The 72,089-nt window shown below is 45.6% G+C and overlaps 3 protein-coding genes, 1 long non-coding RNA gene and 1 pseudogene across 4 annotated transcripts; 4 read left to right on the forward strand and 1 right to left on the reverse strand.

Moving 5' to 3' along the window:
• Positions 1–8,529: 8,529 nt before the first annotated feature.
• On the reverse strand, positions 8,530–8,973 carry LOC124684759. Its single transcript, XR_006997143.1, has 3 exons — positions 8,895–8,973; positions 8,707–8,808; positions 8,530–8,609 (listed from the first exon to the last, which is right to left on the reverse strand). It is a non-coding gene; the product is annotated as an uncharacterized LOC124684759 (long non-coding RNA).
• Positions 8,974–33,017: 24,044 nt separating this feature from the next.
• On the forward strand, positions 33,018–35,300 carry LOC124682936 (transcription factor MAMYB-like). Its single transcript, XM_047217535.1, has 2 exons — positions 33,018–34,005; positions 35,146–35,300. The coding sequence occupies exon 1, from the start codon at positions 33,018–33,020 to the stop codon at positions 33,957–33,959; it is 942 nt and encodes a 313-aa protein (XP_047073491.1). The 3' UTR covers positions 33,960–34,005; positions 35,146–35,300.
• A 12,264-nt stretch (positions 35,301–47,564) lies between these two features.
• Positions 47,565–50,728, forward strand: LOC124687507 (tobamovirus multiplication protein 2A-like). Its single transcript, XM_047221285.1, has 6 exons — positions 47,565–48,136; positions 48,537–48,636; positions 49,087–49,167; positions 49,246–49,350; positions 50,040–50,225; positions 50,321–50,728. The coding sequence occupies exons 1-6, from the start codon at positions 47,874–47,876 to the stop codon at positions 50,405–50,407; spliced, it is 822 nt and encodes a 273-aa protein (XP_047077241.1). The 5' UTR covers positions 47,565–47,873; the 3' UTR covers positions 50,408–50,728.
• A 2,713-nt stretch (positions 50,729–53,441) lies between these two features.
• Positions 53,442–54,426, forward strand: LOC124682937 (germin-like protein 8-11). The gene is made up of 2 exons (XM_047217536.1): positions 53,442–53,605; positions 53,744–54,426. The coding sequence occupies exons 1-2, from the start codon at positions 53,488–53,490 to the stop codon at positions 54,304–54,306; spliced, it is 681 nt and encodes a 226-aa protein (XP_047073492.1). The 5' UTR covers positions 53,442–53,487; the 3' UTR covers positions 54,307–54,426.
• Positions 54,427–67,198: 12,772 nt separating this feature from the next.
• Positions 67,199–68,800, forward strand: LOC124654165 (annotated as a pseudogene).
• The last annotated feature ends 3,289 nt before the right edge of the window (positions 68,801–72,089 follow it).

Below are 72,089 nucleotides of genomic sequence, written 5' to 3' on the forward strand. Positions count from 1 at the left end.
CAATTATTGTTGACTCTTGTTGTTTATTCTTTTTAAATTAATTTCATTTATATGTACTTGAAACATTTAGTTTATTTTTATTGATTCATTTTGTTGGCTTGCTGATAATATATATTCTTATGTACAACAGCAATTGGATTATCAACATGAATAATTGTAAAGTCACATTGGAACAGCTAGGAACTTCAGTGAAACAGAATGGATGGGTTGAAGCTTGGGTTATTAATGTCTTTTGTCGCAAATTGTTCAAGGACAAACATCCTAGGATTTCCAACAAGCATTTCTTTTTCCACACATCAGCAGTAAGAACATTATCCTTTATGAAATCATTTTGTTTTTTGTGCATGACTAAAATTAATTGGTAATGAAATACTTTAATTTTACAAAACACACAGGAATACTTCCTTGAAAAATGGCCAAATGATTACATGAAAGAAGTTTGGCACAAGAATGTTATGAAGGGTTTCCAAGCAGCTGATTCAGCAAGGAAATTACACCTATCTGAACGGGTAAACATTGTTTTTGACCCATCAACAAGAATAAATTGTATATTATCGAATTATATATCTGGAATGCTCAATTTTTGTAGTTTGTTTTTGTTCAATGCAGCTCAACTTCCCAGACTTTGTATCACGGACATCGGTTTCTTTTTGCTGTTGATATGAAAGCTCGTAAATTCTTGTTCATGGATTCATTGTTTGGTCCGGGAAGTGAATTACATAAGGAAGTAGATGAAAGAATGGTTAGTGCCTTTTTATTAATTTGAAATACATTATTCTTATGGAAAATAAATATATGCACTCTCACTTTTTAATGGGGTTTCTCTCTATGTTTTTGTTACTGCAGATAACAAACTTCAAGCAAATATGGAATGAGTGCAATCTCAAAGATATGCATTTTCATAATTTTGGGAAAGCTTATCCTAATTTACCAAAACAGAAAACACCGTATATATGAATCTATGCTTTCCCTTATGGCTTCGAACTTTCTTTCTAGTTTTGTTCTATTTTCACCGTTAATCTTTTCCAAACTTAAAATGTGTAGGAATGATTGCGGTGTTTTCATTGCGAAGTACATGGAGTGTTATTGCACTAGGAATCCTAAATCTTGTGCATTCTCAGCAGAAGATATACCAGATTTCCGTGTACAAATCGCACTTGACACAGTCTATAATGACTACAACTCAGAGACAGAGCAAATGGATTTCTTAAGTACATTTGACCTGGAGGTAATTAAATATTGACGTCTTAATAATCTTTTTTCTATTATTTTTCATGTGCTGCATACTTTTTAAGAAGTCATTTTTTTCACCTCAATTCATTCTTTAATCCTTTTTAAAATATAATAGGCATACAAGAACAAGAACAAGATCACTACAAGTTGATTCTACAGATTAAGCAGCAAGTTCTTTTTCACTTGAGATAGATTGTGGTAACTACTTGTCTATTCATGTCTTATTTTGTTGTACAGATAGTTCTATTTTTTTTTATCTTCATGAAATTGAAATATGATGCAAATATAGGAGGACACTCATTTGAATGAAGCAAATACAGAGTTCTTCAAGTGAGCAGCAACGTTACTGAAGATATTCACTGTTTGATTGTGTAAAAACATTGAATTGCATGCAATACTTTTCATATTCTGGTTGTACAAATATTGATGACTGCAAGTGACATTACAGAAGCTAGCAATTGCATCTTTTTTTTCTAAATTTTCAAATGCTGAATCTTTTATGTTTTGATTGCCTTTAGTTGTTTTTATTTGAAGTGTATTATTTTCTGCGCTTTTTGAATTATTTCCCTAAAAATGACTTGTTTCTAATTGCTTGTTTCTACTTTTTGAAATTTCTGTGCATTTTATTTTCATTTGATTATTTTCTGGGTGGGGTTTTATTTCTTTGTTCGAGGGGTGGGGAGCTCCGCCTATGTCATATAAGTTGAGGCATAGCCGGTTCCAAGCCCGGATAAAGGAGGAGGAACCACTGTTTTTAAGCATTTTTTTTCAGATGTAGTTGATAAGACTAGAGTAAATCTTCGGTTTTACACCACAAATTTTCAGTAGTATCTGCTTTTGTTTTTTACATATAATGCACCTGCTTTGTTTTGCCTGCTGCCCTATCTTTGCCTACTGTCCTATCTCTGTAGGACTGTCAACCTCTGGGCCATAATTTTGCATAGGATAGTAACCACCAACTACACATTGACAGATAGTAAAGAACATATGTGTTTGAATTTTGAAGTTACAGAATACCAACCACCAACTACACACAGTCATTAAATGGGATGTAGGCAGTTACTAGCATTTATTGCATTTATTGCTCCACCCCCCACCCAGTCCTATATAATGCACCTGGTGGTGAAGCCATTCTCATTCATCTTCCTTCTCTGTTTCTGTCCAGAAAAACTCCTTTCTCTCTGAAGATTCCTTTGTTTGTTTAAAGAGGTAGGAATAATGTGTTTTACATGTCACTACTTCATCTCCTTTTCTCTCTGTTTGTTCTAAATTCTTTTTTGTCTTTTGAATAATTGCTAAATATATGCAAGATGAGTTGTGCTGTTTGTGGTTCGATGGGAAACCGTTGTCATGAGAGGCGGGAGACTCTCAATTCATTTCGTTGTCACCTTGGAAGCAGCTTTGACGAGTTCATGGTATATATACTTTTTAGTACTAATCTTTTTTGTTGACAATTTGTAGACTATATCCTTCATTTTTCTGAATTTATGTTCTACTGTTTTCAGACTGTGCCTTGTTTTGTGAGGAGGCAGTTCAATGACCTCGTTGGTAATATCTTTTTTGTCGCTACATCGGATGAAGTGCATTACAAGTTTCATGTTAAGAAAGGCAGTTCGAAGACACGTGTTTTTGGAAGAGGATATCAGAAATTTCTTCATGACTATGACCTGAAAGTTGGTGACTATATCATGTTTGATTTTGATAATGCTCCTGAACTGTTTGGGATTTTTGCAGAAGGCCCTGATGGCATTGAAAAGCATCGTGTGGAAGGTAATTTTGTTTTCTCCTTCACCATGTGTTGTCCATTTTGTAATATAACTGATTTCATATCTCATCTTTTTTTAAATATGGTTTTAATTTTTAATTTTTGTATGCAGAAATTCCAACTGCAGTTGTTCACACTCAAGGTGTTACACTTACTACTGCTCAAATATTGAAGAAGGATCAACTTCTCCGTGAGCGTGGTATTGGTCTTGGTGTTGTTTTTGTGCACACCTTGACGAATACTGATTTGAGGGGCAATGGACTGGTATGTTTCTTTTTTTCTTTATATAATCTTAGTTATCCTTTTTATCCTTTTCCATATATAACTTAATTTTTATTATTCAGCGTATACCGAAGGAAGTTGTTAGGTCCTTGAATATATCTGAAAGCGGCGAGGCATGTTTTTTTGTTGATGACTATGGCTACCGCCCTAAGGGTGTATACTACACTACTATCGATGGAAGGATGAAATTCGATTCTCGCTGGTCAGAGTTTGTTAAGGAGCACAATTTTGAACCTGGGAATGTTGTTCTCCTTCTGTTCAATCAGGGCGGCCAGGGTGGTATTGAAGTTTCAGTTGATATCATATGATATAATCTTTTATCATATGGCATTATTTGTTTTCTAGTCTACATTTGTGTGTGTGTCCATTGTCTGTTTTATGTCGATTTGCTACATTTGGTCCCTTGTTTGACTCTACATGTCGCACTATCTATTATGCACACTTTTTATTTTGAATTACATTTGATTTTGGATTCTGGGGGGGGGGGGGTAACTCCGCCTACCATATTCTCGGTAGCCGGTCCCAAGCCCGGATAAAGGAGGAGGGTCTCTCTCTGTTTTTTTTCATCCTATCATTCAGCGTTTTTTTCAGTTGTTCTTGTCTCTGATTTCCTATGTTACTTTATTCTCAGCATTTAGATTTTCTGGCTTGCGCTATGATGTTTATGGTTACTCAAAATGTTTTCCCCTGCTATTGGAAAGAGGTTCCAGTAGTTCAGAACCTTCATTTCCTGTAAAGTCATATTGGAGGGTGCACATAATTAATTCTTTGTAGGTTCAGTTCTCATATTCAGATTTTGGTATACTTACAACAACAACTTATATATGTGCGTATATAAATCAGGTTCAGAGCCTGATGTTTTATTGATAGCACACGTTTTGGTAGAGGTTCTTCAGTGATGTTTTTAGCAAAATATAATTTGCATGTTCATCTCCGAAAATACATTAAACATTTATTCAGCGGCTAGAATGAGGCTAGCCTGGGTTGTATGTATACTTGCTTGCTTATTGAACTGGAGCACGTCCTGTTTTGCTAGTACTTGTGAAAGTGGATCAAATTCTTTCCAAATGCATTTCAGCTAGTTTAGTTGATAGCGTACTGTTTGGTCAAATTCATATACAACTTCTAAAATTGCAATAAGGAGCTTATTCCTGATTGTTTGCAGCTTCGTGTAACTTGCTTCCTTTCCTGTTTTGAGTGATCAAAGTGTGCAAATAGATGTGCAAATATAGAGAACCAAACTGAACCATATTAACTCTGGCATGTGGCATTCGTTGGTTTGTTTTCTTTGATGTGTGGTTCCGTGGACTTAAAATTCAGTGAAGAATGAATCTAAATACAAATACCCGGTAATACCAGCATAGTATAAGCATCATTTGATTTCATAATTTGAATGCATATTTTCCTGGAGCAAGTCCTTATCTTACTTTATTTGTTTTTCCAGAAGCGAGAATTCAGCAAGCCAATCCATTAAACCCCACTACTCGTCCATTAGAAGCCAAGTCCAGTCCCTTTTGTTTAGTGTCTGTTGATACTGTTTCATGAAATTTTCCCCTCGACTATAATTTGCATGCAAAGCAAAATTTACTCATAAATCAACATCTTTTATGCAAGCACCTCTCCCGCTTGCAGAATTTTTACATTTTGTCTTCAATCTGTAAAATTTTTTAGTCCAGGCCTTTATGAATAACTGAACTGGATGAGCTATTTTTGATACAGTGGTATGTTTGCTTAGTGGAGTGGGTATTCAAGGCAAGCGTGCCAAGGTCAGGTTCTGCTGCATGCAGACCAAGGCTGTGGAGCTGTACCTTTGGCTAGTCATGTACAGAGCAGGCTGTTTGTATTGTGTTGTCTCAAAGAAAAATTACAAGTGTTGCATTAGTAGACTAGCAATGTTATACTTGGGTATTCTCATTTTATCATGGCGTTAACTGTATATATTCTTGTATAGTACGAAAATTGACACATCTTGCCCCAGTTGTGGTTTGTGTACCACAGTTTATCTTGTATAGTGTGAGAACCAAATATTCCGTTGCTAACAGTACGCAGTGTCTGTCCTCTATTTCAGTTTTCAGTAATTATTCAGTATCTAGTTTTCTGTCCTCTTTTTCATTTCAATCTGCTTTTTTGAAGTGTAGCGACAACATGAAAATTCAACTTGCTTTGTCTTGTGGCAGTAAGAAGTATGCAAAATTATTTCCAATTGTAAAAGCTGGAAATATTTACAAGGATTTTGAAACTGGAAACGATTTCCATTACAACCTGGGACTTCTATTTCAATCGATATCAAAAATCATTCATAAATTTCTGTCTGTCATCAAAACATTACAAAGATTTCACTGTCATTATAAATATTTCACTGTCATCACAAACACTTCATAAATAAATTACATTTATGATTGAAAATGAATTCAAAGCTGCAATGGACTTTGTTGAACTTTTGATTTCTTGGAGCCTGGAGATGCTTGTGTTGTTTGTTGTCTTTTACTGGTTTTAGTACCTGCAAAAGTTTTTGAAAAGTTATATATATGTTAAGAATTTTTTTATTCTAAATATGGACTGCTTTTCCTTGTGTTCAATTGATTCAAACCTGATTGTTTCTTCTTGGGAGTCTTCTTCTCGAAATTTGATTTGTCAATATGCTTGTTGTCACAACCAGCAATGTTGTGATCATGAGAACCACAGTGACTGCATGTTATTCTCTGTTTTGTGCGATAATGTTCAGCTATAGTTTTTTGCCGGCTTGTAATAGTAGGACGTCCTCTTGCCTTAGCAACATCAGGATTCTCAAGGGAAATACCATAACCATCGTCAATTTCATTACCTTTTTTCTGCAACTCATTTGTTCTCTTTTCCATTTCAGCTTGTTCCTCACCTTGAGTTATTGCATCCAACTGTTCTTCTAACTCAGTAGCAAGCTTGATTACAAGGAGATACCTTGCATTATCTTTGGAGCCTTCTGATGCAATATCTACAAGCCTTTTAGTTAACATCGCAAACCTTAGGTGGCGGTTCTTCTCTGTAAGCTCTTGCGGAACATTGTACTTCTTGTCTCGTAATATTTTCCTGTCTTGGGGTTTCCATCTATCAATGAAATATTTATCTCGGCAGCTCGATATGTTCAGAGTTGACAAGAACACGGAGAATGTGGCTGCATACAACACCATCCTTTTGGAATTTGCAGCGAGATACAAGACAAATCTTGTTGTTCAAGATTGACAAGTACTACAAACCGCCGAGGTCTGTAATCTTTCTGAGCAACTAATCTTGTCTTGTACACTTCATATCTCTCATTTTTAACAACCTCATCTACATGAAGCTTATTTGTGAATGAGAGCTGTTTCTGAAATTTGTAGAATATTTTTCTGTTATATATGCGTCCAGCTTGCAATTCAATCTCACTTCTGAATACATAACTTGGCTTAGTTATCCTTGTAATTGAGTCTTGCTCTTTCTCCTTTTCTTCTATGTCTCTAGTTATTCTGTCATACTCACCTAAGAAACTTATGATACTCGAAATTGGAGCCCACATTATCTTTGAATACGAGTTTGTGCCTTCACTTCTAGCTGTAGAATGAATGAAAGGAAAGAATGCATTCTTGAAATAAACAGGAACAAACTTATGTCCGAACTTCCACATAGCCTTCAAGTACTTGACATGACCAACATCATACTTATGAATCATTTCTTGCCGGAGATATTCAAACTCCTCCACAGATCAATGAGTTGCAAAGAATATCGGAGAAATCTGCATATAGGTTCTCATTAGTGGCAAATGTTCTTCCACATTTTTCATCTGCTTTTTTCCTGATATGGAAGAAACAATTTCTGTGTACAGCATTTGGGAAAACCTCTGAGATGGCTATGCCCATTGAAACACATTGGTCTGTTATAATTGTTACTGGAGCCTTCTGACCCATACAATCAAGGAATTCATTGAACAACCATTTGAAACAATCCGCAGTTTCATTCTGCATTATTGCACAAGCAAATAGACAATTTTGACCATGCCCTGTAACACCAACAAATGGAGCAAACGGGAGGTTATATCTATTCGTCTTGTATGTTGTGTCGAAGCTCAAACAGTCTCCATACATCTCATACATTCTTCTTGAGTTCCCATCCGACCAAAAAATGCTTAGCACCTTTTTACCATCACCTAATTGGAAGTTATAGTAGAATCGAGGATCCTCTTCCTTTCGTTTCCTGAAATATTCTAGCACTTTTGTCATGTCATTTTGTTTGCACTCATTTCTTATTGCTGTCTGAACGTTGCTCACATGTTTCTTTGTGTATGGCACATCACCTCCTCGCAGGTATCTAAGGATGGACATTATTTTCCTTGGGGGTAGTTTCACAGAATTGAAGGTGTGGATGAATAGCTGCTCATCTTCTGTCATGTTCTTGTGTGACCTAAGGAACTTTGATTCATCTGGCGGACTGAGGTCATGATTGTGCACAAGGTCAAGTGTTATGACAACCCACTTCTCATTTTTCAATGTAGCTATCATTTTTGCCTTACAACCGGTTTGCTGAATTATGTTACTTGCGCTTCCTCCTACTGTTTTCAGCTACAATTTTGCCTGTCTTCTCTTGCCTCTTTAACTGTTTTTGTTTCCGTTTTGCTTCTAAGGTCTCCTCATCCACAGGCTTCCCTGAACGGTTGCACCGAAAGATAACCCGTGTATGTCCAGTGCTTCCTTGTTTCTTTCCATGGTAATTTCCAGCTTTTGTAATTGCAAAACCACATAACAATGCATAATCATTGAAGAACTTGTGAGCTGCATCATCCGAATCAAAAGCCATTCCCATACGAGGTGCATGATGCTCACGAACTTCTTGACTACTACTTCGTGCGATTGCAGCAGCTTCCTCAAGCATCTAGGAAACTTTGAATATCTTCCCGGGAGAGATGCTCGACATTGTCCAAGTTCTCGAGTCTTGTACCAAATCATCGTCTTCATCAACAGCATTAGAAGCATCATCACCAAATAAGTCATATTTGGGTGCTACATCATCAAGCTCTTCATCTGTAAGATTCCCTTCTTCAGTCATGTTGCTGCAATTGTGTCCTGATGAATTGCTGTCAAACTGGTTAGGAAATGTTTGTTCTTTGCCATATGCATCATCATTACAGTCATCATCTTCAAACATGCGAGTCATTGGTACAGTTGCTTGCATTTGCATTGCTTGTCGTTGCTGAAATATTATTGTCCGTTTGCCTTGTATCCGAATGCTGCACAGATGGTTGCTCATGATTTGTTTCTTCCGAATCAATCATAGTATCTGCTCCATCTGCATACCTTCCAGTGATCATGAACATCTTATTCTGCAGTTTACATTTTTTAGTCTTAGTGCTCAAATATGGGAACCAAAATAACATGTTGTAATATCAATTTGAATGTTGCATGAATATTTTTTTTTACCTCATAACTGGCTGGTCTTTGTAGATAATCATTATAGTATTCAGAATTAGCCGTTTCATCAATGCCAAGCAACATCTGTGTGTACGACAAGGCACCATCTACCTGCATTTTATATCATATTTTTTATTGTAAAAAATGACTTTTATATTCTCAGCACAAATATACAATGATCAGTTTGTTTTACTCACCATGTAGGGGGCCTGTACTGTATTGTTTGAATAATTTCTAAATGATCCAGCTGTAGTATCAACCTGGAAAGCATGAAAGATGAAGCATGGTAAGAAGTGTTTTTAAACTATTCTATCAGTAACTTATGTACAAATCTGGTTATATCAAATGTGAAAGCATGTTTGGATGTGAAATAATGTAAATATGTAAGCATCATAGATAAATTATCATTTTTTGGGATTTTGCAATTTGATAAAAACAAACTAACTCATATGTTTGTGTTACTGCACAAATGTAAATGCTTCATCATATATGGAGTCCTTAAATTTTCGATGGAAAGATGTTTGTTACATAGAACTATACAATTTGTTGGTTGTTATTTGCATGATTCAGTTTTCTTTTCTGAAACCAAATCGGTGGATCTCTCACCCGCTCCCTTATGGCGCACATTACCCGTTCAGATTGTTCTGAATTCTTAGCCTAATTAGTATACAAGATGCAGTATATTCATTGAGTGAACTGCTGGTCTGAATCTGCACTTTGTAACCATGTTTGCAGGAAAGGAAGAGCAGCAGTATATTCATTGTACATACCTGTGATGTGTAAGATCCTGATCCTAGGAGGTATTCACCATACAAGTCCATTATACCTGAAAATTATGAACAGTATACTTCAACCTGTGTAGTTTTGTTCTGACAAAATATGATTTTCTTCCATTTTTCTTACCCTGTGTTGTGCACTGTCCACCTGGATAAGTTGTACCTACAAAATCAGATCTGCTGTGTAAGAAATTGAAGGAGTAAGTTTTCAGACAGTAGCTGATTCATTTTTTCACAGGAAACAACATGATCCAGTACACAGGAAAGGAGATGATTCAGCTTGAGAGGAACTAACCAAGGTGAATATTTCTTCCTCCAATCAGATCTGGATTCTCCTTTCTACTGGGTCTTGAATCAGAGGAATAGTCTTGATTGATTTCTGCTTGTTTTTCTTTTCCTTTTTCATGTACTTTTCCCTCCATTGTTGGTGCTGGTCGGGAGGACGAGGTAAGCGAACGAATGGACAGAGAGAAAGGTATGTGCCGACCAGATCTTGCGCTGCCGACCAGATCTGATTTCCTTTTTCTTGTTCTGCAAGCATGTGTTGTGCTGGGCTTTGATTCACTTAACTGCAGCAGGACTACAATGAGGCCCAGCAAAAGATTCAGGTCAAAAGGTTCAGGTCAAAGACAAGATTCAGGTCCAGTACAAAGGTTCAGGCCCAACAAGTACAAGTCAATGTCTACACGAGGTCCACAAATGACGATGGGCTGCATTTGTGGTGTATGACGCCAGGTGACTGAGACATAAGTATGTCTCAGTCGACTGATCTCCAGGCGCCCCCTTTTTAAAGATCGCTTTGAAGGAGGCTGGATCTTGATGTTTTCTCAGGAAGTGAATCTTTCATACGGTAGGAAACGAAGACAAATAAGCTTAGTACTACTCTAAATTAAATCTCTAATTTATCTTCAATGCACTTGCTCTTCGAAACCAAGAAGTTCTCTTCGGTTCCACGCCTACTGCCTCACTCTCCAATTGATGACAATTTTGACCCCTCGTGTTCTGCGGTAATCTCGAGTTCTTGACCCCTCGTATTCTGCTGTAATTCTCATCTGACTGTCAATATGCCATTGCCAGTTTGCCACCATCTCCACCTACATATAGACAAGACAACCCACTAGCGTGATAGCCGTGAGGCAGCGATCATGGCGTCCCCGCGGAGCTCAGAGTCCACATGCACGGCGCAGACCATCCGCGGCACGCACCAGTTCGAGGTCATCCGCTATAGCCTCCACAAGGGCACCGGCGTCGGCAACTTCGTCACCTCCGGACTCTTCACCGTGGGCGGCTACAGGTGGGCGATTCGCTACTACCCCGACGGCGAGTCGTCCGACGCGTTTGTGTCGGTGTACGTCGAGCTCGCCACCAAGAACGCCCGCGCGAGGGCGCTCTTCGACCTGAGGCTGATCGATCGGACCACCGGGCTGTCCTGCTCGGTGTACCGGCGCGACGAGGTGACGGTCTTCGAGCAGAAAAACGCCAAGAAGTGCGCCAGGGGCATCCGCACGTTCATGTGCAAGACCGACCTGGAGGCGTCGCCGTACCTGCGGGACGACCGCCTCACCGTCGAGTGCGTTCTTGACGTTGTGCAGGACGCGGTGGTGACCCGGGCAACGCCATCGGTGGAGGTCGTGGTGCCCGTCTCCGACCTGCCGGCGCACCTCGGCAGGCTGCTGGAGGAGCAGGAGGGCGTGGACATCACGTTCGACGTCATGGGGGAAATGTTCCACGCGCACAAGATCGTGCTCGCCATGCGGTCGGCGGTGTTCAAGGCGCAGCTTTACGGTCCGATGAGGGAGAAGGACGCGCGGCTCATCGTCGTCGACGACATGCAGCCTCTGGTCTTCAAGGCTCTGCTGCACTTCGTCTACACCGACGCGCTGCTCGTCCTGGACGACCTCGCCGCTGAGGAGTACAGAGATCTGATGCGGCATCTGCTCGAGGCCGCCGATCGGTACGCCATGGAGAGGTTGAAGCTGGTTTGCGAGCTCGTCCTTGGCAGAACTCTTGATGCCCAGACGGTGACGACCACGCTGGCGCTGGCTGATCAGCATTGTTGCAAGGGTCTCAAAGATGTGTGCGTTCAGTTCATGTCCTCTGTAGGACTGAAGGAATAAGGCTGAGTACATGTCCGGCGGGGAGATAGCTTGTCTTCCAGGAGTCTCCACTGGTGGAAAATGGCCTTTGGTCGCGGTTCGCAACTGCCATTAGTCGCGGTTGCGCAACCGCGACCAAATAAGCGCGACTAAAGCCTCCACCTTTTAGTCGCGGTTGCTTATGAACCGCGACTAAAGGCCCGTCCACGTGGGCGCCAGGCGACCGTCGGGGCGGAGGCCCTTTAGTCGCGGTTCTTCTGGCCGACCGCGACTAAAGGCCGCCGCAGGTTTAGGGTTTTAGGCCCCCCTAAACCTGCCCCCCCCCCAAACCTGTTTTCTGTTTAATTTGTATTGTTTTATTTTTTTTGTGCTTTATTGTAATTTTGAAGGAGTTTCACATATTCTACGGTACTACATACATGCATGCATATGAATATACAATTTCAAACAAATTTGAAATTAGAACCAAAAAGAATTCAAGAGGAATATACAATATATATTCAATATCATCGGATGACCATATACAAGTTTGAACAAATTTCCATACATAATTTAATGCATGTATAGTTCTACGTCCTCGTAATGGTGTTCTCCTTTAGGATCGAGGACTTCCCTCCTGAACCATCAGCTAGTTCCTCTTGAAGTGGTCGGAAGCGAGCTTCTGGACTAAGCATCATCCGGAGGTTATTCCTCTGAGCATTGGTATCACTCGGAACGCGCTCAGAGGTGTATCTCCGGATCATCTCACAGACATAGTATCCACATAGATTGGTCCCCGGTGGCTGAATATCGCTACCATTCTTAGCCTTTGACCGCATGAAATGTAGCTCTTTTTTGAATTCACCGACCTTTGTATCTGAGAACCGTCTCCAAACCCTACGAGGCAAAGAAAATTAAATGAACAAGAGAGTTATTAGTTAATTACTTGAAGCTTAATTAGGAAATGAACGAAATAGGCCGATCGATATAGAGCGCAAATGAATGAAAACAATTACTTTTGAATCATTTTTCTCATGTCGGCCCAACTCGCCGCATCCATATTCAGAGAGTCGTGGATGAGACATTCTGATTTGTCAATTTTAATTACTAGCAGAATCCAGTGGAACCTGTGGACACGATACATGCACAGTACGTCATGCATAACTCATCGATTAGCCGGCCACATACCATGCATGGAGTAAACAAAAGAGAATGTGCTCAAGACATAAACACTCACCCAAAATGGTAAGGAAATAGAATATCACTTTTGAGTTGCTGCTTTGTAAGAAACTGCCACAGGTCTGCCTCCACGTCGGTGGGGTGATGCTGTAACGTATATCCATTAACGATGTGTGGGTCAATGAACCCAACATCATGGATGTTCCTTACTCTGCATTCCTTAATCTTCAATCTGCATATATAATAGCGGACACAACAATATAGTTAGGACATATATATTGTGCAGGCAATATGAACGAGATGGGGTAGAAATAAATCACTTACGAACGTAGCAACCGATGATAGATTTGTCGAGCTCGCGCAGATTGAAAAGCTGGAACAATTCACTCATATGAATTTGTACGAGTACTTGTTTGAATTGATGCTCATATCCAACTTCCGCAAAAATATATTCTTTGGCGTTTTTATTTTTTATGTAACCCTTGTACCATTTCAGCAGACCTCTCATTTGTGGAGGTAGATCCTCTTCCTGCGCAGGCTCGACGAGAGGCCCATTCTTCACATATGTAAGTACTACCTCCTGCACTCGGCGCCTCATCAAGGCCTAACAGTTCACGAAGAGTAATACCTAAGTTGGCCGCTTGTTCTCGGCACTCGTTACAGTCAATCCCTGTGCTGCCGCAGCTTCTATGATTTCGGGGGCATCCGGACCGGCGGCTGTCACTATAAGCGGGGCAATCGATTGTTTACTTTGTTCCCCGAGCTGGGCAACAACTCGTTTCCCGCTTTGTGCACTTTGTAATTCCGCTTTATCGGCCTCCTCTTTCTTCTCCTTGAATATGCGTGCCTGATTCTTTAGTTCACGTGCATAGTCGTCAGGCAGATTCTTTGCGGCTTGGGATGGTGTGTTCAAAAATGACTTAGCCCACTTCTTTTGCTCATCAGAAAATACTGGCTTGGGCTCGGGCTCTCTTTTCTTCTTGCAGCTCGCCTTCCATTTCTCTAAATCAGCAGCTGCGCCCGCCTCGACTTCCTCGGCACTACATTCCCAAGGCCTCGTGGGGAGAGGCTTCAGTGATGGCTCCGGTACCTTTGTTTTCTTAGGTACGTAAGGGTCCGGGTTAATAATCCAGGACTCGCTGCTTCGCTTCTTCGCCGGAGGTGGATTGGGGGCGGCGTGCGCTACCCGCCCGGGCGGACTAGGGGCGGTGGCTGCTTACCCGCCGGAGGTGAATTGGGGGCGGCGTCGGCCCTCGTGAAGGAGGTGTAGGTGAAGCACCACCACCACCGCCACCGCCGCCACCACCACCACCGTAGGGGGTGGACTTGTTGGCGCCTCGACCGGAAACTTGATAAACTTCTTCTGCCATAGAATGAATCGGCGCTTGACATCTCCAAGTCTTGTCGCCCCTTCAGGTGTAGCAATGTCAATGTCCGGGTCCTCAAACCCTTGGACTATGTCCTCCACCGTGACACGAGCATAGCCATCTTGAATGGGGTTGTTGTGGTGGAGTGCTCCAGGTGGTAAAGCACTCGCCGATGGCTACCTTCATGGACATGTTCCCGATAGGATAATACGGATGACATGCTTTCATCTCCTTTATATCGTCCACGGGGTAGCGAGGAGGCTCCGGTGCAGTAATTTCGACCACCAGAGGCTCCGGTGCGGTAATTTCGATCGTCGGTGCACCAGCCGATGGGGCCTCCGTGGAAGCCACGCTGCTTCTCCGCTGCTGGCCGCTTCCGAGATCCAATGGATGATCTTCATGCTGCGCCCGAGCTGCATCTCTTTCGGCTACTAGTACACTCACGATTTTCTTCATGACATCCATTTCCGATGCCAACCGCGCCACAACATCTGCTTCCCGATCCATCTTTCTCTTACGGCTTCTGTAACCGTACGGGTCATCGTTCTGGGGGAACCCTACTTTCCACGGAATGTGCCCCATGCCTCGTACACGTCCTCCGTGTTCAGGATTCCCGAGGGCTTTTGTCAGCGCGTCGTTCTCTCTGTTGAACTTGATCCTCCCCTCTTGAGCATCCCTCATTGCCTCAATAAGCTTTTGGGTGGGTTTAATTATTTTGCCCCGGTAAACACACTCCCCTGTCTCCGGGTTCAGCGATCCCCCATGCCCGTACCACCAGCTTTTGGCCCTTGGGTCCCATCCCTCCGTACCTGGACGGATTCCTCGCGCCCTCAGCTCGTTCTCCACCTTCTCCCACCTAGGCTGCCAAAAGCGATACCCTCCTGGCCCCATAATATGATTGTACTCCTTCTTGGCCGCATTATCCTTATTTTTTTTCGATATTTCAAGGAACTGCTCCGATTTCTTTTGCTTCACAAATTCTGGCCAATCATGTTGTAGTTTCTCATATTGTCCTTTGAAATCCGGAGTCTTGCCCTGCTTGACAAAGTCATGGGCTAGATTTTGCTTGTATTTCCGGAATGCGTTGGACATCTTATAAAGAGCGAACTGTTTGACTAGCTTGCACCTCTCCTTGTTTTCCGCAATCTTGTTACCCTCCTCATCGTATTTGCCCATTCTCGGTTGCTGCATCAAAGCGGACACCACTGTTTTGGTTGGTGCTCTTTTTATCTTGGGCGATCGTGTAAAATGTATTCCCATTTATCTCGTACCCTTGGAAAGTCGTTATAGTCGAAGATGGTGTCTTGGCCAACATGTACAACTGATCTACAACATGTTCGTCATTCATTAAATGTTTTCTCAACCAACTGCCGAAAGTCTCCATGTGGGCCTTCCTAATCTAGGATTCAGGCTTCCCAGGGTTGTCCGAGCGTAAAATATTCTTGTGTTTCTCAAAGTACGGAGCCACCAAGCTGGAATTGGTCGAACTGTGTGGTGTGCTTCGGTCGGAGAATGGCCGTCCATACATATCGTTGATTTCCTTCCGATCGTGCCTTTTCCACTTAGTCTCCCCTCGTGCCGCGATCGAGGAAGACCAATCGGCTTAAGGTCAGGTACAAAGTCAACACAAAACTCAATCACCTCCTCATTTCCATAGCCCTTGGCGATGCTTCCTTCTGGCCTAGCACGGTTACGAACATATTTCTTTAATATTCCCATGAACCTCTCGAAGGGGAACATATTGTGTAGAAATACAGGACCGAGAATGGAAATCTCATCGACTAGGTGAACCAGGAGGTGCGTCATAATATTGAAGAAGGATGGCGGGAACACCAACTCGAAACCGACAAGACATTGGATCACATCGTTCCGTAACCGTGGTAGAACTTTTGGATTGATTACCTTCCGAGAGATTGCATTGAGGAATGCACATAGCTTCACAATGGCTACTCGAACATTTTCCGGCAGGAGCCCCTCAAAGCAATCGGAAGCAATTGCGTCATAATCACGTGACGGTCGTGAGACTTCAGGTTTTGGAACTTTTTCTCCGCCATGTTTATTATTCCCTTTATATTGGACGAGAATCCGGACGGGACCTTCATACTGCTCGGGCATTCAAAAAAGATGACCTTCTCTTCTTTGGTCGGAGCGTAGCCGGCACGACCTTGAAACCGTTCCGGATGCCGGTCATCGGGGTCTTTCAAACTTTGCTTGGTCCTGCCGTGCTTCCTTTTATCATTTGACTTCCCATACACGCCCAAGAAGCTTAGGAGGTTCACGCAAATATTCTTCGTAACGTGCATCACGTCGATTGCGGAGCGGACTTCTAGGACTTTCCAATATTCTAGCTCCCGGAATATAGATTTCTTCTTCCACATGGCTGCGTGCCCGTCGGCTCCCTTCGGAACCGATTGTCCGCCGGACCCTTTCCAAAGATGACTTTCAAATCCTTGACCATATCAAATACCTCGGCACCAGTGTGTTCCGCATGCTTCGGTCGGTGATCTGCCTTGCCGTTGTAATGCTTGCCTTTCTTTCTTCATCGGATGACCTTTCGGAAGAAATCAACGATGCCCAAGGTACACGTTCTTCTTACAATTTGGCAAATGTACACTTTCAGTCTCATGTAAGTAGTGCGTGCATGCATTGTATCCCTTATTTGACAGTCTCGAAAGGTTACTAAGAGCAGGCCAATCGTTGATGGTTATGAAAAGCAACGCTCGTAGGTCAAATTCCTCTTCTTTGTGCTCATCCCACACACGGACACCAGGTCTGCCCCACAGCTGTAAAAGTTCATCAACTAATGGCCTTAGGTACACATCGATGTCGTTGCCGGGTTGCTTCGGACCTTGGATGAGCACCGGCATCATAATGAACTTTCGCTTCATGCACAACCAAGCGGGAAGGTTGTAGATGCATAGAGTCACGGGCCAGGTGCTATGGCTGGAGCTCGCTCGCCAAAAGGATTCATGTCATCCGTACTTAGACCAAATCTTATGTTCCTTGCGTCGACTGCAAATTTTTTGAACTCTCTGTCGATCTTTCTCCATTGCGTTCCATCCGCGGGGTGTCTCAACTCCCCGTCCGACTTACGGTCCTCTTTGTGCCATCGCAACAACTTGGCATGCTCTTTGTTCCCGAACGGACATTTCAACCGTGGTATTATAGGAGCATACCACATCACCTTGGCGGGAACCCTCTTCCCGGGTTTCGGCCCTCAACATCGTCACCAGGGTCATCGCCTCGATCTTATAACGCAATGCGAGTGCATACCGGGCATTCATTCAAATTCTCGTATTCACCGCGGTAGAGGATGCGATCGTTGATGCATGCATGTATCTTCGGAACCTCTAAACCTAGAGGGCGAGACAACCTTCTTTGCTTCGTACGTATCGGCGGGCAACTCGTTATTCTTTGGAAACATATTCTTCAACATTTTCAGCAAGTTTTCAAATGCCGAGTCGGCTACACCCGCCCGTGCCTTCCATTTCAGCAAATCCGGTGTGCAGCCCAGCTTTTTCGGACCATCATCGCATCCGAGGTACGAGTGCCTTCCTATGATCCTCTAACATGCGATCCAAATTCTCCCTCTCCTTTTCAGTTTCGCAGCGTCTCCGTGCATCAGCAATGGTCCGACCAAGATCATCAACGGGATCATCACGTGCCTCTTCTTCACCTTCCCCTTCACCTTCCCCTTCACCTTCCCCTTCACCTTCAGCATCCTCCATGAAAGTATCACCGAAATGAGCAAGATAGCTTTCATCGATGAAATCATCCCCTTCTTCATCTTCTTCCATTATAACCCCTCTTTCTCCATGCTTGGTCCAACAATTATAGCTTGGCATGAAACCGTGCCGAAGCAAGTGAAAGGACACGGATGTCGCCTAGAGGGGGGGGGGGGTGAATAGGCGATTTAAAACTTTTACGAGATGGGCTTAACAAATGCGGAATAAAACTAGCGTTTACTTTGTCAAGCCCAAAGCCTATATATACTATGGTTCACCTATGTGCACCAACAACTTATTCTAAGCAATACAAGCAACTATGTGATAGCAAGATATACAAACTTATGCTAATCAATACAAGCAACTATGTGATAGCAAGATATATAACTTCAAGCACGATGGCTATCACAAGGTAAAGTGCATAAGTAAAGAGCTCGGGTATAGAGATAACCGAGGCACGCGGGAGACGATGATTTATCCCGGAGTTCACACTCTTGCGAGTGCTAATCTCCGGTGGAGAGGTGCGGTTGCTTAGTGTTCCCGAACCTTGAGGTGTGGTTGCTCGATGCACACCAACGCCACAAAGGCCTCACCCCAAGATGCGGTACTAACACCACAAACCGAACGCCACGAAGGCGCCTCACCTAAATCTCCGGTGACCCTCGCCACAAAGGCCTAGGTCACGGTTCCACTAAGGGATTTCCTTCGAGGCGGAAACCGGGCCTTACACAAAGGTTGGGGCACACATCCACAACTTAATCGGAGGCTCCCAACAAATCACCACAAAGGTGTAGAATCCGTCTAGGGTTCCAAGAACCCAAGAGTAACAACCTTCTTGCTTTCACCACCACGAATCACCGTGGAGAACTCAAACCGATGCACCAAATGCAATGGCAAGAACACCACAAAGATGCTCAAGTCCTTCTCTCTCAAATTCCAACAAAGCTACAAAAGCTATTGGGGGAATAAGAGAGGAAGAACAAAAGAAGAACACAAAGTTCCCCAAGATCTAGATCCCAAAGATTCACTCACAAAGAGATGATTTGGTTTGGTCAAAGTGTGGATCTAGATCCCCTCAATCTTTCTCTCAAATAGATGCAAGAATCATGGGAAGGGGAGAAAGATCTCAAGCTCAAGGATGAACAACAATGGTAGGGAAAAGCTTGAGGGAGAGAGGAGGAAGAAGTAGTGAGTGAGGGTAAAGAAAAACAGGAGAGAGAGGGGGCTTAAAAGGGAGTCCCCAAAAATCTGCCCGTTGGAGGCTGCCTCGCGCGAGGAAGGAGAGGCCGGAGGTACCGGCCAGGTAGGGCCGGTACTACCGGCCAGTGTAGGCAGCAGGCGGCGGAGGTGGTGTGCTGCGGCCAGGGAGGGGAGGCCGGAGGTACCGGCCAGGAAGGGCCGGTACTACCGGCCATGGAAGAGCAGCGCGGCGGGGCTTGGGGCGCGCGGGCCGGGAGGGGAGGCCGGAGCCTCCGGCCATGGTACCGGCCGGGGTACCGCCGAACCTCCCCAAAGCCCTGGAGCTTCTCTGTGGCACTCGGCGCCTTAGCGGTACCGCGGGCGGTACCGAGCCCGGAGGCTCCGGCCATGGTGAGGCCGGTGGTACCGCCCGTGCCTCCGGCGGCTGCCCCTCCTCTCCTTTTCCTTTCTTTTACTTTTCTTTCTTTTAAACCCAAATATAAAGACAAACTTCAAAAGACAATATCTAGAGTTTGGAAACTCGGATTAAGACGAAACCAATTTTGTTGGAAAGAAGACGACAAGAGCTACCCAACAAAAAGTGAAAATATGGAAACTAGTTGGGGTGATTTTCTATTAAATTTAGAGGTGCAACACCTCAACATGAGAAACCGAGAAAATCTCCAAACTCGAAAACGCAACAAGAGATCTATGCAAAATCCGTTTTCGAAGAGCTAGAGCTTGTCATGAGAATAAGCACAAGCTCTAAAACGTCACATGGATAATACCCAAATAACAACCAAGAAAGGTGATGCAAGGATGCAAAGGATTTGAGCTCTCTCCCAACGATACGATCGAGTTACTCACTCGAGAGCCCTCTTGATAGTACGGCAACTAAACTATAAACCGGTCTCCAACTACACCATGAGACCGGTGAGAAAGAAACTCTACCAAGAGCAAACCTTATCCTTGCGCGTTCCTCTTGAGCTCGATGATGACGATCTTGATCACAACAAGATGGAACGCCTTTCTTGATTGTGCTTTCTTGACGAAGTCTTGTGGATTGCTCCCCCATAATCCACCATGGGAGAGCTTCTTCTTCGGCGCATCTTCACATATCCATGATCACCATATGGATGGCAAGACTCAAGCAAAGGATCTCTTCGAGATGGCTCATCTTGAACTTGCACTTCATTTCTTCATTCTTCATCATGTTGATGTCTTGAGATAACTTGAGGGCTCACTTCATCTTCATCTTCAAGACATACTTCATCTTCAAGACATACTTGACACTTGATATCCTTCAACAATTTCTTCTTATTGCAACCTTGAAGCCAACATATGGTTCAAGCATTACCTATGGACAACACCTACAAATATAACTCAATGCAAACATTAGTCCATAGGGATTGTCATTAATTACCAAAACCACACATGGGGGCACCATGCACTTTCAATCTCCCCCATTTTGGTAATTGATGACAATCTCTTTGAGAGGGTTTATATAAGGAATTTAAGTAACAAATAAGTTGAATCTATAGAGCAAACTCCCCCATAATATATGCATGTGTGAATGATCTTGACTATCATTGCATATATTGGCATTCAAAGCCTAGTGGAGTTTCCTCTAAATATTCAACTATGCAAAGCAACAAGATGCAATGCAATAAAGGCACATGTTTAAGCACAAAGCAAAGACATAACCAAATTCCCTTAAACCCTCCAAACTTCTCCCCCATTGGCACCAATTGCCGAAATGGGTGAAAAGTTTAGAAGGCCAAAATAGTGAGAGTTCCTCCATAGCGTGTGCATTTCTCATAATTTGAGTGGAATCAAATGCACATATCCAATTACGAATATTCGGAAGGAATCGCACCATAGATAGGATCAAAGATTGCAAAAGGATAACAAAGTCAAGAAGCTTCAACAAATGAAGCAAGCAACCAAATGAACCACAAAGAAGATACCAAAAGAAAAATAGATATTATGATAAGATCAAGAAGATTGCTCTAAATAATATGAGGAAGCTCCCCAAGGTTTGTGCACAAAACAAGACAATTTGCATTGGAGTATAAAGTGCACAAACATGGAATCATTACTCCCATAATATCATTCAAAAACAAAATATACCAAGTGAATCAAACTCTAATGATCACCAAAAGATAGTGCTCTAAATTAAATGAGGAAGCTCCCCAAGGTACATGCATAAATTAAAATGTTGTATTTGAATACAATATGCATAACATGGAATCCTCACTCCCTCATTACCATTTAAGACACAAACATTTGCAATAGATCATAGATAGAAAATTAAGCTTAACACTTGCAACAAACAAATGGTTGAGCAAAAAGTAGGAGGCACCATAATAAAAGACTCAACCAAGAGGGTATGTGAAAGGCATGATAAAGCATATTATAAGACTATTACAAGGATGAGCAAAAAGCATCATCATAGTCTTCAATGAATTATATTGCTTAGCATGACCAATCAACATGCAACAAATAAATAAGATATCAAATGGAGATGTATCATCTCTTATGTGTATAAGTTTCTCTAAGTGAGCAATATCACAAAGATATTTATCCACAAAGAAACATGCACACACAAAATGGATACTCAAGAAATATAGTATGATATCCCAAAATGAAGTCATGCAATATCCCAATAAGAATTTTTTTTTTTAATAGCATGGCCAATGGCTCAATTTTGTCTTATTGAACATTCATGAACTTCAACCACAAACATCTAAAATACATCACAAATATCAACAAGGGATAGAAGTTAGTTGAGATGCATTTAGAGAAAGGCAACAAGTATCACAAACGAGGATACTAAAAGAAATAACTCAATTTATACTTTAATCGATATTGCACATGTGAGAGGCTTGAGGAATTGATATGCAATAAAATTGCTAGATAGGCATAGATGGGATGGGTGAATCATGAGCATGATTTTATATACTTCCCAACATATGTACTCATCTCAAATTACTCACATTTGCAATAAAGAGGTTTCGTTAAGACTTTTGCAAGAAGCACAATATTTGCAAATCAAGAGATTCATGCCAAGATGCAACCATAAGGTTGGATACAAGAAAAGTATGCATGAGAAGATACTTGTTACCAAGATAGCATTGGTGTGGATGTAGTAGATATGTGTTCGTTGACCATCCTAACTTGCCTCACGTTACCATTGAGTCATCACTTCTTTCCAAGAGTGAGACAAGCATTCAATGCATATCCATTGTACCTAACACAAAGGTAAGTACAAAATGGTCCCCAAACTAATTGGGTCCGAAGTAGTTAGACACACTACAACATATAGGACAAACTCCACAATTCTATGTGCATATAGATATGAAATTGAATTTCATGCACATCTTAGTCAAATTAGGATTTGATGGAGTTTACCCTATATATTGGATCAAAGAAAGTGACACATGCCATAAGATATACATAAATTAAATATGCATGCACAATACTATCAAGAACCAAAGGAAGATACAATTTGGACAAAACACCAAATAAACCAAGAGACAATGGTTGTCCAAATTATATCAAAGAATCAAATCAACACAAGATTGACTCCAAAGACTTATCTCATTATAAGAAGCTAATTAAACCTAAGCACAAATGAATGAGATAACCAACTCCCAAGAGAGCAAGGTTCCAACAAATAAACCAAACCCTCGACATTTTTTTTATGATGGCACAAAGTACCAAAAAGAAAATTTTATGTCTCCCAAAACCCAATTTTTGATAAAGATCAAGAGATGTTAAGCATTCTAATAATATAGAAGAGCTCCCCAAGTTTGGTGCATTATCAAGGATTTTTTATATGAATACAAAATGCACAAAACTAGGATCATCACGCTACCTATATCTTCTAACAATGCTAAGAAAGTTTGAATAGACAACTTAGATCCATAAGATGCAAGGAAGACACATGGGAGTCAAAGCACAACAAATTCATGGCAATAAATAAGGCAAAATAAATACAAGAGCCAATGTAGATATGATCAATAAATATCTACCTCATAATTGATTACCAATTGTCCTAGGACAAGAGGTATTAGGAAATATTTCCCGGTGGTAGTTTGTAGGTATACATAAGATCATATTTACAACGAACAAAGCATATGGTAAAAGATAAGAGTTAACCATCATGCAAAGATAGTTTCTTGATAGCTTCATTTAGTCATACCAACATGCAAGGCATTTAATAGTATTCATACCAACATGCAAAGCAATTAATAGTATTCATACCAACATGCGAAGCAATTAATAGTATGACTTGAAGCACATGGTTTTCCAAAAAAATATTGAGGGACACGTAGTGAAAAACCATGCCAAGAAAAACTTTCACAAATAAGATCCACAAAGATATTAGCAATGAAGCCATTTAAGCAAATTGGAACTTGTTTGAGAAAACATGTCACATATGAGAGATAATTTACAATATCAATTCTATGTGACACAACCTCGAATGTTCACATTTTCTAGGCTTGTAATATGCACAAAGCTTATTACTCCCCCATAATGTGATAAAGAATTTATTTTCACAAGAGGCAAATAAGATCCAACTAGAGATATTAATGGACATTAGAATTTGAATTTCTCATGAAGATGACATACCACATAGAGACTAGATAATCTTGCAATATCAATTCTAAGTGATATTCCTCATGAACACACATTGTTAGGATCATGAAATTCCCAAAGGAATATCACTCCCCCAAAATGGGATAGTCCATTAATCGCTCATAAGAGCCATATAAGATACAACAAGATGCAAAGTGGCTCCAACACAAACACAAATACATGGTGTGCAACCCAACATACATAGACTTGATTTCTCAAGAAAAGCAAGTAGGAAGCACAACATATACAAACACATGCTAGGAACAAAACTAACACATGCAAAGGGGCGAGTAACTTTCAATATAAATGAGTTGAGAACATGTTACCGCAAGGAGGAACATTGGATATATGATAGTAGCAAGATAATCAAAAGACTTGGCTTGAGATAATATAAATGATGAAGATCCCTTAATTCTTCATGATGTAGCCAAGTCTCCAATGCCCTCCAACAAGCACCTATTGATCAAATTTTGGATTGTTGGTCCCCAACTAAGTTGGGTCCTAAGAGGTTAGTCACAATAGACTTGGCAACCCAAATGGTTCTTTTCTTGACACCACTTTGAGCACCAACAAATTTGGCAAACACATTGCCACCCTTATCCTTACGAAGAGAATAGACATCATCAATGGTGATAGAGTTGGATGAGGTACCAATAGTGCACAAGGAGGAGATGTGGCCCTTTTCACGGCATATGTAGCAAGTTCTTTTCTTCTCCTTCTTCTCACTAGGTTTCTCCACAATGGGAGCATTGGCTTGTTTCTTCTTGGGAAGTGGCATTTCTTCAACTTGAGGTTGAATATGAGTTTGAGCTTGGGGCCGCTTCCCTTTTTGCTTCTTCTTCAAAGGGCAAGATCTAACATGGTGCCCTTCAATATTGCACTTGAAGCAAACAATCTTGGCCGGGTCTTTGACTTGTAATTGGCCCTTCTTAATCTTGTTGTTCTTGGACTTGATCTTGTTGTTGGAGTTGAATCCAAGTCCACTCTTGTCATTGGGGGATTGTTGCACACTTAACATCGTGTCAAGTTTGCATTTTCCTTCATGACCCTTTACCAAGTCATTCTTCAAAGAAGTGACTTGGGCCTTGAGCTCTTTGATTTCCTCTACATGGTTAGTAACAACACAAGTACTAGAGGAAGTAGAATCTTCATTGTTAGAGCAACAAGACAAGGAAGATAATTCATCACAAGATTTAGCAATATTATGAGTGGATGAATTACTAGGACTAGCACATGGCAATATAGCATTTTGAGTAGTAGTGCTAGTATCCACATGAGGCTTACAAGGTGTTGCCTTAAATATGATAGCCTCATGAGCTAACTTTAGCCTATCATGAGAGGCTAGAAGATCCTCATGGGAGCGAGAAAGCTTTCCATGATTTTCTTCCAATTTCCCATAATTGCAAGTTAGCAACTCAAATTGAGCCCTTAGCTCAACATTCTCCTTCAAGATAGATGCTTCACAAGAAGTAGAGTTAGTAGCACAAGCATCAATATTAGTAGTAATAGGAGAAGGCAAGTTGGCATGCTCTTTTAGATAAGAAGCTTTAAGTTGCTCATGCGACTCGGTGAGTTTGGTGAGCGCACTCTCAATGACCCTTGAGCCCTTTTTGAGTTGCTCAAAATCCTCAAGGAGTTTAGCATTAACAAACACAAGCTTATCATTTTTTAGCTTTAGTTCATTTGCCATCTCAAGAGCTCTATCATGGTTTTCCTTTTCTCTAGACAATTCTAGAGCAAAGGTCTCCTCAAGAGCTTCCTTGATGGTTTGTTCTTCTTCAAGTTCATTTTTTAATGATGCTACATCATCGGCATATTCTCGTTCAAGAGCACCCTTTTTATCAATGGTGTTCTCATGCATCCAAATAAGTTTTTGGCTCTCAATAGCGGTAGTCAAGATTTCAAAGAAGTGAGTGCTAGCAATTTTATCTTTGCAAATAACCTTGAATACGCTCTTACCCTTATCGCGTAGAGAGACAACCCAATCCTCTTCTTCATATTCATCCTCATCCTTATCACCACGAGACATATTGGGTTCCATGGTAGGAGGTACCGTGGAACCCTTGGCCATAAGGCATATATGAGGACCGTGAGATAAAGAGGAGGAGTTACTTGAGGCTCCTTTCAAGATCTTGTCTTGACCAATAGAATCTTTGGTTTCCTCTACATTGTTAGACACACAACAACTAGAGGAAATAGAAGCATTTTTATCATGGCCACAAGACAATGCAAGCATATCATCATTAGATTTATTCAAGCAATTTACACATGATATGCAAGGACTATCAACACAAGCATGTAAATCATTTCTAGTGCTAGACGTGTTTAAGTCCGAAGATGAAGCATTGCAATGAGATAGAGATGACGAATCATCAATAGTAAGCTCAATATCAACATTGCAATTTTCATCACCACTCACCATATCATTACCTTGTGTCTTACCACACTTTGGTGAAGTGGATGAAGATGAGAACTCATCACGGCCGGAAGTGGAAGCAATACAATCATCCTCAATAATCTTGGACACATCATATTTATCTTGAAGCTTTGTCCATAATTCATGAGCGCTCCCAAAAGGCATGATTGAAGAAGTAACTACATTGCTCACAACAATGGAAAACACATGAGAAGCAAGAGCATCGAGACAAGAGTTTTTCTCCTCCTCAAGAGATAAATTTTGAGGATCCTTAGGAGAAGAAAAACCCATGTCAAGAAATCGCTCCATGTCCGAGGACATACGCCGCAAAATATTAAGCACATAAATTTTCCATAGATCATACTTTGTGCCATCAAATATAAACAAGTTATTGTGCGCTAATCCCCTAGCCGACATCTTTACTCTCAAGGCGGTGAAGCCTAAGAATGAGAGACCTTGCTCTGATACCAATTGAAAGGACACGGATGTCGCCTAGAGGGGGGGTGAATAGGCGATTTAAAACTTTTACGAGATGGGCTTAACAAATGCGGAATAAAACTAGCGTTTACTTTGTCAAGCCCAAAGCCTATATATACTATGGTTCACCTATGTGCACCAACAACTTATTCTAAGCAATACAAGCAACTATGTGATAGCAAGATATACAAACTTATGCTAATCAATACAAGCAACTATGTGATAGCAAGATATATAACTTCAAGCACGATGGCTATCACAAGGTAAAGTGCATAAGTAAAGAGCTCGGGTATAGAGATAACCGAGGCACGCGGGAGACGATGATTTATCCCGGAGTTCACACTCTTGCGAGTGCTAATCTCCGGTGGAGAGGTGCGGTTGCTTAGTGTTCCCGAACCTTGAGGTGTGGTTGCTCGATGCACACCAACGCCACAAAGGCCTCACCCCAAGATGCGGTACTAACACCACAAACCGAACGCCACGAAGGCGCCTCACCTAAATCTCCGGTGACCCTCGCCACAAAGGCCTAGGTCACGGTTCCACTAAGGGATTTCCTTCGAGGCGGAAACCGGGCCTTACACAAAGGTTGGGGCACACATCCACAACTTAATCGGAGGCTCCCAACAAATCACCACAAAGGTGTAGAATCCGTCTAGGGTTCCAAGAACCCAAGAGTAACAACCTTCTTGCTTTCACCACCACGAATCACCGTGGAGAACTCAAACCGATGCACCAAATGCAATGGCAAGAACACCACAAAGATGCTCAAGTCCTTCTCTCTCAAATTCCAACAAAGCTACAAAAGCTATTGGGGGAATAAGAGAGGAAGAACAAAAGAAGAACACAAAGTTCCCCAAGATCTAGATCCCAAAGATTCACTCACAAAGAGATGATTTGGTTTGGTCAAAGTGTGGATCTAGATCCCCTCAATCTTTCTCTCAAATAGATGCAAGAATCATGGGAAGGGGAGAAAGATCTCAAGCTCAAGGATGAACAACAATGGTAGGGAAAAGCTTGAGGGAGAGAGGAGGAAGAAGTAGTGAGTGAGGGTAAAGAAAAACAGGAGAGAGAGGGGGCTTAAAAGGGAGTCCCCAAAAATCTGCCCGTTGGAGGCTGCCTCGCGCGAGGAAGGAGAGGCCGGAGGTACCGGCCAGGTAGGGCCGGTACTACCGGCCAGTGTAGGCAGCAGGCGGCGGAGGTGGTGTGCTGCGGCCAGGGAGGGGAGGCCGGAGGTACCGGCCAGGAAGGGCCGGTACTACCGGCCATGGAAGAGCAGCGCGGCGGGGCTTGGGGCGCGCGGGCCGGGAGGGGAGGCCGGAGCCTCCGGCCATGGTACCGGCCGGGGTACCGCCGAACCTCCCCAAAGCCCTGGAGCTTCTCTGTGGCACTCGGCGCCTTAGCGGTACCGCGGGCGGTACCGAGCCCGGAGGCTCCGGCCATGGTGAGGCCGGTGGTACCGCCCGTGCCTCCGGCGGCTGCCCCTCCTCTCCTTTTCCTTTCTTTTACTTTTCTTTCTTTTAAACCCAAATATAAAGACAAACTTCAAAAGACAATATCTAGAGTTTGGAAACTCGGATTAAGACGAAACCAATTTTGTTGGAAAGAAGACGACAAGAGCTACCCAACAAAAAGTGAAAATATGGAAACTAGTTGGGGTGATTTTCTATTAAATTTAGAGGTGCAACACCTCAACATGAGAAACCGAGAAAATCTCCAAACTCGAAAACGCAACAAGAGATCTATGCAAAATCCGTTTTCGAAGAGCTAGAGCTTGTCATGAGAATAAGCACAAGCTCTAAAACGTCACATGGATAATACCCAAATAACAACCAAGAAAGGTGATGCAAGGATGCAAAGGATTTGAGCTCTCTCCCAACGATACGATCGAGTTACTCACTCGAGAGCCCTCTTGATAGTACGGCAACTAAACTATAAACCGGTCTCCAACTACACCATGAGACCGGTGAGAAAGAAACTCTACCAAGAGCAAACCTTATCCTTGCGCGTTCCTCTTGAGCTCGATGATGACGATCTTGATCACAACAAGATGGAACGCCTTTCTTGATTGTGCTTTCTTGACGAAGTCTTGTGGATTGCTCCCCCATAATCCACCATGGGAGAGCTTCTTCTTCGGCGCATCTTCACATATCCATGATCACCATATGGATGGCAAGACTCAAGCAAAGGATCTCTTCGAGATGGCTCATCTTGAACTTGCACTTCATTTCTTCATTCTTCATCATGTTGATGTCTTGAGATAACTTGAGGGCTCACTTCATCTTCATCTTCAAGACATACTTCATCTTCAAGACATACTTGACACTTGATATCCTTCAACAATTTCTTCTTATTGCAACCTTGAAGCCAACATATGGTTCAAGCATTACCTATGGACAACACCTACAAATATAACTCAATGCAAACATTAGTCCATAGGGATTGTCATTAATTACCAAAACCACACATGGGGGCACCATGCACTTTCAGCAGGTGCATGTGAACATCTCTTGAGGAAGAGTAACCCTTCTGATTCTTACAATTAACACATGGACAGATAACAAAACCCCCCTGCTTGTTCGCATTAGCCACTACGAGAAAATCTTTCAAACCCGTCATCGAACTCGCCGGAGAGTCGGTTACCGTACATCCATTGCCGATTCATCTGCATTATTATAATATAAAATATATAATTAACCATCATGCATTTGTTAAACTAACTAGCTACAAACAATATAAATTAGACAATGAATTACACACATGCATATTTTATCAATGACACATCAAAGGTTCAAGTTGTTAACCGCGATCGAGGAGGAAAAAATAAATGAGAAAGCTCAAGTGTGGCTCCAACACTTCATATCATGTTTGTTTCATGCTCTTGGGGCATTTCATCAAACACCTTATGTGCATAAGAGGAACCAAAAGCAAACCTAACACTCACTTGTGAAGTTTGTGAAGAGAATAGCTCCAAATGGCTAAGTGTTGGCTGCTGGATGGGTATATATAGGGAGGGGCTTTAGTCCCGGTTGGCCCGGCCAACCGCGACTAAAGCCCCCACGTGCACCCGGTCGGCCATCGTGCGCCCTGGGCCCGGAGCCTTTGGTCGCGGTTCGCCACCCGAACCGCGACTAAAGGTCCCATTAGTCGCGGTTCCTTTAGCTTCGCGACTTATGGTGCTGGACGGAAGCCTGTTTTTCTACCAGTGCTCCATAAGCAACTGAATCGTATTATTGTCTGTCGAGTTTTTCACTTGCTTATCAATGGATATTTGGATGTTTCAGTTATTAAGAATTTCATGCATATCTGGTTACTCTAATGTAGAGTACTCCGTATAAGGCTGGTGCCAATGCATCACCCCACTATAGCCTCGCCACGTCAGCTTTTACCCCCACTCTCACCCCACTCTCACCCCACGGTGCCAGTGCACGGGGCTATAGTGCCAGCTCTCACTTCTCTCTCCTCCCTACCGCCTCCCTACCGCCCCCACTAGCACCGCTATCGCCTCCCTCTCGCCCCGCTCTCGCCTCCAACGCGGGCTATAGGCGGGCGGGAGCGGGCGATACCGCCCGGCGCCAGCGCCGGCGCCTCCCGCTCTCGTCTCGCCTCGCTCTCGCCTGTCTCCCGCCCCACGCCGGGCGTTATCGCCCGTCCTCACGCCCCCAATGGCACCAAGTGAGATATCTTCAACTTCGAGTATTGCCAGTTTTGAGGGTCTTCGATGATTTAGTTATGTAAGATACTCCTATTTTACTTCTTTTTTTCTTCATCACAGGTTCACTCATTTTGATCTGTATCTTGATAATTTTAAATATCTAAAATGTCTTATATTAGAAAAAACTTTTCTTCCTTCCATCATTCTCCCAGCCTTCTCTTCTAAGTTGGAACTAGCTAAACTCAAGTCCTGCAAGATACCCTCCTTTTCTTATTTACTTTGACAAAGCATATCCCTCTTGTATTGAAATCATGTTGATGCATGTGGCCGGCTTGATACGCCCCTGCTCAGAACTCAATTGTCAATCGACCTACGGTTTTGTCTTCTGGATTGGAGCCTACCAAGGGACGAGGTGATTGTTAGGGACCCCCCCTTCATCCTTGTATGCCTAACCTCTGCATACATCGATGCATATAACTTTCTTTGTTATTTTATCCAATAAGTCGGACAAAGATTAACGTGGAGACGTAACCGGGCCAGACCTACGAGCCATCAACCTAGAGTTGTCACTGCCAATGTTCTTTCGGGCCATCATCATCGTATCGTTGGGGACCCTCACCGGCACCCGTAGTTATCACCAATGTGGCAAGGGGAGAGGACGCTAGTCAAGGGAGGGGGGGGGGGGGGAGGGGGCGCGGTGACCAACGATTTGGTGTGCCACCTGTGTCGCCCGAGCTACGTGGGGGTTTTGTTCGGCTTATCGAAAATATTTCAAGTTGAGAGATTTTCTTTCCGGATTGCATGCTTTATTAAGTAACAGAAAAGGTTACATGGATTAATTGTTGGATAATTAGTCAATATAACTATGCTTAATTCAGAATATTAAGCATGAAAACAAGCCACTACTATCATGTTAAACTCGAACACACTAGCTAGATGCATTAATTAACATGAACCGCAACAATACATACGGTAGAATAGAGTAGAATAGACATCGCTAAAGATATCAGTTATGTCGCACATACCGATCGGTTGTAGAACCGTCTGACTTATCCGGTAGACGACCCGTGATGAAAAACTTGAACACTCGCGTAGAGCATTTTCAAAAACCTAATCTCTCGTATAAGATCGCAAAGAGTGCTTTCAGAGAGATGCTCTCCCGTTTGCTGGTTCACGCTGACAAGCGGGATGGAGTAAGAAACGGTGGCAGTGCAACCACAAAGAACACTTGTGAGCTCTTGTCACTCCTCTTCTCACTCACTTATTAGTGGTGGAACAACCCACCTTATAAATTAGTCTAGTTTTTTCACAATTTTTTTCAAATTTAGTAAAATTTCTTGTACTAGACTGCTGTTGCACTTTTACCTCTTGCCACTCCACTATGAGCTGCCAACAATATATGCTCAAACTGATATGGACTACCACATACTATGTGGGTTTTAAGATTTAGTTAAATTCCGAAATATTAGCCCATTTATTTCAACGTTAACAATGAATCCTGGGGTTCAAGCAAGACACTCGTGGCAACCTTGATCTGAAAACATAAATCATAAGAGCATCTCCACCGGCGCTCCCGATAGCGTTCTCGATAGCATTTTGGGGGCCGGCATCGAAAATAGGCTCACACCGGGGCGGCTCAAAAAGCGTCGGCGCTTTTTCGAGCATAATAGAAGCGCCAACAACCTCGTATCGGCCCCTTCGCGAAGGGCGTGAATCGGGCGCGCCGGTGCCTCGCGAGACGAATTTTTTTGGGCGTGAAAGCCATCAGCGACGACAGGGCGCCGCACGGGAGATCTCGTGCCACGACGCCAGGCAGGAAACTCTCCCGCCACGATGTCGCGCGGAAGGTTTCCCGCCTCGCCGCCGGTCTATATTATCCCTCCTTCCCCGCCTCTCACTCCAGTAGTGAAAAAATCTAAACCACCAATATTCGATGCGTGGGAGGAGACAACGCTAGAGGCGGCCGTAGAAGTCGTGGAGGAGCACCCGCAGCTTGCAGAGTACGAGGCGTGGGAGGAAGTGGTGCTAGCGGCGACCGTAGAAGCATTTGCCCCCGAACGAGCGGCAGATGCTGGAGGCAGGGCAGCGTCACCGGGAGGCGTAGCGGCAACGCCGGTGGGAGGTGTGCCGGCATAAGGGGTGGAAGCAGCTTGCGCTGCGGCGGGAGATGCGGGAGCAGCAGCGTGAGGATGAAGTCTACGAGCGACGACGCTTGGCGGAGATGCAGGTTTCACATGTCATCCGGGATGAAGGAGTGAATAATGTTTTACTCGAATTTGCCCTAAAATATTATTCATATCTAATGACACAAAAATTAAATTGCAAGTAATTGTTAGTTTGTCTTAAAAAATTCTATCGAGGCAGCTCATTCGCGGCGCCGGTGCAGGAACATCACCTCAAATAAATAATGGCAGTACCGACGTCCATACCGACACCTATTTTGGGGGACCGGTGCAGATGTCTAACAAGTAAGATTATGAGCCTCGATATTGTTTGGGGGCCCGGTGCAGATGCTCTAACAACTAAGATTATGAGCCTCGATATTGGATTTTCTTCCTTCAAACGTAAATGAAACCTTCCGGAGATCAACTCATACCTGCGACTCTGCGAGTTTCTTTCCAGATCTGCTCTGAAGAAAATTGATGGGATCGTCTGGGCCAGAATACCTGCGGGGCAAAACGAAGACCACGTTTTTGCTGGGCTGGAATAATTACCTCGCCCTCGCCGGGGCTGGCCGAAATCCAGACCTATATCCTTCCGGTGACTCCGCATCTCGCCTCTCCGCTCCGTCTCGTTTTCGGCGGGCCCGACCTCACCGCCGCCGCCACCGGCCATGGAGTTCATCGACGACGACTGGGACTCCCAGCCGCGCGCGCGCGTCGTCCATACCCGCGCCAACGCCGTCGCCAACTCCTCCTCCGCCGCCACGGCTAACCCCGCGTCGCGCTCCCTCCCCCACACCGCCGCCTGCGCGGCATCGGCCGTGCTCCTCCTCGCCGGTGCCTACTCCCTCGGCGCGGCCTACCAGGTCTTCTCCTCCCTCCTCATCTGGATCGCGTTCTCCCTGCTCCTTGCCCCTTTCGCGCCCTCCTCCGCCACCGGCGGCGACATCTCCGTCGGCCGCGGCACCCTCCTCCCCGGCCAGGAACCGTCCGAGGAGCCCACCCCGGACCCCGTCGCACCTTCCCGCCGGGGTCGCCGCCAGAACGCGGCCCCGCCGCCCCCAAAGTCGTCAGATCCGATCGCTCCTCCCACCCAGATGCGTGCGGCGCGGCAGGAGGCTGCTGTCCTGAACGCTGGGGAGAGGGAGGAGGATGTTGGCGAGTGGACCGACCAAGAAATGGAGCTTCTCCGGCGGCAGATGCTGAAGCACCCGGCTGGGGAGCCCCAGCGCTGGGAGAAGATCGCCTCCGTGTTCGGTGGACGCCGCACGCCGGAGAGCGTCATCCGCGCGGCCAAGTCAGGCGCCACCGCAGCAGCAGGAGGCTCATTCGAGCAGTTCCTGCGCAAGCGCAAGCCGCTCGACCCGAGGGCTGATGCGGCAGATGCCGACGAAGGTGGCAATGCCGGAGGAGGGGATGGTGGCGACGGTGGTTGGAGTGCCAGTGATGACCGTGCTCTGCTTAACGCACTCAAGGAGTTTCCCAAGGACACAGCAATGAGGTGGGAGAAGGTGGCTGCGGCGGTGCCTGGGAAGACCAAGGCCGGGTGCATGAAGAGGGTCACTGGGCTCAAGCGTGACTTCCGGAGCAGCAAGGCGCCATCAGAAGCTTGAAAGCTTCCTTCCTTGGCTGCAACTATACTTCTCAGAGGGTAGACTGGTATAATCCTTTCTATTTTTGAGCTTGGTACAATCCTTTCTGATTCTGCATTTTGATGGCAGTGATGGTATTATAGGCAGGTGATCTCTTTAAGTTGCTATAAGAGAATAAATTTATGTTTTGTCGTTGTCAGCTACTCTCTGCGTTCCATAATTCTAACTATCTTGAAGTGGATGGCTGGATGCTGTATTTTGATCAGTACTGGTGCAATTTTGTGGGAATTGGTCATAGTTAGCAAACCATATTTCTTATCGGTGGTGTACATGTCTTTGGATTCTTGTGCCAGCTGAATGTACCCACCTCATGATATGCTTTTGGTTTTGTTTATGTTGCTTGCCGCATAAAGATGACCCGTCACTTTTCTTTATCAGGATTATAAGACTACTCACAATGGGAGTATCATAGCTAGTAGTATCATGCACTACATGCATGTAAAAAGCTGATGTGTCACATCAATTAATGATGAAAGAGATGATAGTGGTATCATAGGTAGATACCGTATCATAGCACGTAGAACTAGAAAAATTAATGCTAAACAAATCGTGTACACACTTTTGTATTGAGATTCTACAAATCATTAAATACATGTAACATATGATACTACTACATGATACTATGCATTGCGAAGATAATATCGTTATGATACTTCCATTGTGACTAGTCTAAGCAATTTTGCTGTCACAGTTACCGCAAACAGCAGTGTCATGCAAATAGATGAAACCTAGATGTTCTCCAGCTAAGCAACGGAAACAATATTGGTGCAATTTTCTTGAGTTGATCATAGCGAGTTGTCATCTTTACTAGTGTTGTGGAACATGCCACTTGCCTCGCCAGATGGCCTGGAACTCTCACCTTTAACTTAATTGCAATGTCATAATTACTACGAACGGAGTAGAATTTCTTTATTTGCCCTCTGTTTATCAGGATTTTTCTTCAGAAAGAAATGCTGGAAGAGGTCATAGCTTATATGGTAAATTAGCTAATTGCTGGCACCACTATGGCAATTAGGCAATATATGCATTATGATTGATGTGCCACAAACTAGAAGATCTATGTTCCCCTTTTATTTTCAACACTTGTATTGGAATTGTGTGGGTCGAGTCTTCTTACAGTGCAGTGAAACGCAGTGAAACTACACAGATATACTCCTGCATTGTTGAACTTATCGATGAAGATGTCAAATGATGTCCTTCCTAGCAAACTAATGCAGCTCAGTGTTCTGGTTCAAGGAGAGAATGATATGCTTCCCACGTGAGGTTGAATGCCAAGTGTTGCGTTTGGTGGTTCTCGCCTTCTAAAATTACCGTTGGCTGTCCTCCCAGCGCACGCAGGCTAATCTTCTCTTTCTAAATAGATGGTTCCATTTTGCTGGTCTCACAGCGAGCCACATCGCCTGAATTTTTATGTCCATTGGATCTGCTAGCTGGGTTGATCCATCTACGGTGATCACGTTTTGCCTTTTGTGTCTACGTGCAGTTACGGTTGCATGTCATGAAGCTGTGTCCCTCCCGGTCAGCCTTCCCGCACCACTGAAAGGAAACTGCCACTAATTAATTTTGTAGTCGAACCGTCGCCTTAACCTTCTGTCATTGTCTTAGTTCTCCATGCCGTTTTCTCTCCCTTTCCAAATCTTCCTATAAGTACATCCCAAAAACGTAGCTCATCGAGCAACAACACCAACAGGGATGGCGTCTCCCTAGAAAGATGTGGCTCTTTCGAGCCCGCTAGCAGCATCCCACCGCGTGCCCTCGCGCCACGGCGACCGTCGGCCGGACATGGCCAATGGTTATGCGGCGTTGCCTTGCACTTTCCTCGCCTCTTAAAAATTAGCAATCCGGTCGCCAAACTGAGCTCTAGCAAGAACACGGACGTGGCCGCTGGCATTATCGATGCATCTACGTCCTGGTGCATATCCTTCCCGGCATCGGCATGCGGCGAGCCCCTGCACTTGGTGCTCCCGGCGGCGACGTTGCATGGAGGAGATCGCCGTTATCGGTGCGCGGCGGCAGCACCAGTCGGAGGTCGCTGTTGTCTTCTGCCCAACACATGGGAGGAATTCTATCTTCTGTGCTCGCCTAGGCTTCCTGGTGTGCCCACGGTAGGAGTTCTAACCCCGTTCAAGTGAGTTCATATTTGACTGTTCATTTTACAGTACATTTGCCTGTTTTTTGTTGTTTAAATCAGATCCATTCATGTTATTGATTATGCTTTAGGTGTCATCCAATGCTTTAATTGTAAATGTTCTGCGCTAATTCTGAAGCTTGATACAAATCGACCTCCCCAACCCACATTCAATCCTCAATGACCTGATTTATTCTCTCCTTTATAAACAGGATTTGAGCCCGTTTCAAAAAAAAAAAAAAACAGGATTTGAGGTGCGCTCGCTCTGCTTCCTTGGCGTCAATGTTGTCTTCAACTCTTAACCTCACCTTTTATGTTGTCCACCATATTACAAGATCTGAGGAAGGTTTTTTTGCCGAGGTTGTGTTGACTGTTGACATGTTAGCAGTGGAATACATAAACGAATGATAAAACATAACTCGATTTCAGATCTAATCCAAGATCTCATTAGTTCATTAATTTATTAGTTTGTGCAGGCATCAAGCGGTGATGTGTGGAAGTGAATTCTCAGTTTATGTACTGACATGCTCATACGTAGTATATGTTCATGGACAATCAGTGCAGAAGAGAAATCTATTTTTCATCTGGTTTCCGGTTCACCAGTTTTCAGCTATGCATTACTTCTACGTTGGTCTATGTGCTCATGTTCAGCCTTAGAGCTTCCATGAACTGCCCAACAGTTACTCATTTCCATCTTGGCCACGCTCCAATAACTGGCCAGTTACTTTTTTCTAACGGGCAGCCTTTTCTTTTAACAGGCTCAATTACTAATTCGTGGGGACTCGACTATTTATGCTCATTACACGGCTCAGTTTCAGCATGTCCGAACCGATGCACATGAAATGATCTACAAAAGGAACTACAAGTTCGTTGATGGATTAAATTAAGTGTATAAAAGAACAGATGAGTCTGCATACAAAAATAATAATTGAGCAATGCATCTTTATGTGCACACAATATTTGTCCTCATATTGCTTCCAACTGATTTGAGCATTTTGTTATAATGTACCAAATCAGTTCAGGTTGTCTCGATTCTTTCCAAGTCTCATATCCATATAACATCCCAAACCATGCTCTTTTCCGACACTATATCCAAATTATGCAGTATTTATATTACCTTTAGATTCTGCTGCTTTTTTGCTCTATGATATTTCTACATTTTCTGTATTCAATAGGTACTTTCTACCAATTCCGCTGCAACGCGCGGGGTATCATCTAGTAAGCATAGTTTTGGAGTCCTGGAACTTGGGACTGACTTGTTTACTGTTGGATTGCTGAAACTAAGGCCCTCACTTGTTTGCTGCTGGATTGCTGGAACTAAGGCCCCCTTTGATTCAATCACATTCTTCAGATTTTCCCATAAGGAACTTGTCTGATTTGTATGTAATTCAAAATGAAGTTCTCCTGGAGTTTCATTGACAAGTTTGACATCCACCTGATTCTTCCGAACTTTGTGTACCTCTCCTGTAGAATTCAACATACCATGGCATCTAATTTTATGTTTTCTCTTTTTTTAAAAAAAAAAAAATTCTTGATAAACAAAGGAACCCTAATCTGTTTGCAATTTAACTTGGCTGATCCTGCCGTCATGTAAATATGTAACCGATTAAAGATGGAAGCGTAAAAATCAAACCGACAAGATGAAAGAGTAAGAGCATCTCCAGTCGCGTCCCTCAAAAAGCGTCCGGCATAAATGATTTGGGGCACGTTTGAGACCGCGCCGGACAAAAAGAGACCAAAAATCTGTACAAAAAAGAGGCCCTTTCCAGCCGCGTCCCTCAACATGGGTCCGGATGCATGCATTTTAATAAAGTGGACCACCCCATGTGGGAAAAGTAGGTGAGAGAAAGTGTGGTGAAAGAGACTAAGCATGGGGACCAGGGGCTGCATGCATGCATATAGGCTCTCATTTTGTGTCGGCGTCTCGTAGAGACTCTATACATAGAGTCTCTACCGGGGATGCCGGACACAAAATGAGGCTCTAATTAGCTTTGGGGGACGCGACTGAACAGTTTTTTTCCCCATTTCTTGTCCGCCGTCCCCCAAACGCCGTTTGGGGGACGCGACTGGAGATGCTCTAAAACATTGCAAGGTGTTATAAGCACCGTTTTTTCTGTATATATGCAAAGTGCTAATGGCTGGTACTTTTTTGTGTCACTGAGAGCCTTTTATTTTTCTAACGGCCATGTGCCTATTTTCCTCTCATCTTTCATTCTTTTCCTCACTTTTCTTATCTTTTTTTTTTGCACCCAGTCTTTTGCAGTGTGCCCATGAGCACCTGAAATATGTATATTTTGATCTATTTAGGTCGGCCTAGGAAAAGGGGTCATGTCTGTTTGGGTCGGGGTGAACCCAGCAGCACGATGCATCTTTTTGCCTTAATATTATTTTATATTAAACATAATTTTACATACGGGCGGATGAAAGGACATAAAATATAAACTAAAACCCTAGAACGAGGGTTTGTGTCGGCATTGCTTACACATCCTCCTCCTCGTCGATCTGGATGGCAACCACAGGTGCCGGAGGCAAGTACATGCGTTAGTGCGGAGTCCGGCAGGGCCATGGCAAGGTCGTCCCATATGGCTATGTCCTCCCATATGGGTAGGTCCTCTAGGTAGGTGTCGTTGCCTAATCGACGGTACCTCGGAGGAGGGATCCTCACGAGGGGGAGAAGTAGGGGCCATAGGGCGGAGTGCACACGGGACGGTGGTACGCGAGTTACCCAGCTTCGGAACACCTGCACGATGACAGGGCCTACTGCTGCTTGTCTGGAATTATCCGGGCACTTTCGCGTTGTTACAATGAGTTGTGGTTGTGCCTCTAGGGCTCCCGGGATCCGGCTTATAAAGGCGCACGGATCTAGGGTTTACATGGAGAGTCCTAGCCGGATTACGGACAGACCTAACTACGGTACAATATCTTGCCGTGCACGTCACGGATCCGCCTTCCATATACGTCGTATCGGATCCGGGTTCCTCATGGGCCTCCATGGATCCGGGTTACTCCTATGTCGGTACGGATCCGGCCTGCCGATCCTGGGCTGGACTTCTTCCTTCATGATCAACAGCAACTGGGCCGCCCGATGGGCCACATGCCTCATCACCGTCTGTGGGCCACCCGTGCTTGCCGGATCTAGGCACTGTCGATGGTACACCCATGAAGTATACCCACAACAGTAGCCCCCAGAGTTCTCCGGGTTTCCCCTGCAGTTTCCGCCATGCTGGTTTCTTAAGTCTCCGGCATCATCGGCAACGCGGAGAAACTTGAAGAGCTCCAACTTTGCATTTTCTTCTTTTTCCAACTTATAGCCGGAAAATGCTCCCACCCTGCGGGACTTCATCCATCGACATTCCAAAGAACATCTCCGGGTTACTCCCTGCACGAACGAGAACAAACTTATCCTTACGCAATTACCCGGAATCTTAAAAGACTCAAACGGTTCCGCCAATTCTGGCGCCACTTTCGCGCGATTTCCGCGGTAACTTATCTCTATCCATTTTTACTGCTAGGGTTTGGGACACGTGTCACGCATCCAACGGTGCGACGCTTGCGTTCCGACCGCAGGATGCGGAACACGAATCTCATCCGCTCAGCCTATAAATATCCGCCGTCGAGCACTTTTACCCTCATTCACCCCTTCTCAGCTCTCAGCCAAGCGCCGCCCTCGAGCTCCTCTCCGCCGTGCCGGAATCTCGCCGGAACTTCGCCGGAGCCGCCTCGCCGCCGCACAGTGTTCGTCCAGTTCTTAACTTCAGCGAGCCGCCGCACAGAAACCTCGTCGCCGGCGACTCCGACCACCGCGGACTCCATCACGGTGAGCTCTCGAGCGTCGTTCTCGTGCCGTAGTTGGTAGGGGTAAACTTTGGGGAAGACGACATGGGATCCGACTAAAATTAGTTTCCGACAAACTATTTTCCTCAGATGTCTTCAACAACTCCGCCTCCAAGCTCGGAACCAATCATGGCGACGCCGATCTCCTCCGCTCCGCCTCCCTTCGCCCTGGTTAAGCTGGATCCTCCGAGGGATTCCGGCAAAGAAACCGAGGGACCTCCGCTCACCCGGAAAAAACATCCGAAGCGGGTCAAATGGTGCAGCAGACGGAGGAAGCCGCCAAGAAGTCAAAGCTCTGAAGCGCGACTCCGAAGCTAAGGGAAAGTGGTGGCCCTGTGCCACCACCGAGATGGAGCTCAAGAACCTCGAGTCGGAGGGCTTTCTCGCAACCCGGAAGCTGGAGGTCGGTTCCTGGATGAACTTGCTCCGGCTCCGAAGGACAACGAGATGGTGTCGACGAAAGCACTGGTGGAGCGCGGATTTTCATTTCCGCCTTCGGATTTCTTCCTGGAGATACTGAAGACGTATGGACTCCAACCCCACAACATCTCTCCAAACAGCGTCCTCGCCATCAGCAACCACGTCGCCCTCTGCGAAGGCCATCTCCGGGTAACCCACGAGATTTCTTTATTCCAATACTTTTTCTCTCGTCAAGAAAGAGAGGATCCGGCAATCGCCGAACTCGCTACATGCGGATCCATCACTTTTATACTCCGCCCGGGCCGCGTCACCCCCCTACCGACCGCCACGAATCCGCGAGGTACTGGTCCGGGGGCTTCTTCTATCTGAAGGACGTCTCCGACCCGGCGAGCGAAAAGAAACTTCCAGTTTTCAAGAACTGCCCTCCCACCGAGCTTCCATCATGGACGCACTGCCCCCACTTCTCCGACTCGCCTCAACTAACCCGCGCCGTTAGGCGGATCTGCAAGCTCACGGAGGAGGGGCTGACAGGGAAGGACTTAACCCTTTCCTGGTTTACCAAGCGGATCCAGCCGCTACAAAACGAGGACCGCCCGATGTTTGAATACACGGGGCGCGATGATCCAATGCGCGCCACCAAGGATAATCTGTCCGCTGACGCCATCGACAAGAGGATCCGGGTTCTCCTCAAGACCTCACGTGAACTCCATGTTCACGTATGCAACAAGGATATCCATACAAATGGATCCGGAACCGCGGTACGTCGTCTCGACTTTGGTTTATTATTTTTCTTCGAACTTTTGGCTAAGTGTAACTTCGAACCAGCTCGAGGCGGCTGGAGGAAAATCAACTCGGAACTCTCCTCCGAGTCCCATCCACCGGCCACGCGGATCCGGAGGCCACGTCGAGGCGGAAGCTCCCGAAGCTTCACGTCCCGCGAAGAGGAAGAAACCAGCCCCTTCAAGCCCTTACGCGAAACGCCCCGCGAGACACTCAGCATCGCGGCTACCCGAAAGCCGAGGCGGAAAAGAAGCGCCTCGCGCCGATTAATACCGAGCAACAAGGGGCAGCCTGCCATCCAACACTTTTTCAAGCCTTCCGGGTAAGCGTCTTCTTCCGAGACCCAAGTTCCGATTTAACACTTGCTCTTATATTTTTATGTTTTTCCCGAAGTTCCGGAAGCCAGCCTCCCAAGGCCCCAAGGGTCAACAAGAAAAAGGCCAAGCCATCTCCGGCTTCATTTCCCATTACTCCTGAGGTTGGAGTTCCGCCAAAAGCTTCATCCACCTCCAAGCCGGATCCAAAGGACATCATCGACCTTGACGACATTCCTGAAGATCCCGCTCACCAGGGCGACTCCGCCAAGGGAACCTCCTCACCCGTTCCTCCCTCTGATCAGCCAAGCTCCGCTTTCGCGGGGCCTACCAATGAAGAACAAGAGCAGAAGGTCAAGCTCCTCCAAGTTACCAATGCGCCCGAGTCGGCCTCGAGCCAACTCCATCCCTCCAGAAGCTCACCCTCGCACAGCGTCACGCGGAAGTTTCCGCAATGCTGAACAAGGTATGGGGGAAGCCGGACGAGGAGACACGAGATCTCGCGGAACTGGAGAAAGATTTGAAAGATTTTTTCGCCAAGCACAAGGAAGTGCGGCAGGTAACACTAGCCCCCAAGCATTGGGTGATATAGCTCCGTGTGTATTATCCGATGCTTTCCCAGAATGTACTTTAGGCGGAAATTTAAAATATTTGTACCTCAAACTGAATTCCTTGCCGCCCCCAAGATTTTAAATCCGACTAACTCCCCGCCTGTCTCACAGACTACACGAAAATTGCACGAAGACTTGCGCATCCATGTGCTTGAGCAGATCAAGGAGATTGAGGGGCTGCGCCAGAACGCGGAAAATAGCCAAAAGGCTATCCACCTGCTCGAGACCCGCCTTAAAGGTACAAAACCCGGGTATTTCACTTTTTGTGTTGTCATAGTTCATATTGCATAACATGCGCAACTTGACTGTCTCCAGAAGAAACTGCCAAGCATGCCTCGTTTGCTGAGCTTTCCGCCAAGGTCAAGGTGCTTGAGGCGGAGAACGAGTCCCTCAACAACTTCATGAAAGAATCCTCGAGCAAAGAGATTGAGGCAAGGAAAGAGCTCTCCGAGAAGCATGCCCGTGAGAAGGCGGAACTGATCGAGAAGCTGGAGAAAAGTCAAGGCCGCGCGCTCACCTTAATTTCCAAGAACAAAGCCCTGGAAGCGGAGGCGGAAGCCATTGACAAGCTTATCTTCCGTAAGCATTTTTCCACGTCGTTTGCTCCGACCAGCTTATATGTTCTCTCTGACGGAACTGAACCCCTTTCTTCCACAGCAAGCCTTGGCCTTGAGTGGACAAAGGATTCAAACCTGACGAGGACGGAGGCATACGAGGAAGTGCGGATCTCAATCGATGCGTTGTTTAAAGCCTGCCGCGGAATCGCCACGGCCACGTCGTCGAAGAAGGCCAAAACCACGATCATTGATACAATGACCAAACTTATGCGACAGTGCCGGAGTTCATCAAGGACCGGCGAAGTCTTCGCGCGCGGAGCCGCCTCCTTAGTCCTAGCCACCTGCAAGGCTTTCTTCCCGTCACTCAACATGGCGCAAGCCGCACGCGGAGCCCCCGAGAGTTCCGAGCATGAGCGCTCCTCGCGGAAACCGAAGGCTATGAGGAGCTTGTTTGTCGGGCGAGTGGATCACTCGTTCCGGTACAGCAAACACAATCCGCCCGAAGGTTTCTCCGATGCGAGAGGAGGAAGCGAGGCGAGCCGAGTTTTATGGGGAAGGATCCGGGTCCAGCAGCGAGCGCTCCGGAGAGAACTCGGAAACGACTGCGGCCGGATCTGGTGGCAGCGACGACGGCTCCAGCTACCAGCAATCTGAAGAGGAAGACTCCGAGTAGAGTTCCTGTTTAAAACAATGAAACAAATTGCATCATTTTGGCCCCAGTGAGGGTTTGTAATAAGACTTAAATTCTTAAGTAGCTAGGAACGAAACAATTATGCGTGGGGCGGAAACACTTATCCTGCTATCCGTTTAATATTATGCGCATGTTTCGTTTTATGTCGGAAAGCAAGTGCTCAGGACCAGCTCCGACTGCTTGAGGGGCGGTTCCGGCGGTATGGGCCAAGAAGTGTACGAAGTGACACCTTTGCTTCTCTAACACCTGGGAAACCCAGGCGGATCTGCATTGGTCTTCCACCTTTGTTTCCTGCTCAGGGCGGATTGGGTGGGCTTTGATTTTTCCGGATCTAAGGCGGAATCCTCACTAGGAAGTTCCAGGCGTCTCGAGATCGGATCTTCGCGATCGCGTCCTGCTCAGCGACGGTCGCGTCAGCGCTACTTACCAGTGGGTTTCCATCGGAATCGACGGTTTCCCCGATGAAGATGTGTATGCCGCCAACTGGGACGATGGAGAGCTTGATGGGGTCGGTTTTAGCCGGAATCCAGCACTCATCCGGAGGGACGATCGGCAGATTTCCGGCGTAGAGGACTCGCCCCACAGCCGATGGTGTCGTCGTAGCTTCCCATGGCGGAACCCTCCCGGTTCCGGCCTCCGTACGCCACGAGCCCCACGGTGGGCGCCAACCGTCGTTGCCTAATCGACGGTACCTCTGGAGGAGGGATCCTCACGAGGGGGAGAAGAAGGGGCCATAGGGCGGAGTGCACACGGGACGGTGGTACGCGAGTTACCCGGCTTCGGAACACCCGCACGATGACAGGGCCTACCGCTGCTTGTCCGGAATTATCCGGGCACTTTCGCGTTGTTACAATGAGTTGTGGTTGTGCCTCTAGGGCTCCCGGGATCCGGCTTATAAAGGCGCACGGATCTAGGGTTTACATGGAGAGTCCTAGCCGGATTACACACAGCCTAACTACGGTACAATATCTTGCCGTGCACGTCACGGATCCGCCTTCCATATACGTCGTATCGGATCCGGGTTCCTCATGGGCCTCCATGGATCCGGGTTACTCCTATGTTCAGTACGGATCCGGCTCGCCGATCCCGGGCTGGACTTCTTCCTTCATGATCAACAAGAATCGGGCCGCCCGATGGGCCACATGCCTCATCACCGTCACGTGCAGGCCACCCGGCTCGCCGGATCTAGAGACCGTCGATCGATGACACCCACGTAAGTATACCCACAACAGTAGGTCCTCCAACTACCTGAACAACTGGATGGCCACCACGAGTGCTTTGTTGTCATCCGGATCGGGTGGTTGCAGGGACCCTCCTCTCCCTTCTTGATGGCCGCTAGCTCCCGCTTGTATGCGAAGAGGCTAAGGTAGTCGGTTGTGTTGTCATGGGGCTCCATGCTAGGCACGTCGTCACCGCCCACCCTTAGCTCCTCGTCCACGGCGCCCTCGTCCTGCTCCAACTCGTCATTGCCCGGGAAGATGGTGCGGCACCACGAGTTGAATTCTTGCTCGGGGAACGTGTCCCATGCCCTCAGTTCGGATCGTATGAGGGTTCCTGGCACATACTCCACCGTCGTTGGATTTTTTGGTGCCACGCTTGACCTTCATGTGGTACGAGCGATACGGGGATCCTCCATGCGCCACTATTGCCCTTCCTGTGGTACGGTCGATACCGGCATCGTCCACACGTTAATGTGCGAGGATGTGAAGATCAGGCCATGCCACTGGGGCTCCTCGCCATCGACTTGGTCGTCTCATGTGGGACGCCGCACACTATCCCACATGAGCTGGGCCAGGCTCAACATGTAATACTAATTTTCTCGATTTTTCTCTTGTTCTTTTCTGTATTTTTTGAAGTATTTATTTTTCCACGAAAAATAAGTTAACTAATTTTTAATTTTTTTTGACATTTTTAAATTTTGTATATTTTCAATTCTTTATTTTTTTCAAAATATTCGAATTTTCTAAAAAAATTAAAAAAAATTTAAAATTGAAAATCATTTAAATTTGAACAAAATTTCAATTTTTTTTAATTGAACAAATTTTAAATTTGAACAATTTTCTAACTTGAACATTATTGAAGTATGAACACATTTTGAATTTGGATATTTTTCAAGTTTGAAGAATTTTCAAATTTGAATATTTTACGAATGTTATTTTTTGAATTTTAATATTATTCAAATTTTAAAAATAAAAGATAAACCAAAAAAGTAAGATAAAAAATAAAACAAAAAAGGAAAAAACTCCTAAGCGCGGGGATGTGCGGTACCTACTAGGCACCGACCTGATTGATGTATAGGATTTGCCATGCCACTGCCCTCCTTGTCGCGAGGCGCACACGCACAGAGGTGGTAGCGACTCACCGTGGCCGCGGACCAACGAGGACCAAGCCCATGGTGGCATCGAGAAAAACTCCTAGATGGGATTGGCTGACTCGTGTATGCACACGACGGATCATCCAGCCCACTAAAGGTTCAATCGAAGAGCCAGGTTCTCCTATATGACGCTTTTGGCGTTAGGGACGCCACCAACGCCCATGTGGATACGAAGGTTGGCCAAGGCCACCTAGATCGTCTTCTTCCTCCTGATCTTCTTTCTCGTTCTCCACCTCCTCGACCCCCACCACCAACGCCGGTCAGGCTGCCTGCTGTCGATGCCCACAGACGGCCCCGCTGCCCTCGAGCCTTGTCGTACTGCCCTCCTCCACCTACTGCCCACCGTCGGCCTGCCGCCGCCCCGGACCTTCCTCTAAACCCACCCACCTTCCCAAGTCCAGCGAATCTCTGCACCCCCGAACCCTAATTTCGTCGCTGGCGATCTCCCGCACCCTCTTAGCCTAAGTTCTTGGCCTCACCTCCGCTGGTGACACCGCGACCAACCGTGTCTTCCCCGTCTCCGACAAGGTTAACTTCTTCTTCGGTGATCACCTCTCCCTTAACAGGCCGCGACCCATCTCACTTCCTCCCTTAGTGTCGGTACGCTAACCGGCGCTTAAGGAGGCAAATACGATTTGCTCAAAGAGCCAGCCTTTTTTACTTCTACTGGATGGGCCGGCTCATCTGGAGTAGGCACACCCCAAATTGTTGGCCCATTAGTAGATGTCCGAATCTGAACAGATTAAAGGGGATTATAAATAAGATGTGCTACGAAAAAAGATGTTAAAACCCTCTCAAAAAAAGATATTAAAAATAAGTGATGTTCAAGTAAAAAAAAAGAATTATGTTAACAAAAGGAGTCTAAATATAATTACACATATCACCAGTCCTAAAAAAACGGAAAAGAAAGTCTCGCCTGTCCCATAAAAAACGAAAATAATCTCGCCAGTCATTTTCGTTTCGGCGATACGTTGCTTTCACATGCGTGCATCCAAAGAGGATAACAAAGATGCCCGGGACTATTCGTGTGGTTCCATTTCCACATGCAGCGGCAGATGCTTGTGCTCGGATGAATCAAAACCACTAGGATACAACTACATGCAGGTAGGTGCCTATGTATCTCGTCAGCTGCCACGGCGTCATCCATCTCGTGCGTTCTACTGCTGCGGTGTCGCGCCATATGTTTCGAAGAATGCATAACGTGTCAACGTACCTAATGAAAATTAATAACGTCATCCCCAAACCAATAGCAGGATAAAAGCAGTACTCTAGAAATGTAGTGCATATAAGTGTTACTACATGATACATAATTTGATTAAACATGTAGATATAAAGTCGACGTCTGAAATACCAGATCAATATCATAAGATTCATCATGAAGTTTTTTTTTCTTTTTTTTTGCGAATTAATGACGTTTATTTTCATAGCTATACACATTTGATATTGTAGATATAGATAATTTCTCAGAAAATTTAGTAAAACTATACATCATTTGACTTTTGAAATAATTTATATACACTAGAATGTGACTATCTTGTACTCCATCCATTCCAAATTAACTGTGGCAGCTTTTTCTAAAATAAGAGAGCCTATGCACTAAAATATTTTTAGATGTACATGTTTTTATTCTTCGTCCTTCACATGAAGATTGTCGAGATTTGTAACTCTAGACATTAGATAGCATCTAAATACATATAAATTTTAACAAATATCAGACAATTTTTATGGGAAAAAGGGTGTACCAAAAATGCGACAATGAGGAGTACAATTTATTTTTCACTATCTTCTGAATATTGGAAACCGTACAGTTCATTTAAGGCGAGTATGCAGTTCAGCTCAGTTCCACGGTTACACGATAGGGCGAGACGGATAGAGAGAAAGAGAAACGCACGGCACCCGCCCTCTTCCCGGAATTTCTTCTTTTATTATCGATCGCCGGGCTAGGCGGACCAACATTCCAATCCCCAATTCACCGCAAATTCGGATCCCCTCCCTCCACAGGCCAGATTCTCCCATCCCGGATCGATCGACAAACGCGGGGTGGTCCGCTGCCGGATCGGTCAACCTTTCCGCCCGCCCCTTTTCCGGAGCTGATGCGCACCGCCGTCGCAATCTCTGCCTGAGGCCGGTGAGGTCTCTGCCCCCTCGTCGTCGTCGTCGGAGGCCATGGCGTGCAGGGGCTTCTTCGAATGCATCCTCAAGCTGCTCAACTTCGTCGTCATGGTGGTCGGGATGGCCGTCACGGGCTACGGCGTCTACCTGCTCGTCATGTGGCTCCAGCTGCTCACTCCGTCGCCGGAGCCGGAGCCGGCGCCGGCGCCGTCGGTGGCTCCTAGCGGCGACCTCGTGCGGCTTGGGCGGCCGATGCTTCTTCTCCTTCTTGATGCGTCTCTGCCAGACGGGACAGCGGAGAGACTCTCCAGCGCCTGGTGCGTCGTCTCTTGATCTCCTTTTCTTCGGTATAAAACTGTAGTTATCCAACTCATGCGATTAACGCTACACATGGTTTCTTATTTACTTATTATTATTATGTCCACATACTTGTGCTTGTCAGAAACTTGTCCTTTCAGTGACTTATAATTGTTTGTATTACCACGAGATTTTTTTTGCTGCAATGACCTTTGTTTACCTGGATGCGGATATTGGTTTATATTTAATATCAGTGATTGTTCTAGGCTGTAGGATCTCCATATCGTACTGAGAATTTCGATTCGTTCAAAAACTAGGATGAGTCTACTTTATATGCAAGTCCTCATGCAGGGCTGAGAATGTCTTGCATTCTGGATCTTCTCTTACATATTTTTCCCACCCTTTGTATATTCCCTGCAGGTTTATTTTTGCGTTAATTGGCATCGGCGTTGTACTCTTCATTACCTCCATCTTCGGTTGTGCTGGAGCGTCATCTAGGAGCGGATGCTGCTTATCCACTGTATCCATGACTGCATACATTGTTATAAATATATATGTTTTCTGGAGCTACTTTATTTCCTTTCTTGCATGATGATTTTGTATCTTCTGTAAGGTATCAAGTCATAAAAGATATCTACATTGAATTCGTGTCCCTGGGGAGATAAACATTTAGTAAGATGTGGGATTATTACTGCTCACAAAATGACATGAGAAAAGAGATATGCCATAGTAAGGTTAAGTTAGAAACATAATTTTCCTTATGTTTCTGTTGGGTTTTCATATCTAGCCTACCCCAACTTGCTTGGGAGAATGACTTTGAAGTTGTTGTTGGATACGCAAGAAACATTTCATATAAACTTTTACATGTTCGTTTTACATCTTGTGATTGATTTTAGGCTCCTATTAGCAACATATCCTACCTTATTTTACCTATATTAGCATGTTATGATTTCCTTGACATTCAGAAAAGTATTCATTCCTCATCATTTTGTTCATAATAGTAGAGCTTGCTGCAGGATGCTTCATTTTCTTCGATCATAACTGGAAACATGTGAGTAGGCTTGTCTTTCATTTGTTGAGGATGATTCTTTCTCTAGGTATTTAGAGTTTAATCATTATTGTTGTGCAGGTGATTCCAGTTGATAAAACTGGTAACTTTGACATGATCTACAGTTTCCTCAAAGAAAATTGGAAAATTGCAAAATGGGTTGCACTTGGAGCTGTTGTGTTTGAGGTATAAGGGGAACAAATTTGCATTACACACTTGGGTATAATTTCATAAGGCATCTATGAGACAACTTAGATTTATATTTTCCAAAAATGTAACTTTGTTCTTGTGACATTTATTAAACCTTGTCTGAATAATTGAACAACTGTTATTTTTATAGTTTAAAGAATTATAAAATCATACATCTTTTTATGTGCTTATGATTTTGTGTCACACATTCTTAAGAAGCATATGCAGAGGTAAGTTAGTGATATGGTAGTACCGTTGTTTATATAACATTGATATCTTACTCTGTTGCTTTATTATCCTCAGAGATCTTACTCATATGATTTTCCACATTAAGTTCCGGGTTGTTCAATGTTTTCTTCAGCTTACCTACACAGGTTATCATCGCGAGTACTAACCAAAGAAAATATGTTGTAGTACTAACTGATGTCTAGGTTTGCTAACGACATCAAAATCAGCATAATATATAATAGTGTGTAAAATGACAGATCTTAGTGATGCTTTATTAACTTGCCACTACTGTGTTCCATATTCTCATCATGGCATACTTATGTTCCATCTCATAGTGTGCGCATGGACACCAGCGAGCTTTTTCTATGTTACAGTATTATTTATGGATTTCAGATTTCATGCTCCAGATCAGTAATAGGCTATTAATATCCCATGGCTCCTAACTAACACCTTTGCAGGCACTGTTGTTCACTGTAGCCCTCATAGTGCAGTCAGGCAATCAAGATGATTATGACAGTGATGATGAGTACATTGGTGCGAGGTCTGGAGTCCGTCAGCCATTGGTGAATACTGATCCTAGGGTGCCCAATCTTGACTACCGTCCGATCAGGAACGATGCGTGGAGCCAAAGAATGAGAGACAAGGTATAGCACTGCTCATCCTAATTACTATTAGTACCCTACCCTTTTAGTGCACATGTCCTTTTGTTGTTTGTAACTCGTATATTGTGCTGTGGCAGTATGGGGTGGATAGCTTTGATCCAAACAGGTTTCAACAGGCCACGATATCTCCCGCAGAACAAAGAAGTCGATGCACAATCCTCTGATGCCTGGTTGAGACAAAAATACTGGTCTCCCAATTTGCATCCAGCTGTGCAATAACATGGGCTCCCTTGTAAACATGTGGCTGGTGGTCTAATGTTTCCAGCTTGTGCAGGATGTGACGACCCCTTGCATTTGCCCACCCCAGTTTTTTCATTTACAGTCAGAAGTCTGTCAGCAGGTGTAGATGCCGCGTCCTTCAGTTCTGTAATAATCGAACTTAGTTTTGGTCTCAGAGAACACGGTCTATTATGTACATGCCCTATGGAACTTCTGTTTGTGAACTTGTTTGCATTGGGCAATGTAGCGTGTTTGATCCCTGTCAACCGATTTGTGTGACAGCATGGTATTATGCTTGAGCCAAAGTTTGAACAGCCCTGATTCTGATTGCTTGTTTTTATTGAACCAAAAATTGGTAGTTCAGGCAGGCTACTTTGTTAGGAGAGGCTCTGTTGTATCAGGGCATTGATCTCATTTCCATTTGTGCGATTTATTATTAGGAAATAAGAATATTTGTACATACATATACACGGTTGGAAAAGGCCATGCTCTAGCATGGATAGACAAACACCCTACCTGGGGCATAAGCAGGGGCAACAAAAAATTTGACTTTCACAATAAGAAATCATGGCACTTAAGATTAGCCATTTTTAATAATACTTGGTAGTAATTTGCTCACTTACATGTTCATTTAATAATTTACACACTTGGTGCTAAAAATCGCTCATTTACTCATTTACACATTTGGTGGGAAAAATTATAGGACAGCGCTAGTAATCCTTCGGAGGCCACAACCAACCGAACCTCCGGCTTCCCTGCATGACATGTGTCCAGTTTTAATCAAAATTCAGACTTTACTTCGTCCTTGCTTCATTGAAGCAGAAACCGGTTTGCCTAGAAACAAAAAAAGAAAAGACTCGTCGAAGGCAGAAATTCAGACATTGCTTCGTTGTAGCAAAAAAAAGCCCCACTTTTGCTTCATTGAAGCAAAAACGGTTCGCCTAGAAAATAAAACAGAAAAAACATGTGGCCGGAGATCTCGCCGGAGACCTCGCCGGAGCTTGCCGGAGACATCGCCGGAGACCTCACCGGAGCTTGCCGGAGACCTCGTCGGGCACATCGCCGGAGACCTCGCCGGAGACATTGTAGCACAAAAAATATACTAAAGTAGCTGAACTGCAGAACATTTGTAGCAAAATATTTATACTATCGTAGCATCAAGAACTACCACTCGTTGGAGCCCTCGCCACGGACATCGCCCGAGACCTCGCCGGAGGCATTGTAGCACAAAAGTTATACTAATGTAGCTGAACCGTAGAACATTTGTAGCAAAAAATTTATACTATCGTAGCATCAAGAACTACCCCTTGCTGGCCCACCACCGGTAGCATTCCAACTCCTGCTGGCAGCATAATCATTTGCATTTTGCAGCACCGCCATCGACTGTTGGTAGCACCATCGATAACCGTTTGTAGCACCGCCGCTAACCTTTTTGCACTGGTGTCTTTTGCAGCACCCGCCATAGCCGGTGGAAGCTCCATCCGACTTCGCTGGAAGCACCGTCCAACACCGTTGGAAGCACCTGTGTCGCCTGTTGGAAGCACCGTTGACATTGTCTCGCAGCACCCTCCGCCGCCCATGGTAGCACTCCTAGCCGCTGCTCGAAGCACCAGTCTTAGCCGGTGGAAGCACCAGCGATGTGGCTTCCAGCACCGCCGGCGAGGGGCATGCAGCAGGGGCGCTAGCTAGCACCACCGTCGCCCATGGTACCACTGCTCACCGCCGCTCGAAGCGCCCGTCGTAGCTGGTGGCAGCACCAGGTGTGTATGCTTGCGGTAGTCGTCGGCGACGCCCAGCTTGCAGCAGCTCGGGATGGAGGCGTGCAACCACTGTGGGGGACGGAGGTGGGCTGATGAGCCGAAGCCGCGCGGGATGGTCACCTGCGGCTGTCGCGTGGGAATAAGGTGGTGGTGCGCGGGATTGAGGCGGCGGGCGTCGCGCGTGATGGTGACCTGCGGCCGTCGCGTGGGAAGAAGGCGATGGCGCGCGGGATTGAGGCGGCGGCCGTCGCGTGGGAAGAAGGTGGCGGCGCGCTCAATCAAAGCCACCCTTCACGAGGAAAAGGCGGCTGTGGCGCTCCATAGAGGCCGGCCGTCGCCGGGGACGGAGGCGGCGGTGTGCTCCATTTAACCAGAAGGAAAATTGGGGAGGAGGATGGGTGGCAGCGCCTACGGTGACCTGCGGGACGGCTCCGGCGGCTACCTGCGGTGCGGCTCCGGTGGCGACCTACCGGACGGCGTTGGAGAGCTCAGCGGGAACGGCAATGGAAAGGAAGCTTCACGCGATTTTTTTCTCACGAGAAGAGATAAGGATAGGGACAGGTGGTGGGACCTAGTGGGACGCGTGGCGGGCGGTTGAGGCGGAGGTTGCCAGCGCCCCGAGCCTCCGCCTGATCCAAAGCATTTTCCAAAATTATATGCCTGCATAGGCTGCGCTCAGAGCCATAAGTCAAATGCCAACCGAAATCCCTCCTTGGCACTCAACTGCTCCCGCGGTTAGTTCTGTGGCGCGGTACCGCTTGCGGAGATTCCCTTTTTTCTACCTTCTCATCGATATGCATGTGATGCCTGGATCTGGCTTGCGAAGTTTGAACAGAATTTTTATGAGGAAAGATTTCCATACTAGTCATGCATCAATGTCATGCATGACGCCGACGCTAATGCATGAACTCTTCACGTTGAATCTACCGCGTAACTAGTGTCAGGCTTGTCGACATACTGCACGACCGAGTCGAACCAAATAAACAGTCATTTACCTGGGGAAGGAAATACCATGAGGAGAACCAGCCCGTTTAGCCGCGTTAAAGGCATATATGTTAATAATTATATATGCTTCAAACGCGTGCTGATCTCCAAGAGACCATTTCAATCTTGCTTCACCAAACAAGTATGGAACTTGCTCCACGAAACAATTCAGGTTCCCTATATATATATCCATGCCTCCTCCAAACATAGCCAAACCATCAGCGCTGCATAGATACAGAACACATACAGCTAACAGATAAAACGCCTCTGTAGAAGCGAAAATGGCATCGTCCTACTTCCTCCTCCTAACTGCTGTTCTTGCACTGGTCTCATGGCAAGCCACAGCTTCGGATCCTGGCCCACTCCAAGATTTCTGCGTTGCAGACAACAGCTCACGAGGTATGTTCTTCTCACATTAGCTACTGTCTGAATATATCCACATCTACTTGTAATATAGATCAATCGCATTGAGCATTCTTTGAATAAATTTTGACTTTGTTATATCACATATTATGCTTTTTCACTTGTATGATGCAGTGCTTGTTAATGGATTCGTTTGCAAAGATCCAAAGGATGTGAAAGTAGAGGATTTCTTCCTAGCGGCCAAACTTGACATGCCGAGGGACACAAAGACGAACAAGGTTGGGTCCAATGTGACTCTGATCAATGTCATGCGGATTCCTGGCCTCAACACTCTTGGCATCTCCCTTGCGCGCATTGACTACGCACCCCTTGGTGAGAACCCACCTCACACGCACCCTCGTGCTACCGAGATCCTCACTGTGCTTGAGGGCACGCTCTACGTTGGCTTCGTCACGTCAAACTCGGAGAACAAGTTCTTATCCAAGGAGCTCAAAGAGGGTGATGTCTTTGTTTTCCCACAAGGACTCATCCACTTCCAGTTCAATCCCAACCCCTACAAACCGGCAGTTGCAATTGCTGCACTTAGCAGCCAAAACCTAGGGGCAATTACCATCGCCAATGCTGTATTTGGATCAAAGCCAATGATCTCGGATGATGTTCTTGCCAAGGCATTTCAGGTGGAGAAGAATACCGTGGACTGGCTTCAAGCTCAGTTTTGGGCCGACAACCACAATTAGTTAATTACCAGCTCCGTGCCAAATTTTATGTCACTCAACCATAAATTAGTTACTTGCGTGTGAATGTGCAATATGTATGATGTATTGATTTGTTTGTAAAATGAATAAAGTGTTGATCTATTTTTCTTGATGCATATACACAACAAATTCCCTTTCAAAAAAAGCACAATAAATATTCATACTAGAAAGGTGGAAGATTGCTAGGTCGGATGATACTCACTTCCCAAAACAACATGAGAGTATGAAATATCGTTGAACACACGGTGACCGGCCACAACAGGTTGCTACTGACCATATCACTGGAATTTATAACTAGTGTAAGGGCCTCGTTGGCCTACAATATTCTGACACGGGCTTGCAAGACAAGCCATTTGTTGGGATGAAGCTCACTTCCCAAACAACCATGGCCCCGTTCTTCTTTTTCCCTTGCAGCTTCTCTAAAAACGGCTTAAGCTACAGCGAAAAGAAGTTTTTAAGAAACGGACAAAGCGTTTTCGCATCTAGGAGAAGATGCTTCTGTTGTTTAATGAGTTTTAAACATATTTTAAAATATTAAAAATATTTGACAAAAAATATCACACGTACATCTCAATGTTCTATGTGCTCGTAAAGTCGTTTGGCGAAAGCTTTGTCTTGGCGGCTGGCCAGGACCGACGATGGTGACGCCCGTGGCCGCCGCATCCTTCTTGAAGGCGTCGTCGAAGCGGGTGTTTCTTGATCTCCACCGGGGCTCTCCGCGGATCAGGCGTGGGTGGCGCTCTTGTGTCGCTTTGCCTCTTGGGGCCTCGCTTTGGACGTCCACCGGACAGAGGGATTTGTGGTGTGTTTTGGTGGTTCGGCGGAGGCGGGTTCGTCTTCGGCCAGGCGGGGCGCGGCCCTAGGGCCGGCGTGGTAGTTGGAGCGGTGGCTCCGGTCTTCGCCTCCGGATGTTTCGTTGAGGTGTGTTGTCGACCTGGTTGGTCGTCGATCCGTGTGGAGTGCAGCCTCGAGGCTGGCGTGTGGTGTTGTGTTGTAACAGTTTTTCAGCCAGTTTTCCTCGTTAACGGGCCAACTCTTTTCTTCTATATCAATGAAAGGCAAAACTTTTGCCTCGTTTCAAGAAAAGGTGGGAATCGAATTGAAAAACTTTACAAGAAGTTGTTATCACCAGAATTTGACCGGATCAGAGGTGGGCCGCGATTGAAGATGGACTTGAAGAATATACACAAAAGAGGTGCATGAATCGGCCTTTTATACCAAGTTGGGCTAAGCTGCCCGTGTATCTGTAATATAGTAGATCGCATCTTAGTTTAGAAGATAGAATGTTACCCGTGCACGGTTTAGTGCACGCCCACATTAGAAAGTCCCCTGGACTATAAATATGTACCTAGGGTTTATGGAATAAACAACAACCAACGTTCAACCACAAACAAATCTCGGCGCATCGCCAACCCCTTCGTCTCGAGGGTTTCTACCGGTAAGCATCATGCTGCCTAGATCGCATCTTGCGATCTAGGCAGCACAAGCCTGCCTACGTTGTTCATGCGTTGCTCGTACTGAAGCCTTTTTGATGGCGAGCAACGTAGTTATCTTAGACATGTTAGGGTTAGCATTGTTCTTCATATTACATGCTTTCGTAGTGCAACCCTTGCATGTCTAGCCGCCCTACACCTATCTTAGGTGTAGGGGCGGCACCCCGCTTGATCATAGTTTAGTAGATCTGATCCGTTACGATTGCTCCTTGTTCTACAAGGATTAGTTTAATATCTGCAATAGTTAGGCCTTACAAGGGGTCGAAGGATTCAGCGGCGTGTAGGGTGGCGTTTGCTAGTCCTAGAACGGATGTTCCGGGGATCAACCTCGTGTTGGTTTTTAGGCCCTGTCTAGGATCGGCTTACGATCACCGTGCGCGAGCGCGAGGCCCAATCCTGAGTAGGATGATCCGATTATGCGGTGAAAACCCTAAATCGTCGTAGATCTCATTAGCTTTACCTTGATCAAGCAGGACCACCATATATTCGGACACCCCGTCTGAATCATGGGTGGATCGGCTCTTTGAGCCGATTCACGAGATAAACCGAGAGCCGATCGAGGCTCGTATTTAACGTTTACGTGTGTGCCCCGCAGGAAACTAAGCGAGGCATCATCCACACCTTCCCGACCGGGTATAGGTCAGGTGGCACGCCCTTGTGATAAACATCGGCGCGTGCGACCGGGAGGCTTTGCGGGCCGTCGCTCTGAGGGTCTGGGGCCAGCCGCAGCCCTAGTTGTTCCCGGCTCTACCGTGTTGCCCGTCTCTGCCCGCCAGGGGGTTTCTGACGTCAACACATTCTGGCACGCCCGGTGGGACAACCTTCGACATCCACCGCATCGCCATCTACATCTGAGATGGCGGAAGACCCTCTTCAGCAATCATGTCGACATCCACAGCTGAGATGGCTGGCGACCCAGTCACGTACGCAGAGCTGCCTGATGAGCACAAGAAGAAGTACGATGAGCTCAAGGCTCTCTTTGAAGCCGATCTAATCGGCTCTTTCTCGAAGACCCGTTCTCATGGCATCGGGTGGAACGGCTTTACAGCCGAGGGTGCCCTCGACCAAGTAGATCCGGCCACCCCTTCGGAAGAACGGACCGGAGCTCGCGCCGGAAGTTAACTACATGGTAGCTCATTCTGTTTACCGCCATGGCAAGGACAAAGAGGAGGCCGTTTCAAGCGATCGGCTTCGATATGATGATAAAAGTACAACAATGAAGACGGTATAGAGTATTATAATGCTTTCAATATGTCTTTTATGTGAGTTTTGCTGTACCGGTTCATACTTGTGTTTGCTTTAAACAACCTTGCTAGCCTAATCCTTGTATCGGGAGGGAATACTTCTCATGCATCCAAAATCCTTGAGCCAACCACTATGCCATTTGTGTCCACCATACCTACCTACTACATGGTATTTTCCGCCATTCCAAAGTAAATTGCTTGAGTGCTACCTTTAAAATTCCATCATTCACCTTTGCAATATATAGCTCATGGGACAAATAGATTAAAAACTATTGTGGTATTGAATATGTACTTATGCACTTTATCTCTTATTAAGTTGCTTGTTGTGCGATAACCATGTTTCTGGGGACGCCATCAACTATTCCTTGTTGAATATCATGTGAGTTGCTATGCATGTCCGTCTTGTCTGAAGTAAGAGAGATCTACCACCTTAATGGTTGGAGCATGCATTTGTTAGAGAAGAACATTGGGCCGCTAACTAAAGCCATGAGTCATGGTGGAAGTTTCAGTTTTGGACATATATCCTCAATATCATATGAGAATAATAATTGTTGCCACATGCTTATGCATTAAAGAGGAGTCCATTATCTCGTTGTCCATGTTGTCCCGGTATGGATGTCTAAGTTGAGAATAATCAAAAGCGAGAAATCCAAAATGCGAGCTTTCTCCTTAGACCTTTGTACGAGCGGCATGGAGGTACCCCATTGTGACACTTGGTTAAAACATGTGCATTGCAAAGATCCGGTAGTCCAAGCTAATTAGGACAAGGTGCGGGCACTATTAGTATACTATGCATGAGGCTTGCAACTTGTAAGATATAACTTTCATAACTCATATGCTTTATTACTACCGTTGACAAAATTGTTTCATGTTTTCAAAATAAAAGCTCTAGCACAAATATAGCAATTCATGCTTCCCTCTGCGAAGGGCCTTTCTTCTACTTTTATTGTTGAGTCAGTTTACCCACTTCCTTCTATCTAAAAAGCAAACACTTGTGTTAACTGTGCATTGATTCCTACATACTTGCATATTGTACTTGTTATATTGCTTTATGTTGACAATATCCGTAAGATATACACAAGACTGCATTCAGAGTACCGGGTTCAATGGGATTGTTTGAATATGTAGTCATGACATTTGGACTCGAAGAAACTCGGGGGCAGCTCACCCCGAAGGTCCTCTCCTCCGGAGAGCCGATTTCGTTCAAATCGGCTGGCTCCGCCCGATAGTGCCCGCGAGACATGATCAAGCCCAGGTCCATTCGGCTAATTTGTGTATCCTCGTCTCTGTTTCGCCTTGATCGAGACTCGGGGGCAACCGACCTCGGTAAATGTTCTCGTTTCTAGAAGCCAATTGGAGTATCATCGGCTGGTCCGTGTAGCAACCTTCTTCGAGGATGGTGAATTTTGCAGAGGAGTGTCACCAGGTCTCAGAGTCATCAGTCGAAGAAGATGAAGGACAGATTATGAGAGACCAATGCGTTGCTATCGGCTCATTGGGCGTCGATCCAGTTGACAGTCGGCAGTTTCTGCTCTGCCACGACATGACCCGACGAAGGAAAAGTATAATGATTTTGGAAATGTCATTTCCAAAACCAGGGGGGCATGTGTTATCACCAGAATTTGACCGGATCAGAGGTGGGTCGCGATTGAAGATGGACTTGAAGAATATACACAAAAGAGGTGCATGAATCGGCCTTTTATACCAAGTTGGGCTAAGCTGCCCGTGTATCTGTAATATAGTAGATCACATCTTAGTTTAGAAGATAGAATGTTACCCGTGCACGGTTTAGTGCACGCCCACATTAGAAAGTCCCCTGGACTATAAATATGTACCTAGGGTTTATGGAATAAACAACAACCAACGTTCAACCACAAACAAATCTCGGCGCATCGCCAACCCCTTCGTCTCGAGGGTTTCTACCGGTAAGCATCATGCTGCCTAGATCGCATCTTGCGATCTAGGCAGCACAAGCCTGCCTACGTTGTTCATGCATTGCTCGTATCGAAGCCTTTTTGATGGCGAGCAACGTAGTTATCTTAGACATGTTAGGGTTAGCATTGTTCTTCATATTACATGCTTTCGTAGTGCAACCCTTGCATGTCTAGCCGCCCCTACACCTATCTTAGGTGTAGGGCGGCACCCCGCTTGATCATAGTTTAGTAGATCTGATCCGTTACGATTGCTCCTTGTTCTACAAGGATTAGTTTAATATCTCGCAATAGTTAGGCCTTACAAGGGGTCGGAGGATCCAGCGGCGTGTAGGGTGGCGTTTGCTAGTCCTAGAACGGATATTCCGGGGATCAACCTCGTGTTGGTTTTTAGGCCCTGTCTAGGATCGGCTTACGATCACCGTGCGCGAGCGCGATGCCCAATCCTGAGTAGGATGATCCGATTATGCGGTGAAAACCCTAAATCGTCGTAGATCTCATTAGCTTTACCTTGATCAAGCAGGACCACCATATATTCGGACACCCCGTCCGAATCATGGGTGGATCGGCTCTTTGAGCCGATTCACGAGATAACCTCGAGAGCCGATCGAGGCTCGTATTTAACGTTTACGTGTGTGCCCCGCAGGAAACTAAGCGAGGCATCGTCCACACCTTCCCGACCGGTATAGGTCAGGTGGCACGCCCTTGTGATAAACATCGGCGCGTGCGACCAGGAGGCTTTGCGGGCCGTCGCTCAGAGGGACTGGGGCCAGCCGCAGCCCTAGTTGTTCCCGGCTCTACCGTGTTGTCCGTCTCTGCCCGCCAGGGGGTTTCTCATTAGCTTTACCTTGATCAAGCAGGACCACCATATATTCGGACACCCCGTCTGAATCATGGGTGGATCGGCTCTTTGAGCCGATTCACAGGATAACCTGAGAGCCGATCGAGGCTCGTATTTAACGTTTACGTGTGTGCCTTGCAGGAAACTAAGCGAGGCATCATCCACACCTTCCTGACCAGGTATAGGTCGGGTGGCACGCCCTTGTGATAAACATCGGCGCGTGCGACCAGGAGGCTTTGCGGGCCGTCGCTCAGAGGGACTGGGGCCAGCCGCAGCCCTAGTTGTTCCCGGCTCTACCGTGTTGCCCGTCTCTGCCCGCCAGGGGGTTTCTGACGTCAACAGAAGTTGATTTAAAAAAAAACTTTTCGAGAAGGTTCGGGATGTGGTTTCCTATGTCTACTTCACCCAACCATCATGACATTTTCATCTACGACCGAGTGCTAAATAATTTATATATTTTCTATCACGATCAGTTAAGAACTCAAGATGGTATTTTGTCATATATCCCTGATGAATGGATAACTCAGCCGTTGGTTGATGTGTACATAGTTTACGTACATTTTTTCGATAAAGGAAATATAGAAATATACCTAGCCTGTGTAACAATGCAATACCATATTGATATCGCGAAGATACCCATTACACCAACCTCTGCAACAACGCAATACCATAGTAAAAATATGGTTGCACACGGTAAAAAAAAAGGTAAAAAGGAGGTAGCAGCAACACAAACAGCGCCAGGACAATACATAGCTTTTCTTTGATGGGAGAAACAGTTGGTGGCGAGCCCGTATCGCTCCGCGTCGTCCCCCGCGGGCGACCGGGGCGAACCCTAGCCCCAACCGCGCCGCCACCCCTCTTCCTCCCCTCCTCCCCCGCCGCCGCCGGTGAGCGCCGCCGGGCAAAGCCCGCGCGGTGCCGGCGGCGGTGGGTTCTCTCTCACCCGCGCGCGAGGAGGCCGCGCGGGGCAGGCTCGGGCCGGCGGCGGTGCTCCACGGGGCTTCAAGAGCTCGGTCCGGCGGTGGTGGCAGGGCGTGACGGCGGCGGTCCCGAGGCGGAGGTGGTGGCGGGCGCGGTGCGTGGCCATGGGCGGCGAGCGGAGGGCGACGGCGGAGGGGCCTGCGCGCGGCGCGGCCCGGATTGGGGCCGCTTGGTCTCCGATCCGGGCTCCGCGGGCCTTGTCCGGGGCCAGGTGGGTCTCGAGACAGCCAGCCGGCGGGGCGGTCCCCCTGTTGCACCGGCTGCTCGTGCTAGGTCCGGGCCCGGCGGGCCCGGATCCGGCGGCCCCGGCAGCGCGGCGTCCGACCCCTCTCTCGTCCGGGAAGGTCGTTGGGATGCCTTGCTGCCATTCAAAGGCGAGATCTTGGATGCCGACAAAGTGACCGGCTCGATCGGCGGCGTGGCGGTGTCGGTAACGGCGCGGTGATGTCCCCGGGCGTTGCGGCGAGGTGCTTCTTTGCGGCGAGTGTGCGGCCTTGGCCATGGCTGTCTTGCGGGAAGTGAGGTCGCGGGGACGCTGCGCATGGTACCTGGCTAACACATTGCGGTCTGGTTGGGGGCGACTTGGCTAGGTTTGGGGCGGAGCTACAGATAGATGGCTTAGGCGGCATGGGTGTAGCAGCGTGGCGGCACAGCTAATGGGACTTGATCGAGACCTAGCAGGCGGCTGGGCATGATCTTGGCCTAATTGGTAGTGCTACCGCGTCCGGACGACGGTCACCTCGCGTGGCGGAGGGCGGATCCCCTCCCCCGGCTGCCGTTGGCCCGATGGCTCGTTGGCTATGTGTCGGCCTGCCCTGTCCAATCCGCCGGCCTTGCGGTGTTGTGGCTAGGCCATGGGTTCGAGTTCGTGGGATGCGCGGGGCGGCGGCCCCGGAAGGTGGACTCGCGCGGTTGGCTCTACGGCGGGCAACGTTGCGGTGGTGGTGGTCTCACTCTTCGGCCATGAGGATGGCGTGGAGCGGACGGCGGGAGATCCCGGTGTTGGCGGCACTTCGGCTGTGGCAGCTCCCAGATCGTGGTTTGGGAACCTTCCTAGGGGGCAGCGGGCGGCTGAGTCCTCGGGCGTGGTGTGAGGCTACTTCCGGACGAAAGCTCAGCGCTGAGGCGCCAACGACGGCGATGCCCGCGGGTGTCGTAACCCTCTTGGGGGCATCGTTGTGGGTACCCTCCCCGCGGTACGGCTCCGGGTGAAAACCCTAGACCTCGCGGTCTCGACGACGGCGGCGTAATGCGCCGTTACCCTCTTGGGGGCGTCGTTGTGGAGTCCCGACTCGACTCAGTCTGTTCCAATGTCTTCGCTAGTTTTGGTTTTCCTTGTTCTTTTTTGTTTATCCTTTGATCTGCTTTGTAAGAGGTTCTCCTCTCCACCATGTATCGGTTCGGCCGTTGCGGCTTTATTTATAAAGCGGGGCGAATGCCTATTTCGAGGAGGAGCTTTTCTTTGATATGCATGTGATGACTAAAGCTGTCTCGTGAACAAAAAAAAAAAAGCTTGAGCAGAGATAATGAATTTTCTCCATACTAGTCATGCATCAACGTCATGAGTGACGACGTAGCTAATGAACCTCTCTTCAAGTTGAATGTATCGCGCCAATGCCAGATTTATCTACACTAGCAAAAGTGCCCGTGCGTTGCATCGGGTGAAAAATACTCAAACACTACACGGTATCATCTATGATGACAATTCTGCTTCCTTGTGTCATCATCGACGAAAGTGGTCACATGTTCTTTCAATTCATGACAAACATGATTAGAAAAAACAATGGACCAGGAGTTTAAAAATTAGCTTCTAGAATAACCTTGTCTCTACAATAATTTTGGCTCAAAATCGAATGACCCACCTAATTGAATTCTAGTGTGTTGCCACAATATTTTTTAGATCTTTTATTTAGTTTTTAACCCCAGACAATAGCTACACAGGAAGTCCCGCCTCAGGGGCTGTTCTTTTTTTTTTCCCTTGAATAGTTGTTTTTTGTCACCTTGTGATCTGCGGAATTAAAACATATCACGCTTATTATACACTGAAAAGTAGCACAGTAATATGTTTCAAAAACCTAATGAAGCGATTTCTTGTACGAGATTGCTCGATGAAATCACGAAAAAAATCTGCAACAATACATGTCGATTGAACGGTGATGCGAGAGACTCCAAGAATAACAGTGAAGGAATCATGAGCTCCTACTATCCTATAACATACATGCACTCCAAGGAGCTCACACAGACGTGGAAAAGAGGGTTCAAGCTGAACTCAAATATGGAAAGCACTAACCTGGCAGCAGATTGGACTCACCAGGCAGAGCTTTGCGGGGAGGAGAATCTAAAAATCATCAAGGATAACAGGTGCAGCGGGCATGTCTCATGGAAAATCATCAAGGATGACAGATGAAATATAGAGTACCAGGTCGGATCAGCCCAGCTGCTGGGGCAGTGCAGAGAGGGAGAGGCGAGCCATGGCTAGCATCAAGTTAGCGAATCCGATTACCGCATCCACGCAAAGGCCTCTGCACGGGAAACTTACGGAGAGCGTTGATGCGCGCCATCTGTGGGTCGGCCATGGAGGAAGGGTAAAGCGAGGTGGGTGAGGTTGGATCGGGTAAAGACGCCATGACCTGGAGCCTCGCCGTCGAGGCCGATTCGTACACCTTCCAGTTTGGGGATCGGGCCGCAGGGTTGATTATGTCTTCGGCAAGCTCGCTACGGTGGCAAGGGGCCTCGCTGGCGTTGAGATCCTGGCAGCGGCAACGTGCTCCAGCTCGATTCACGCCATTACGATAACGAATCAGATGGCTAGGTTCGGTTACAGCTCTGCTAACCCGATTCAGTTCGCGGGGAGCCTCAATTCACAGGTGGTGTTCTCGCCGTTGAGCGAGAGAACTCCGCTTCGCGACGGTGCTCCCGCATCTGCGGCAGTGAGCTCCGATCCGCCATTGCCACTCGGAGCTCCGCGCCGCCAAGGTCCTCACGCCGCCGCGCTGTTCTGCCGTGGCCTCCCGGAAGCTTGAAGGTATTCTGGTCGCCTTCCCTTCCACCATCTCCTCCCTGCTCCATCTACCGAGTAGATCGAGGGGTGGCATCGGCGTCCATCGGGCTGCGGTCTGTTCGCCAGGCGCCAACAGAGACAGGAACAGGGACACGGACACGGATCTGCGCTCCTTCGATGGCCTCGCCTCCACCCTGCTTCTTCTCGTACCTCGTTGACTGGGAGACGGGAGGGCTGGCATCTCCTCGCATAAGCCAGGTTCTTCCGCGCGGTGAATCTTCGATCCCCAAATCCATCACCTAATTCCCGACAATTCCACCATAAATCGCCGACGCAGCCGCTGTCTCGCTCATTCTTTGTACCCCGCTTCTCTCCAGCCCACACCTCCTCCGTTTCAGGCGACGGCTAAACTTGCCGAGGAAAGGTGCGAGGCTATCGAGTCAGCGGTGGTGCAGGGTACCTAGGTTTCCTTGGTCTCCCGGTGAGGAAGGAAAAAAGCTGACGAACCGGTAGGGTGGTATATGTGCGTTATATGTAATTTGGTGGGAGGGCAAAACGGTCCAAAAAAGCGTTGACGAAACTTTTTGGCAGAAACCTTACCTCCTTTATTATTAGGTATATAGACTAGTACAAATGCCCGTGCGTTGCAACGGGTCCTCGAATTTCATTTCTCAATACACATATAATTTTCAACTCACCATAAAAAATTAAAACAAATAAGGAATATCATAATATACTATAGCATGATAATACGAAACACAATGACAAAATAACATTGTAACTCCAATGATGATAAATGCACAGGTGACGCTATCAAGCATCTTTGAAGAAAGGCAATCATCATCGACATGAGATCAAACACATGTACCTAATTTTGGCCACTTCAGATGCAAGAAGTTTGTAACAGTGGTGACACAAACAACACCGTATCAAATCACAACACCACACTGACATATGCAAGCAATAGCTCTACCTTTAGGCACAACTCTATAAGAACTCAAAAGTCAAGGTACTTCCCTCCGGACTTCGTGTTCATGCCTACCGCCCTCTTGCTATTGTTGGCGATGGCTACTAACATCATGTACTTCATGGAAGCTCTGCTTCCACGGGCCTTGGTACCTCAGCCAGTTCACGCCCTCAAAGAATGGATGTTGTTTTATCTCCATCACACCCCTCTTCACACCGAGACGCTTCTCATCATCAACATGAGATCAAACACATCTACCTAATTTTGGCCACTTTAGATGCAAGAAGTTTGTAACAGTGGTGACACAAACATCACCGTATCAAATCAACACCACACTGACCTAACTCAACAGTATGCACGCAATAGCTCTGCCGCTAGGCAAAACTCTAAAAGAACTCAAAAATCAAGGTAAGTCCCTCTGGACTTCGTGTTCATTCAGCTGCCGAGTCGATCTAGTATACCAATATATTCTTTAAATTCTGGGAAATACTTTTGTGGAGATACACTTCCTTCTTGTATATAAGAATATGCAACAAAAAGAAGAATATGCAACAAAAAGAAGAAAGTGTAGGCCAACGATCTCATCATTTACACCCTGCTATATATGAAACAAACAGAAGAAAAATTTGCTCTCTTGATGTTTTCTGGACATCAATTGTAAGAGTTGGTCATTAATTTTAGCAGTCACTGTTAAGAAGATGTGAACTTTGTAAATACCAGGTATTGACGCCTTGAGCCGCTTACTCACCTGTTAGTCTGATTCTAATAACATTTAACTACTGGTGAAACTAATAGATAGGTTCCATCATTGCAATTATATTTAGCCATAACTGAAAAATAATGGTCATACATTGGTTTCATCACTGCACTTCAAATCCCGGTGATATGCAAATGTAGAAATATGCTCTAAACTTTTCTCCTTGTAAGGTTTGTCCTGCAAATTTGCTCTCCTATTTACCGTAAAACCATGGGCTTAACAACACACACCTGAATACCTCATCCAATAATTGGACAACAGAACATACAAAATGAAAAAAATGATGGCATTTAGTGACCTTAATGCCGAACGAAGCTTGTTAATAATCTGCTATCCAATGCGAGCATTCAAAAATAAACTGAAGCATGTAGTTGTAAGGATAAATCAGAGAGCATACATATTCAGATCCTTCCATGTGTACATTTATCAAAATTGAGAATGATTTCACTATTCCACAGTAAGAGCATGAATGCAAGGGGATAGACAGAGATATCTGAACCAGACCATCCACTGGAAAAACTTTAACCCTGGCTAGATCACCAATACTCTTTATCTGTTAAGAACACCCAGTATTATTCGGATTGAGAAGCATATGACTACTGAATTGCCGTGATAAACAGTACATTATCCAGACTGAATTAGTTTGAAGAACTTATACAATACGCACTGAGGATCCCGTTAAACCTTTTTTGGTTCAGCACTTCTCCCTGAAGAAAGTTGCGAATACCAATCCAACGAGTTAAAGCATGAAAATGTGGTTCTCACATGGAATTTTAACGCATGCATAAAAATGGTTCCAAAATTGCAGAAAATTGGAGAGAACTTCAACAGAATAGATAAACCAATATAGTGTCCAAATTGCTACAACAGTTTAACATGAAGTGAAAGGATATTTATTTTTAAGATACTCCGGTTAGAGAAAATGGAAGTTCATCTATACGTAGAAACCTCCTACTCAATAAAAGTGTTCACGTGGATCAAGAGCAAAAAACACCTAGCAGCGCCTAGGAGATGGACGGAGTACTCGATGATCAGAGTGATTTGAAAGGTTTCGGGATGGATTATTAGATCTAACCTTGGGGAAATTGGCTGTTGTCATGGACGAATCAAATCGCGGCCCACCTCGCCGGGAGGCGGCAGATGCGACACTGGTTCTCCCCCTCCTCGTCTTTGTTTCAGGAATCGTCCACGACGGGGAGCGTCGTCTCCGGCATAGCGGTGGCGACAACTATTGACTCCCGCTAGTAGCCGCCCGCTTTGGGGAGGGTCGTCTCCGGCGGAGCGGCGATGTCCGGACGCCAGCCTCGCCATGAATTGGCTTTTCGCTACAGCTTTGTAAGCTATGAGGAAGCAAATCGTAGATCAATCAGACTAATTGCGGCAACAAATCGCTAGCCAAAAGGAGCTGTTCCGTGAATTTCGTATCAATTTGTTGGCCCAGATTTTTTATCTGGCAGGAGAGAGATGGTGCGGGAGGGGAAAGAGAAAAACGGGAGTAGGACGGGCCTTGGCCCCTCTTGCATCTCTTCTTCCTCCCGCCTGCTCCTCGTCCGATCTTGATTCCGGCAGTGGATTTGAGCTCGATTTTAACTGTGGCGGCGCTGCAGCGGGTCAACCTTCGAATCCGCTCTCGGTTCCTGGACCGGCCGTCCGCGTGCGATGCTGACGGTCTGGTGCGGGCGGCGGATGGAGCGCGCGGTGCGGTACGGGGTCTGGGCCGGGCGTGGATGGGCAGAAGCGGTGGGGCGAGGTCGTGCGGGCTTTGGCAGGCGAAGCGCGGGTGGGCAGCGGGCGGCGTTGGTGGTGTGCGCGCGGGGGTGGGTGGACCAGGCGGCGGCGGGGCGCGGAGGCGGTGGTCGGGGCTCGGCAGAGCAGTTCTCTGAAAAGACTACACGAACCGGTAAGGTGGCAATGTCATGTATTATGCGATTTGGTGGGAGGGTAAAACCGTCCAAATAAAAATTGGACGAAAATTTTGGCAGAAACCTTAGCTCCTTTATTATCTTTACTATTATATTCGAGTTGGTCGTAGGTCATACAACGCGTTTAGTGAAGGAGATTGGGAACATCCTGACCGTTCGATCTAAATCTGGTGATACAGGAAGGCTGTGGGTACCTCGTGTCAACTGTTGGCTTAGCTAATTACTCTCCCCTGCCACCGATAAGTCAAAGGTAACCGGTTCAGAATATGCCACGCAAGAGATAGCGGAACCAACGTCTGACCTCCTCCCATCCCGTGGGTGGAACCCTAGGCACAAGCCGCAAGGTGCCGCCGCCGCCGCCATTTGGCTAGAGGGACTCCTCCAAGTCTTTACTCTTCGTCTATCCTCGCATCATCGGGGTCACAACCTCCTCTGGGTCTTCCCGATCACAAGCTTGCTGATGGATCCAGGGTCGGAGCCCCTGACGGAGGGCGAGAAGGCCGACCTGGAAGGCATCGCCGCCATCAAGGAGTCGGCAGCGCGCGAGTACACCAGGGCCATCACCCAGATGGGTGCCCTCTCCATCCCGAACCCCGACGGCTCCGTCCTCTTCGCCAACCACTGTCGCGCCCTCGACGATGCAGAGCAAGCCATCCGGCTTGCCCCCTCCAACATCAAGGTTCGTTACCCCTCACTTAATTTTCGGATTTGGTGTAGGGGCCCTCCCTTAATGTGCGACATTCATGTAGCTAGGCGCACTACCGGGAAGGGAAGGACGCTCCTGCTCTCAACTTGTTGCCGGAGGCGGAGTCCTTCTCCCGGATGGGGCTCGAGCAGGAGGATCCCATGAAATTTCTTGTGAGCAATTCCATCAAAGGACCAAGGTTAAACATGTCGTCTACACAGCAAAGGTCTCTTATGTTCCAAATTAGGAGTTCAACATTGCCTCATTGCTGTATGTGTAATTGATTGGGTTAGATGCATATAAGATCTCACTACTCCTCTAGAGAGGAGAAGCTGAGGCTGGAGAAGGAATCGTTCCAGGAGCTCACTTGAGTAAACAAGCCAAAGCTGGATCGGTTGTGTGTGCTCCACTTGCAAGTTCTCCTGCTTTACCCTGAGGTCATGTCGAGTGACTTCATCATGGATTTTCTGGAGACTGATCTGTTTTCGCAGCACCTTGACAATCCTTGAAAAAATACATCACCCGCTTTCTCATATCAGTACTTCACTTAGTTTTCTAGAATCCATCTTGCCCTTATATCTATCAAACATGTTCTCCACAAGTTCTCCACCTTTACCATGGGATGGCAACCATGCTTATATGGCCGGCTTGTAGGACGTGATGATCCCGCTCGGCAGCAGTAGGAGCGTTGAGCTTTTGTATGCCGTTGAATTATTTATTGGTTTGCTGACCTCGTGTATTCTATGTAGGCTTTTCCCGAGGAACAAATCATTGATGCAAAAAACATGGTGCTCAAGGACATAACGAAATAATGGTTTGTTCAGCTCATGATTTTCAGCAGTCTTTGTATGATTAGATAGCCACACAGATGGTATCTATTTGTGGGAGGGGCAGAAGTGCATTCTGCTATCTTTCTGTGCAAGTGTCCTAGCTGGTTTCTTCAGTTATATTCATGGGCATGACTATTTTTCTATCTCTGTGTATTGTTATTTGCTATGTTTGCCGAGCTGAAGTAAGCTTTCTTTGTTCTTTTGTTTACTAGATTATGTGCTTCATCCGCCCGAATTCTGGTAACCCGCTACTGAGAGGGGATGAGCTCACACAAGCCACGCCTGGGGTGGTTGTTGCCCGAGGTTCCTGACCGGCGGTGGCTATTCTTCCATCGCACAGATGATTATATAAAGAATTGTATTCTTTTCTTTTTCTTCACTCTAGATTTGCAAAAACAGTTCAATCCCCAAAAATATTTGACGCTACTTCTTGCTGCTATTGCCATCTGACTGAGTCGAAAATTAAAATGATGATTCATGCACAAAAACCATTCCTATTTATTTTATTGAATTATTCTTGTAGATCACTTGATTAATGAAAAATATTCATGCTATCAATTCTAGGATGCAAGGATTATGTAGCTTACCTGGCAACTCCTGGGTCTTATGGAACTTTCTTTCGTCTTTAAGCACCATGACATATATAGTACTTGGCTGGATAATTTGCACTGTGAATCACTTCAAACAATATGCAAAGAGGTATTATCCAGCACTATATGTTTGTTCAGGAATATCTGTTGTGGTATATATAAGCATGCCATTTTGATCCCTCATGAGTTTAATCAGATCCACTACCATGCCCTTCTCAGAAATGTTTATTTCCATGTGGCATGTTCCTTTTATTTTGAACTGTAATCTCTCAATTTATTTGTCCAGATATTTGCACATCAACTCAATGGACATCCAGATGTGATAAATAGCTTTATTGCAGTGATTTATTACTATCACATTACAGATTACATCCCTATATTGTGATGGTGTCAAGCTCGACGTCCCCTCGTCGTCCTGTTGGTCTCACATCGGCTAAAATTACAGCATCATACATGGCAGGGCCGCGCTGTCGTTCAAGCTAATTGATTTATGTCACTCTCCATATCACACAAAAGCTTGGTTTGATGCACATGTGATTATATATAGACTTGTATTCTTTTCTTTTTCTTTACTCTAGATTTGCATGAGCAGTTCAATCACCAAAAATATTTGACGCTACTTCTTGCTGCTATCTCCATCTGACTGGTTGAGTTAGAAATAATATTCTTTACTTGAAAGTTCTATAAATGTTTCTAACACGTAGTGATATCTTAAGCATCTGATGCATAATATTTAATGCTGAGAGATCTTAACTTTAACTTGTAAAGATTTACAACGAGAGTTGTGTACTGAAAGTTTTGAATATGTGCCTTTTGGATTTGCTTATTCATCATTGGCGTGGTTTAGTTTTTCTTCATGAAGTGTGGCTTGGACGCCTTGGAGAAGGTGTGCAGGCATCTTTGAGATCATAGACAAGTTATCCTACACATAATTTCTTCTTCTCTGTAGATTGATCATGTGTACAAATTAAGCATGGTAATAATCTAATATTATACTAGGAGGCATCATTAAATTTCTAACTTGTTCATGATCCTTTTTAATTGTATTATTTATTTCTGACCTCTTTGACAATTTTCTTGTGACCTGTTTTTACTAGGATAATGTTTCTACCTTATACATTACAAAAAGTGACAATGCTCAAAGTAAAAGCTGTCCATATAGAAATAAGTGATGATGTCTTCGTCGGTACTTGCTGTCCTGCATCTCACACCCCATTGCAGCGATCTTTATTTTCTCTATGGAGACATGGCATGCTCAAAAGTGAGTTTTCATCAGGCTACTTGTTTCATGATTAGAACAAGCAGGATCTATAATGTTAAGACTAATTATCATTAGGTATTAAAGTCCCTATCCAGGTATTTGGCAAACCTATCTTCTTTTCTCTAATATTGTGTCAAAATTTATGATCAATCCTTCAATTATTCATAATAATTCAAGAATTGTAGACCTTTTCTAATATCTGCTACTTTCGTAACATGCAGAATATGTCATTATTCTTACTGAACATTACCTAACACCTTGCAATTCTTGTTAAATTGTTGTTTTTTGGTAATATAAGATTGTGTTGCTCCCATTCCTTGCATCAAAGATGCGCATGAACCTGAATTATTGCACCATCCGGAATACACATATACTTTGGACTACAGCGACTGCGGATTGGCGAGCAGGGGCATCAGAGTAGGTACCAGCTACCACCAACAAGCTGCAACATCAGGGACTATCTCACGAAGAAATTTTGTTCTGGCTTTCGTTAAGTACAGAGCACATGGACAGAGATACATTCTTAGTTTTTTTTGTTTGGTTGGATATATACATCCATTCTCTTCTTCATGTAGCTGCAACATCAGGGACTAGCTCACGAAGAAATTTTGTTCTGGCTTTCGTTAGGTACAGAGCACATGGACAGAAATACATTCTTAGTTTCTTTTGTTTGGTTGGATATATACATCCATTCTCTTCTTCATGTATGTGCGGTATATACTATGCGTATATCATTTTAGTGGTACACTGTAATATAAAGTTTTAGCAACTCAGGTTGTCCATATGTTTCAAACAAATAAATTATATGTATGAGAAGCTTGCATTGTATAACTGAAAAAGTGAAAATCATTGGCCTGAGGCTACTTTCTTGCTCAAGGTGGGTTCATTTTGGAGCTCCAGGATAAAATGTTTAAGGGGATAGGAAACCTGTTCATGAACTATGCTAGACGATTTACATTATTTTGTGTATGGGAGTAATATAGGAATTCCTAGACCTTTAGAGAAATCATGATTTTTTACATTGTATAACCGAAAATCATTGGCTTTCCATGTTCCTGGATTGAGAAATCTTCATGCAATGTCTATTTGTGCATTAGAAATTAATATATGCATATCTTATGGGGCATGGTTATTAACTGGTCCATTAGAGTCATGTATTCTGATCACATTTACTTTAAATAGAAATAAATTTGGAAAATTGTAGTTATGATGCCTGCCGTATATCTACTTTCCCTCATGATGTCAGGCATATATCTGCTCCG

The sequence above is a fragment of the Lolium rigidum genome, chromosome 1 (genome assembly GCF_022539505.1).
Source record: "Lolium rigidum isolate FL_2022 chromosome 1, APGP_CSIRO_Lrig_0.1, whole genome shotgun sequence".
In the NCBI taxonomy this organism is placed as follows: domain Eukaryota; kingdom Viridiplantae; phylum Streptophyta; class Magnoliopsida; order Poales; family Poaceae; genus Lolium; species Lolium rigidum.

Coding starts and splice junctions, on each gene's coding strand:
- LOC124682937 (XM_047217536.1), top strand. CDS start 53,488: ATGGCATCGTCCTACTTCCTCCTCCTAACTGCTGTTCTTGCACTGGTC. Junction 53,606..53,743: donor TGCAGACAACAGCTCACGAG/GTATGTTCTTCT, acceptor TGTATGATGCAG/TGCTTGTTAATGGATTCGTT.
- LOC124682936 (XM_047217535.1), top strand. CDS start 33,018: ATGGAGTTCATCGACGACGACTGGGACTCCCAGCCGCGCGCGCGCGTC.
- LOC124687507 (XM_047221285.1), top strand. CDS start 47,874: ATGGCGTGCAGGGGCTTCTTCGAATGCATCCTCAAGCTGCTCAACTTC. Junction 48,637..49,086: donor GCGGATGCTGCTTATCCACT/GTATCCATGACT, acceptor CATTCAGAAAAG/TATTCATTCCTCATCATTTT. Junction 50,226..50,320: donor GCCAAAGAATGAGAGACAAG/GTATAGCACTGC, acceptor GTGCTGTGGCAG/TATGGGGTGGATAGCTTTGA.